The 68,013-nt window shown below is 38.4% G+C and overlaps 1 protein-coding gene, 1 long non-coding RNA gene and 2 other non-coding genes across 10 annotated transcripts; all 4 read right to left on the bottom strand.

Annotated features, from left to right (window-relative positions):
* Positions 1 to 7,286: 7,286 nt before the first annotated feature.
* On the bottom strand, positions 7,287 to 35,569 carry TMPO (thymopoietin). Of its 5 annotated transcripts, XM_008519887.2 has the most exons (9): positions 33,879 to 35,569; positions 27,494 to 27,620; positions 25,367 to 25,525; positions 19,898 to 19,995; positions 12,196 to 12,315; positions 12,001 to 12,096; positions 11,469 to 11,579; positions 10,306 to 10,394; positions 7,287 to 9,523 (listed from the first exon to the last, which is right to left on the bottom strand). In XM_008519887.2, the coding sequence occupies exons 1-9, from the start codon at positions 34,149 to 34,151 to the stop codon at positions 9,238 to 9,240; spliced, it is 1,359 nt and encodes a 452-aa protein (XP_008518109.2). In that variant the 5' UTR covers positions 34,152 to 35,569; the 3' UTR covers positions 7,287 to 9,237. The 5 variants fall into 5 exon arrangements, with proteins under 5 accessions (XP_008518109.2, XP_008518110.2, XP_070456019.1 ...); XM_008519888.2 differs by lacking the exon at positions 12,196 to 12,315; XM_070599918.1 differs by lacking the exons at positions 12,001 to 12,096; positions 12,196 to 12,315.
* A 2,198-nt stretch (positions 35,570 to 37,767) lies between these two features.
* On the bottom strand, positions 37,768 to 44,597 carry LOC139080281 (uncharacterized). 3 transcript variants are annotated; one of them, XR_011534648.1, is made up of 3 exons: positions 43,833 to 44,554; positions 43,658 to 43,719; positions 37,768 to 38,068 (listed from the first exon to the last, which is right to left on the bottom strand). It is a non-coding gene; the product is annotated as an uncharacterized lncRNA (long non-coding RNA). The 3 variants fall into 3 exon arrangements; XR_011534646.1 differs by lacking the exon at positions 37,768 to 38,068 and adding an exon at positions 38,700 to 41,015; XR_011534647.1 differs by lacking the exon at positions 37,768 to 38,068 and adding an exon at positions 39,414 to 41,015 and having other exon boundaries at positions 44,252 to 44,597.
* Positions 44,197 to 44,268, bottom strand: TRNAW-CCA (transfer RNA tryptophan (anticodon CCA)). Its single transcript has one exon. It is a non-coding gene; the product is annotated as a tRNA-Trp (tRNA).
* Positions 44,598 to 44,909: 312 nt separating the features above from the next.
* On the bottom strand, positions 44,910 to 44,981 carry TRNAD-GUC (transfer RNA aspartic acid (anticodon GUC)). Its single transcript has one exon. It is a non-coding gene; the product is annotated as a tRNA-Asp (tRNA).
* Between the last annotated feature and the right edge of the window lie 23,032 nt (positions 44,982 to 68,013).

Genomic DNA, 68,013 nt, shown 5'->3' with positions numbered 1-68,013 from the left:
CTCACAATGCATTTGTGATAAAGGAAATTGAGATAGGGATGAGCTACCAACAAGAGAAGTTGGAGACATTCAAGCTAGGTTTCCAAGGACCAATGTACATCTCTGTATGGCTCATGAGAATCCTCTGGTATGAAACCCCAGCAAACTGTGGTGTTTTCTTGATTCTCTTTAATTGACATTTTAGAGTCACAGGCTCTCTTTTCTGTAATTATCACTCAGTTGGTTTCCCAAATAGAATATCAAGGTTCTGTTTGAATTTTTTTAAAATTTCAGGTGTACATCATTATATTTTGACTTCTGTATAGACTACAGCGTGTTCACCATCAAAAGTCTAGTTGCCATCTGTTGCCATACACATGTGCCCCTTTACCCCTTTTGCCTCTCCCACACCCCCCTTCCCCTCTGGCAACCACCAATCTGTTCTCTGTCTCTATGTGTTTGTTTATCTTCCACAGATGAGTGAAATCATACAGTATTTGTCTTTTTCCGTCTGATTTATTTCACTTAGCATAATACCCTCAAAGTCCATCCGTGTTGTTGCAAATGGCAAGATTTCATCTTTTTTTTTTATGGCTGAGTAGTATTTCATTGTATACATACATACATATATATATATATACACACACACGCACACACACACCTTTTTTTTTTTAAGATTGGCCCTGAGCTAACATCTGTTGCCAATCTTTTTTTTCTCTTCTCCCCAAAGCTCCAGTACACAGTTGTATATCCTAGTTGTATGTCAATCTAGTTCCTCTACATGGGACGCCACCACAGCATGGCTTGATGAACAGAGTGTAGGTCTGCACTCAGGATCCGAACCTGTGAACCCCAGGCTGCCAAAGCAGAACGTGCAAACTTAACCACTCAGCCACTGGGCCAGCCCCTTATACCACATGTCCTTTACCCATCATGGGCACTTAGGTTGTTTCCAAGTCTTGGCTATTGTGAATAGGGGTGCATATATCTTTTCGAATGTGTTTTCATGTTCTTTGGATAAATACCCAGAAGTAGAATAGATACATCATATGGTAGTTCCATTTTTGATTTTTTGAGGAATCTCCTTACTGTTTTCGAGTGGCTGCACCAATTTACAATCCCACCAGCAGTACATGAAGGTTCCCTTTTCTCCACATCCTCTACAACACTTTGTTATTTCTTGTCTTTTTAATAATGGTCATTCTGACAGGTGTGAAATGATATCTTATTGTGGTTTTGATTTGCTTTTCCCTAATAGTTATGTTGAACATGTTTTCATGTGCCTGTTGGCCATCTGCATATCTCCTTTGGAAAAGTATCTGCTCAGATCTTCGTATGGTGTAAGGTACTTTTCGCTTTTGTTGCCTGTGCTTTTGTTGCCATTCCATTTCATTGCCAAATCCAATATCATGAATCCTTTCCCCTATGTTTCCTTCTAGTTTTATAGTTTTAAATCTTATGTTTAAGTCTTTGTTTTGAGTTTTGATTTTTGTATATGGTGTAAGGTAAGGATCCAACTTTATTCTTTTTCATGTGGATATCCAGTTTTCCCAATACTATTTGTTGAAGAGACTCTTTCACCATTGAGTGGCCTTGGCACCTTCTTTGAAGATCATGAGACCCTATATGTGAGGGTTTATTTCTGGGTCTCTATTCTATTCCACTGGTTCATATCTGTCTTTATGCCAGCATCACAGTTTTAATTATTGTAGCTTTGCAATGCTTTGAAATCAGGAAATGTGAGACCTCCAATTTTGTTCTCTTTGGAATTATATTGGCTATTCAGGGTCAGATACAAGTGACTTTTGAAAAATCAAGTATATAACATTTACAGTTGCTAAAATCACTCTCATGTTTGTGATCTCTACCACTTTTTAGCTGACTTTGGAAACCTTTTTGGACTTTATTTTTTTTGAGGAAGATTAGCCCTGAACTAACTACTGCCAATCCTCCTCTTTTTGCTGAGGAAGACTGGCCCTGAGCTAACATCCGTGCCCATCTTCCCCTACTTTATACGTGGGATGCCTACCACAGCATGGCTTTTGGCAAGCGGTGCCATGTCCGCACCCGGGATGCGAAGCGGCGAACCCCCAGGCCGCCGAGAAGCAGAACGTGTGAACTTAACTGCTGCGCCACCGGGCCTGCCCCGCTTTTTGGACTTTAAAAATAAATTATGAGCTGTATCATAAAGAAGGTACATACCATAAGTATACAACTCCATGACCATAAAACCACCCTGGTGAAGAAATATAACCCTGTTCCCAGTTAATTCCCTGTCCCTGTGTCCTCTCCTGATCACAATCCCCTCCTACAAACTTGGTTCATCTTTCACATTAGGTCAATGATCCACCTCAATGTAATTTTTGTGCAAAGTGTGTTAGGGGTCAAGGTTAATTTTTTGTTCTCTATAGAGATCTAATTTCTCTAGAACTATTTATTAAAAAGAAAAGGTCATCCTTTCACTCACAGAATTGCATGGACCACGTTGAGAAGTGATTAATTTATTTCTGTTCTCTGGGAGTGCAACATTGATATGATGTCTTCCTTATATTTTTTGATAGAATCTACTGTGGAGTTTTCTTTGTGTGAAGATTTAAATTAGATATTCACCTTATTTAACAGATGTAGTACTATTATTTTTTCTTAAGTTAATTTTGGTAAGTTGACTTGTACCAATTATTGTCTCTTGGCTCCACACACACACCTTTACATTTCTGTTTTGTGATGCTGAGTTTTGGACTCTGCAACATTTCTGCTTCACAGGCTGGTTCCTTGATGGCTCTGCTAACAGTAGAGGCTAGATAACAGAGAGGAGACTTGCTCCTTCCCGTGGACTATCTTCTTGCAGTTTCTGTGAGCATCAACCCAGCGATGCCTCTTCTCTATGGTGGCTCCAGTTTGCTCCTCTATTAGTAGCTGAAACCAGCATGGAGTTTCTTTGTGCTCCCCTCACCCTTCTGCTGGCAGCATCCCCTCTTTAGTGGTCTGAGTTTCAGCTCCAAGGGTTCCTGCTCCAACCTTCTAAGTTTTAATAATTCCAACCGCTGTTCTCTTGGCCTTAGGTTTTGTAGTTGCTATCTCTGTCATACCTTAAAATTCTCATTACTCTTTTAGTTACCTAGTTAATAACTTTATGACTTTAATAAACATTTATTTCTGTTTAAATAACTGGTGTCCACCTTCTGATTAGAATCTGATATATACTGACAATGGGCTAGAATCCAGAACATATAAAGAACTTCTACAAATCAGTATGAAAGACTGACAACTGGCACATAAGCAAACCCCATAACCCAACAGACAGAAGTATATATATATATGCACCCACCAAAGGATATGTACAGAAATGTTCATAGCAGCATTTTTGGTAATAGCCAAAACTTTGAAACTTACCCAAATGCCCATTAAAAGTTAAGTGGATAAATTGTGCTATATCCACACAATGAAATACAATATAGCAATGACAATGAACAGTCTACCACTACATGTAATTAAATCGATTAATCTCACAAACATACTAAGTGAAAGCCACTCAAAGAAGTACATAATGTATGATTTTATTTATAAAGCAACAAAAACAGGGGAAAAACTCATGGTGTCGTTAGCACAGTGCTTACTCTAGGTGTGAGGTTGGAGAGGGATAGAAGCTAGAAGGGAGATGAGAACCTTTGGGGGGACTGGTAATGTTTCTTGACCTATGTGCTCTCATTTTAGAACAAACACCCTCCTTGACACACTGCCAACTCTCAAGCTATTGTCCTATTTTTTTAGTTATCCACACTTCTGCCCTGCCTTAACACTGAAATTATCTCACCAAATTCACCTGATTGTAAATTTAGTGGACATCTTTTCTTTGCCCGCATTTTACTCAGCATAACTGTTGACCGCTCTTCTTAAAATGCTCTCTTCAATGACACCGCATCTCCTGTTTTTCCTTCACTACCCATACCTTAAATACTGAGATTCATCCTCAGCCCTTTCTCACTTCCAAACTGTGGATAATCTTATATATTCCCATCACTTGGAATCTATCTATTTACTGTGGGCTCCCAAACTATTTCTAATTTCTTCCCTAAGCTTCAGTTAACCTAACTGCCAACAGATGATCTCCATTTGGATTTATTCATAGTATCCGAGTGCTTACTATGTGTCAAGTATTGTTAGGTGCTAGAATTTCTCACAGGGATATCAAATTCAATGTATTCAATCCCAAAGTCTATCTTTTCCCCCCATATTTAGTCTTCCTTTAGAATTCTTTCAGTGACTAGTACCACCTCGCACTAGGCTGACCAAGTAAAAAACCTCTAATTTTTTACTTATCTCTCTCTGATCATATCTCATTAATCAAGTCTGTTGAATTTACCTCTGAAAGATAAGTCAAACCTACCTCTCTCTCCAGTTTCACTGCTATTCATTTTTACTTAATTTTCAGTTTTACTTAATTTTATAATCAATTCTTTGAATGAACAGATACCAAAGTGAACACTCCAAAGAAATGTCCATATGAATTCCAAAGCAATACTTAACTTTGTTTCCAAACGCTATAGCATGGCCAAATTAAATATCTATACAACCCCTCAGATTAAGAGAGTTGTGGTAGCCAAACTAGAGGATGAGTTCCAATCATTTCCACCTCTTGGGATTCATTCTTGTGTAGTCCCCTCCCCATTTCAGCAGAGTTGATCTGTAAGACCAACAGAATATGGCAAAAGTCATGGGTTATCACTTCCAAAATTAGGTTATATAAATGCTATGGCTTAAACTGTCAGTGCACTTTCTCTTTTGGATTACTCTGGGAGAAGCCAGCTGCCATATCATGAGGTAACCTATGATGCCTCCAATCAACAGCCAGTAAGGAACTGAGGCTTACCATATACCCTGTGAGGCAGGAAGCAGATTCTGCCCGAGCTGAGCCTTCATATTATACTGCAGCCTTGGCCACTCCCCAATTTCTAACACATAGCAACTGCAGTAATTGTTTCAAGCTGCTAAGTTTTGAAGTTACATAGCAATAGATAAATTATTTCTTCTCCCAATCAAACCATAAGCTGTGATAGACTGTGATTTGTTATTAGGACAAAATAAAACAAGTACACTTTACACTACTTTGTAATTTCAAATTGTTCACTATCACAAGCTCAATGTGTTAAATTCTGGACAATAAAGTCAGCAGTGGTCTAGTATAAAAAGCATTTGATTAGGATTATATTTTTATAATCAGCTTTGATTTATTCCAAACAAGCTCTGACAAACTATGGTTCTTTGACTTACAAGGGTCAAACATTACTAATGCATCTCAGTTAAGAAAAAAGAACAATTAATAACAATATTTAAACTGCTAAAAAGCCTATATTGCTATTAGTTAATGGAATGGCCAAATGTTTTCTTTTTTTTTAAAAAAACTACTTCCTCCAAAGAACACCCAAGACAAGTTCAAAGATATTTCTAAAACTGCATCCATGCATTGCCAAACATTATACCTGGCACAGAGGAGGCAAATAAGTATTTGTTGAAGTGGGTGGTAAAACTTCATAAGCAATCAGTTTCAAAACTGCAAACATAGCATAAATGTCAGTTCAACTAGTGATTCTATACTGGAACATAACAGAATCACGTAGTGTCCCCCTACACTCAAAACTCTATATCTCCTCCTCTATTTTCTTTCCCAATCTCTGATGGGAAGATGGTATACACACTCTGAAAAGCTCTCGCTTAACTGTCAATTCAAGGTGACAGATAAACCACATGTGTTTATAGCCTCATCCTGTTGAGGCTATTACTGAAAAGAGAATTAAAACATGTTTAACACAATAACAGAGAATGGGAGAGAAGCAAGACGTCAAAAGACAATATATTTTGAAAAAGTATATGAAGACAGAAAACATTAAGAAATGTAAAATGAATTAAAAGTTAAAGACAGCTCAAACTTAAATGGCTAGAGAGAAAGACTGAAACTAGAAGTGAACCTTAAAGAAACCCCAGGAGTGGGGCCAGCCCCATGGCCGAGTGGTTAAGTTCGCGCACTCTGCCTCGGCAGCCCAGGGTTTTGCCAGTTGGGATCCTGGGTGTGGACATGGCAGCGCTCATCAAGCCATAGTGAGGCAGCATCCCACATGCCACAGCTAGAAGAACCCACAACTAAGAATATACAACTATGTACCGGGGGGCTTTGGGGAAAAAAAGGAAAAAGAAAATCTTTAACGAGAAAAAAAAAGAAAAAGAAACCCTAGGAGGTTTGGAGCCACCACCAATGTTGGAGAAAGGAGCAAGGCTGAACTGGCATAGAGTTTGTATATGCAGTGCTGTTGTTTTTTTTTTAAAGATTTTATTTTTTTCCTTTTTCTCCCAAAGCCCCCCGGTACATAGCTGTGTATTTTTAGTTGTGGGTCCTTCTCGTTGTGGCATGTGGGGCCCTACCTCAGCATGGCTTGATGAGCGGTGCCATGTCCGCACCCAATTTGAACTGGCAAAACCCTGGGCCACCTAAGCAGAGCACGTGAACTTAACCACTCCGCCACTGGGCTGGCCTCTGGAGCATTGGTCTTTTAGGTCCTCTCTGCCACATGATAAGCCACTGGACCCATCATTTTCCAGCTCTTCAAACTTTGGCAAGTTTCTTAACCTCTCCAAACATCAATTTCCTCATTTTCCTCATTTGTAATGAGAGAATAAGAAAATATCTATTTCATAGGATTATCATGAGGATTGAGTCAATACACATCAAGTGCATAGGACAGTATCTAGCACATGGTAAACATGCAATAAAGCACACCTGTTGTTTTAAGCCTTTGATGCTATTTGCTTTCTAATTAATTGCAGTGTATATATTAATCTGAGAATCACTAATTTAAATAAAATCACCTTTGGGGGGACAGATGAATGATGAAGAGATAAAGGCACTTTCATCTTATGAACACAGCTCCCTGATGAATATACCACAGCAATTATCTTTGCTGAGTTTCAAAGCAAGACTAACAATCATGAGTGTTAGACATAAGTACTAAGAGAGTAAAACTAGAGGAAAAAAAGGAAATGGAGACTGAAAGTAGTAGTTACTATATTGCAGAGTGGGAGAGGTGCCTCTGAGAGCTTCCCTATGTCATTCTGCAAGTATAATAGCTATACATTGCTTATTATGAGCAAACGAGGACCTCATCACATTACTATAATGATTAGAAGCAAAACATAAAGGAATAGATTGAAATGAGAACTAAACCTCAACAATCCATAAATACCACATAAGAAATGTTACCTGGAAATCTTATAGTTTTGTGCTATCTGAAAAGCAGTTATTGCAATGACAAAACTAGAGGTTAATTACTTTTTTATTATTGAATTATATTGTGAAGTCTACATCTACAATTTAATCAGGAAGAAATGCTTTGCATTTACATCAAGGACACATTTATTCTAGTGGAATAAAACAGACACAGACAAAAAAGACCAAGTACACATTAAAAAAAAAAAAAAGACTACGTTTTACCTGGTCCTATTTTTGCTATTTGGACCATACCTTTTCTAATAGAAAACTGATCTTACATACATATTAAGTCTGATTTATCTTCCCACATTTTTAATCATTAAATGCAGCCTCTCACAATTTCTAATTACAAACAAAAAATTGAAAACAATATGGGAAACAAAGTTTCAAAACAAAGTCAAAGTAGACTGCTATTACTTTATAGTGGAAAAGTTGAGTAAAACATGCCCCCTCTGTGGCTCATCTCAAAGAAACACTTTTATTCAGAAAGGGAAGCATTTTGATGTAGGAGTAAGTTTGCCACTCCCCCTGCAGGACCAGACCTACAAACATTTCTGAACAATTGCAAAGTATGTGAAAAATGTCTACAACTATCTAAAAGCTAAATATCAGAATAGGGCTAATTCAAATCAAAATTGTGTGCTGGTCTAAACATACATCTCCAGCTTTTTCCTCTTTAAAAAGTATCTTTTTATTTCAGATGATATGTAAAAATAACTTGTATTTTCAGTGTGCTTTATGGTCAATGACTGTAAAGTTGAAATTCAAATGAGTAAATTTAAAATTTTTGTTTTACTTGATTCTATTGAAATTTCAATTACCTACTACTTTACTTAACCAAGTTATACATGAGGTAACTTTTAGCTAAAAAAATAAATCAGCCACAACGATAAAGTTAACCATTTCAAGAGTACACAAAAATCATAATGCCCGCCTCATATTTAGAGTTTACAAATTTATGTATAACTACCGTGTATCCAAGAAAAGTTTACTACGTAATTTATAAGCAAATACTTTTTGCACTTTTAAATCAAATTATGTTAAGAAATATAGGGCAAAAAACTTGGCAGAGTTTCTTTTTGGTAACAGAAGACGATGCAATAATGAATCCAAGTGGAACCTAAGACCAGGGTTTAAAGTTTCTAACTTCTAAACAGACACACACACTTATTTATCTAAAAAAATTTTGGTAGCAAATTGGATTGACAATAAATGTTTTGCTGTAAATAAAAAGTACAAGTTTCCAATTACAGCCTTACAGCTAGCTAAATAGCTTTTAAAAACATGTACAGCCAGCTCACAGTTCTCTAAAACATGAACATGTTGCGCTAAGAGATCCCTACTAGAAATCAACTGTATTTAAATGGGTCTTACTGAAGTAGGACATTCATGATACTAGAAATCTTTTAAAAAGTAAGTACAATAGGGCTACAACAATAACATTACTATTAATAAAAGTTACAGAAGAGATTATTGCTGTACTTCTTGCCATAAACACCATCAAACTTTGTTGCAGTTACAAAAAGTACAACCCCGAGTTATTTTTTCTCTTACTGAATTTCATGTTTCACGCATCTCTAAAGTTTTTATTCAGCAGAGAATTCTTAAAATCTTTTCCGTAAGAATTCAAAGTATTTAAATGTGTAGCTTCACATTATACTACCATGTTTTGCCCTTCTTGTTTCCCAAATACACAAAAACAATATACATTTTTCTCAAAAATGAAATAAGATGTCCACATTAAAAAAATAAAGCCTACAAAAAAGTTCCAGAGCTAAAAAAGATTATTCATATGGCACAAAGTGATCTCCTACTAGTCCAAAGTCCAAAACATTTAAATGAAGTCCATTTATATATCTTGTTTGCTTTTCAATGGAATACTACATTTACTGAGGTGAAATCACATTATTTTTAGTTCTTGAGTCAATAAGTGTACACAACCTTTTTTTATACAGTTATTAAAAACAGGAGACCAAGTTGAATGTGCCAAAGAGATATCATTCATCGGATTTTCCAGAGTCATTAAGAAAACTTTGGAACGGATTTCCTTGGTTGGTTTCCATAGCTTGATAGACCAAAAATAGAAACATGGCCACAACAACAAACAGCAAAATTTTTATCCACATGGGAATGAAGCGTCCCTTTTTTGTCTTTTCTGACTTGACATCTGCCAAGGGAACATACTTGGGCACATATTTAGACGAAAAAGACTCCTCCATCCTGAAATCACTCAGTTCTAACGGCCGGCCTGCAGCCCCTTTGATCGGTCTGCGGCAACTAGCACTGTTGGGAGTGAAAGGAGGAAGAGAAAAATAAGTTTTAGCTAAAGTCATGATTTAGTTAAATAATGTAAAGTGTCCTTACCACTCCTAATTCCAAACACATTCCTTCAGGTAACAGTAGGAAACTGTCACATATAAACAGTGAGGTCAGTCAACCTGTTTAAAACTTGTATACACTTTTCATTTAAAAAGTTAGATACATATTTTTTATTAGAAAAAAATATGCAGAACCTTGATAAATATTCACTAAACTTACCCTCGTAAAGGCTTTTCAGAGCTAATATATTTCTGAGATAAGAGGGAAAAAATAAGGTAGCTTGGCTATGATTCCTTCAGTCAAGAAACAATTCACATACCTAACTACAGTCTTTCCAATTATAAAAGAAAAACTCTCAGGGAAAACACGATTTCTCTCTTACTAGGTTTCTGTTTAGATTTTAAAATAGGAACTAAATAGTAGGTAAGTGATTTATTTACAAACCCTCAGCTTAACAAAGTTAATTTTGAAACGGACAACTTTCAAGAATATGAATTAGTGGCTTAGAAGAATTAAACTGCTCCCAAAAGAACAGTTTAATTCGGAGAAGAGAGGTACAGTAACTTGTGAAGAATTAAAAATTAAAATCCCCACAGACATATAATATTAAATAATTATGCTGTACGATCTAAATATACACAATTTTTATGTGTCAATTATACCTCAATAAAGGTGGGAATAAATAAGTAAATAAATAAAATGACCTAGTAGAATACATTAATACTTGTTTCAATATATCTGAATACCTAATTCCCGTTGGTGTAGATGCTTCAAAGGGAAACATTTCCTTAAGAATATCCCTTTCTATTCTTCTTTCCTCTGTCTTTTCTCCCACCTAATAAGAAAGAAAGAAACAAACAACCACAAGTTAAAATTTAGTGTAAATGCACAATTAACACATAATTTTAAATAGAAGTTTCAGAGAACAGAATGCACTTATATCTGTCCTAGCTTTTACAACTGCCATTTCTAAATCCATTATTGCCTAAGTATCCACACACTTCCAAGACTCTCTTCAAATTTTTTTAATGTAAGGATATGTTAATTTGGTAATTGGAGGTGGGGGCAAATCACTACACATTCAAATAAGTTTAAAAAAAACCCCACAAACCCTAAAATTCAGTACAGCTAATATGGCAGTGTAAAGTTTCCTCGATGGATTTCTCATGCTTTTCTTTAACATTAAAGAGTACATTGTTTCTTACTGTTAATAATTTTGTAATTAAATGATCAAATATAGAAGATATCAAATTAACATGGATCTTTAACAAATTTTAGTATATGTTTTTAACTAGAGTCAATCCAATCTTCCTAACTTAAAAAACATAAAATAATTTTTTTAACAACCTGATTTGCTGTGTTCACCTTTATGCTCAGATCGAAATAACTTTTGGTAAAGATTCATTAAACTTATATTCCATCATGCAGTTGGTACTTTAAAGCTTAATTATACAGGAGTTAAGCAATTCAAGCATTATACAACATCTCTTTAAAGTCCCATTACTTGACCTTTCAATGAAAGATAGTATTGTAGCCTTCCCCACCACAGCCCAGTAACACTTTCAACTCACATCCATAACAAAGAGAACATGTAGCCCAGTAACACTTTCAACTCACATCCATAACAAAGAGAACATATTACAAAGCAGCACACAAATGACCACTCCCTTGAAAACTAGAACTTGAGGCACAGAAGCAAGAGGATAGTATTAGCATGTCATACTATATTAGTTACTTTCCACTGTCACTACCAAAAGTATGTCTTTAAAATAATATATGCATATACACACACATACACACACAGCACCCAATAAAGAAAGTTCTGCTCCCTCCCACTCCAAAAAACAAATATAAATATTTCCTCTTTACAAGATCAATGATAGCATCGATCTAAATTTTAGTCATTTACTTCAGCTCTTGTCAATGGTTTCTTTGGTGTTCTTCTGGGTATGTCTGAGAATTCAGTGATTGGCAGAATAGGAGCTGCGTGCTTGAAATTTCCAGTCACCCTATTGACAACCTGCCAAGATTCAAATTATTCAGACTCAGAATTATCCAAACATAACAAAGACACGTAAAAAGAAAAAAAGATATTCTACTTCTGTAATATTTGAAACTTTCCCTTAACACAAATTTAGGCAAGAGAACCTAGAAATGAGCATATTCATTGCTTTTACACGTGAAACCTTATCATTCTTTAAATATTTTAGCAAAAAACTATCCTTATAATACTTAGGATTCTTGCACGATGAATTAAATTTATATAAATTGGTTACATTGAAAAATTCTAAAATTCAGAATTATATGGGGAAAACGAGTTTAAAACATAACGTTTAAAAACATGTAAGTTTGAGATTTGCCAAAATTCACCACCTCCCCAATTCTAATTAAAGGGTAATTTACAAAGAATACCACTTGTATAGTTTATGAAACATATTTACTAAGGTTTCGTTGCTTGAAGCCATTATGGTTTCAGCTATGGGAGTACTCTCTGAAATTATTGCACCATCTATACGAAAATGTTCTGAAGTTTCCACCTGTTAGTTTGAAAACAAAACAAAAACAATAAATATAAAATAATCACTAAAACCCTACCAATCTGAAAACCCAATGCTAAGCAGTAAGCCTTGCATCACCCTTTTCCTCGGAGTTCTTCTGGACCCTCTTGTGGATTCCCTAGTTAATGCCTGCAGAAGTCCGCCTTTTGAAGATCCACTTGTCCAGTCAGTCTCAGTTATTCCAGCTTGAGAATAGCTCTATTCAAGCATCGACATGTTAAAAAGTCATATTCTAACATCAAACACCTTAATAATGGCCATATTAGCACACTGAGAAGCCATGAAAAATCTCCAAATGCCAGCATTTGCAAACAATGCTACGTCCTCAAAATATTTCTAAATTTATTGATTGAACTGATATGTAGGCATCAGAAAACACTTAAAGTATGGTAAAATACATTAAAGAGTCCAACTATAGGAGCTCACAAATGATAATAAAAAGGAGGGAGAAAAAAGCACATCAGTTTATCACTGGCTCCTTTTGTGACTTGCTGTTTGCTATTTGGCTCTAGTATCGCAGCTGCATCTCTTGGGCTAATCGTGACTTGTAAGAAAGTCATCTGTTACGACAAGCCAGCTTTAAAACAAAATACAAACTTTTACAATTGTCACCATAGATTAAATATTATTTTCATGTGATTAGGATTATTTAAATAGAATCAGTTTAAATTATAATCCATACACGGCTATCTGAACTTAAAAATTCCCAGGTGTCAAACTCTTCTTAGAAACAGATAGTAAAACTGAGCAGCAACAAAAACCTGGTGCTCACCTCCTTCACGAACATGCAAGCCTAAAATGCCACTGCCTCAGTGTGACCCACTCCTCACTGCAGAAAGATGGAAAGGTCACAGTGAAAAGACCACTGTTACCTTCCAGTCCCAGATTCATTTCTCCCTGAAGAGCTGACTGATTTTTCCTCATTTAAAAAATAGCACAGCAGTCTTTACACAATAGTTTGAAAATCACTAGACTAGTGCTTCTCAAATTGTAATGTGCATCATCAATCACCTGGAGCTTTTGGTAAAATACAGATTCTGATTCAGTACCTCTGGGGTGGGGCCTGAGATTCTAAGTTCAAAGTAGCATGTTATTCAACTTTGAAGCCAGTATTACCAGACGATTCTTTTAAATTCTTTTAACTAGAGAACATCTATCAATGATTAGTACTAAAGTGTGCTTATATTGTCACTTTGGCTTTCAAGCTAATATTTTATCTAAATAACTGATGTTTTTATATCCAAGTCAGTGTCTATTAATTTTAAAGACAGATATATTTTACTCTTATCCTGAGACAAGGGTTTATTTGACTGGAAGTATTACTACCAAAACCTCACAAGGTACAGGCATAGTCTCATATATCTGATTTTGTATTAATCTATATTTGGGATTGACACTGTAAGTTTCCTTTGACTCACACTGAATCTCTGGGTTCCTTTTCCTATCAATTAGGAAATATTTGCTGAATGAAAACTTAATGTTAGTCAAAAGACAAATCTGTAAACAATTTACACACATATAATAAATGCTTGTTAGTTAAATTCCTGATTATTTAAATGGTTCTCAATCCCAGTGGTACACTATCATCTGGAGAGCTTTAAAAAAATATCAAATGCCCCCAACCCCAACTTATACCAATTAAGTCAGAATTTCTTCTAGAATGGCCTGGGCATAGCTACTTTTTATAGCTCCTGAGAGGATTCTAATGTGCAGGGAGAGTTGAGAACAACTGTTTTATGATAGTATGACGGACTTATGATACAGCTCAAAGGCAAGTATTTTTTTAAAACTACTTTCAACACTGTTTTCTCTTTAATAAGCAATTACTCAACACCAATAAAAATAATTAGAAGTATTTAAAAAAAATTCTAGGGCCAGCCCCGGTGGCCTCGTGGTTAAATTTGGTGCACTCCACTTCAGCAGCCCAGGTTCAGTTCCTGGCCGCCAACCACACCACTAGTCTGTTAGTGACCATGCTGTGGTGGTGGCTCACATACAAAAAAGAGGAAGATTGGCAGCAGATGTTAGCTCAGGGCTAATCTTCCTCAGCCAAAAGACCCAAATAACCAAAAAACCCCCAAAACAACAACAAAAAATACTCTAGGGGCTGCCCCAGGGGTGAAGTGGTTAAGCTCAGCGCACTCTGCTTGGGTGGCCTGGGTTTGCAGGTTCGGATCCTGGGTGCAGACCTACACTACTCAACAAGCCATGCTGTGGTGGTGTCCCACATACAAAGAGAGGAAGATGGGCACAGATGTTAGCTCAGAGCTATCTTCCTCAAGCAAAAAGAGGAAGACTGGCAACAAGTGTTAGCTCCGGGCCAATCTTCCTCACTACACCCCTCCAAAAGATTCTAGTTTGATAGCCTATCTGGTATTATCAATGTATACTCAGTATTTTAGAACTCTTCAAAGAATTAAAATCTAATGAAATTAGAAAGGGCTAATGAAATTATCAGTTATGCAAATGATACACTATAAAGACCAGATATTTTACTTATGTCCATGAAAGTAAAAGGAGGGGGTGAAGAAGACACATCCTTTCCTTAAAAGTGATTATCTACCAAATTCCAGGACTTCTCACTTGTTATGTTTTATTTTGACTAAATAACTGAAATAATCTCTTCATCAAAAATTTTATGAAACATCTACTGAAACTATTATGGTTAATAAAAAAAACCCACATTTATATGTTTTTATGAGTTATCTTTGACATTAAAGGCCAAGCTCCATTTAAAGATTTCTTATTTTCTTCTGTGGAAAGAAACACAAGAAATTCATTGGTTTCCTGTGGGAACAGCTGGAAAACTGTTGGGGTGGGAAGGACACTTTTCACTATAAATCATTTATACTTTCTTTTGTTCAGATGTATTTAGTTCTTTGGTTGAGGATTGTTAACCAATTTTCTTAGTTCTTTACTATCATTATCTAATTTAGAAGTAATCATCTTCACAGAAAACTGGCAACCCTTCACACAACCAGAAAAAATATTCTGAAGGTTAAAAATGTTTTTCTACCAGAATCCACCATAAACAAGTGACTTTGAGAAGAAAATATAAATAAAAAATAATAAAATGATCATTCAATGTTATCACTACTTAATAAGATGGACCAAACAATTATTGATTGAAAAGAAACTCAATGCTATATAAAATTAGTAATTAATGTGATTCCTGTATGTTCTATGGCCAAAATCAGAATTGCAGTGTCATCAATTTTCAGCAAGATATTCTATAGGAAGTCCTGAATTTATTATGAGACAACAAGAGCAGGAAACAAAAACCTTCTCACACTGACTTTTAATAAGCTCTCAGGTAAAAAGTTATTCAGAAGACGTTATGCAGTTGAAGCACATGAGAATGTAGGAGCTGGGCTATTAAAGGAGGCTATAAATCCCAATGAGTAAAAAAAATGTACACAAAACTAGGTTATAAAAAGAAATAAGCAGGGGCCAGCCCAGTGGCATAGTGGTTAAGTTTATGCACGCCACTTCGGTGGCCCCGGGTTTACCAGTTTGGATCACAGGTGCAGACCTACACACCGCTCAAGCCGTGATGTGGTGGTGTCCCACATACAAAATAGAGGAATTTAAAAAGAAATAATCAGACTAATTAAAAGCCACCTTACTCTGAAGAACTACTAATTTAGGTAAAACACGACCAAGATGATTTCTCGTATTAACTTTTTTTAAAAACAGCATATTCGTCCATTAAAGAAAGGTACTCTCATATATTGCTGATGGGAATGCAAAATGCTTCAACTCTTACGCAGGGGAATTTGGTAACATAATAGCAAAATTACCCAGCAATTTCAATTCTAGATTTACTGAAGATAAATTGGCTAGAATATGAAATGACACATACAAAAGGCTGTTCATCAGTTCATCTTTGCATTATTCAAAATAACATATAACTGAGAACAATCCAAATATTCACCAAAAGGAAAGTGGCTGAATAAATTATAGCACATCCATAAAATGCAATACCATGCAGTGGTACAAAGCATGAGGAAAACGGCTATACTATATTTTGATATGGAGTGATCTCCAGGATATGTGTTTAGATTAAAAACAGAAAGACAGAAAAGGAATGTGCAAAGTAGGCTGCCTTTTACGTAAGGAGGAGAGCATAAATAAATATATAAATCTATGTATTTACTTATATTTTCAAAAAGAAACGAAATATAACTCAAAACTTAAAAATAGTTACCTATAGATGGAAGGAACAAAGATAGAAACTAGATTTCTGACTCTCTTATGCCTAAATAAAACCACATATTCTCAATAATTAAAAAATAAATGAAAGAAAAGATTCTTGCAAGTGCCTGAGCACAGTATTTTGATTTTATATCCTAAAGACAAGAAAAACTGCCCAAGAAAACCCCCAAACTGCATTTAGCAGCCTGTTAGTGGTAATACTGTATTACTTAGAAACACATACACATATATATATATAGTGATAATTACATAAAAGTAACAATATTATTTTAAGAACCAAGATACTCAGCATAAAAGAAATACAAGTAGGGGCCGGCACCACGGCCCAGTGTTTAAGTTCGTGTGCTTCACTTCGGCAGCCCAGGGTTTCACCAGTTTGGATCCTGGGCATGGACATGGCACCACTCACCAGGCCATGTTGGGGTGGCGTCCCACATGCCACAAGTGGAAGGACCCACAACTAAAATATACAACTATGTACTTGGGGGATTTGGGGAGAAAAAGCAGAAAAAAAAAGAAAGAAAGAAATACAAGAATAACACCTAGAAGTTAGATAGCCTGAATTAATAAATTTGATGAATTCATGATTTATTTTCTCTTTCTAAAAAACAAGTACTCCTAGCTCTACCTACTGAAAAGGATTAGAAGCAGTGACAGCCCAGCAGGAATGAACACTAGCATCCAGATTGTTGGTAGCTTCCAAATATTTTCTATTAAAAGGATAAAGGTCCTTTGGAAAAATGGCTAATTTGATAAGAGGCGGGAAATACACATGAGCCTGGGAGGTCTTACTTGCCAGAAAACAAACTATCAAAGACAAACAGCATCAATAAAGAGACAGACGAACCAACTCAGTAATTCTCAATGGCTAAAGACAGCAAAATTTGAACATGAAAAAGGAATGACTATAATTGATCATAAGTCAAATATATAAAAACTATACTAGTAGAAAGATTTTATTGATCACTTTTCAAAGTGACTAGGGCACTTTAAGTTGAAAATTGGCAAATAAAAGGCAAAAAACAGGGGCCAGCCCCACAGCCGAGTGGTTAAGTTTGAGCGCTCTGCTGTGGCAGCCCAGGGCTTCGCTGGTTCGAATCCTGGGCATGGACACGTCACCGTTCATTAGGCCATGCTGTGGTGGTGTCCCACACAGCACAACCAGAAGGACCCACAACTAAAATATACAACTATGTACTGGGGGGGATTTGGGGAGAAAAAGAAGAAGAAGAAAAAAAAGAAGATTGGCAACAGTTGTTAGCTCAGGTGCCAATCTTTAAGAAAAAAATTTTTAAAAAAAGAAAAAAAGGCAAAAAACAAGCATTTATACTGACTCTCCTGTATGAATTTTATTTCAAGGTAACTAGGCAGTTCATGAGGGAAAGTTATTTGAATTCCAGATATAGATGTAAAGGAATGAGAGAATGAGATAAATCACCATCTTACAACCTCAAATGAAAATAATGGATCTAGACAAGAATCATAAATGGCTATCATAACCAATAAATGAAACGGTGATGTGGAACTTTACCATGGATGGATCAGGTTTTCAACATCTGAACCTATTACTAATTAATTTTAACATCATCAAAAAGACATCATGTGCCTCTCGAAATGACACAATATGAAGGCCACAACACCATTTATGAAGTATTCTTGTCAAAGAAACTGAAGCTGAATGTAACCAACACACTCTGTGCTGTCCATTATGGTAGCCACTAGCCACATGTGGCTATTTAAATTAAATAAAATTAAAATTTTAGTTTCTTAGCCACAGAGGCGACATTCCAAGTATTCAACAGCCACATGTGGCTAGTGGCTACCATAATGGACAGCAGATATAAAACATTTCCATTATCACAGAAAAGTCTATTGCACAGCTTTACTACAGGTCTAACTCCCAGCATACAGGAAATACAGGGTATAGAAGAGCAAATTAAATCATATTTAGGAAGAAGCAATCTGCCAAATCCAGAATGTGGAAAATTCTGTAGAGAAACGACCTGGCTTCTTCACCAAATAATGGAGGGAAAGGAAACAGTTATAGGGGAAATCGCTACCTACTTAAGAGATAAAACAAAACAAAAAACACCAAATGATATGTGGAGATTGTCTGCATCCTGATATGAACAATTTAATCATAAGAGAGACATTTCTGAAACTGAAGGAATTTCAACAGATTAGATATGAAAAAGTTATTAATTTTATTAGGTCTGGTAGTGGCACTGGCATATTTTATATAGTAACGCATATATATATATTAAAAAAACAGCTCCTATCTTTAGAGATATACACCAACATACTGACATTTTAATGTGTGAGATATGATATAATGTGATGTTGGAGATTTGCTTTAATACACTCTGGCAAATGCAAAACAACAAAACCAAAAAGAATTTAAAGGCTGGAGGGTGCGGGCAAAGACGAAACAAAACTGGTAAAATGTTGTCAACTGTTGAAGCTCTATGACTGTGTGACTGGAGGGTCATTAAACTCTTCACCCAACTTTTCTATGTGCTTAAATTCCCCATGCCTGTCTATTTCAGTGTCCTTGACCACATTTTCCTAGTTTCTCTTGCTCTGTTATTTCCTTATTCTTCAGCATGCTCCTGCAGCTCTTCCCTAGCAATACTCGATAAAAGGGTAATATTTATTCCAGTATTTGGTTCTATATTAAATAAAATCTTCTTTCATTCAATGCTCTACACATTCCCCAGTCACCAAGCTCATTTCTAACAAACAGTTCTGAAATTCAACTTATCAACTTACATCAAACCGAGAGAGACATGGCTTAAGAAATCAAGAACACTTTTTCTGAGGATGTGTGACTTTAAAATGACAAAGAGAAGATGGAAAATATAAATAACCAACTAGATAAATCTTCCAGCTGGACAGAAGATAGATAAGGAAATGATTAGTGACAGCGGTCTTGTAAAACATCAGCAAAATCAATGCTCGATTAGAGTCAGTAATTTGTTCTCTGTAAACTAGCTCTTTCATACCTGTGCTTATTTTTCCCCTTAGTTTCCTATATTTTCCTTTGAAAATCTGTATCTTGCCTCACCCATGATAAAAAAGGTAAATTTCATCTAGAATAAGGAAGACTAGTGTGGTCTTAGGACCAGACTAGCCACAGAGTTGAGGGAAAAGCCACAGAAGATAAGACAGGCAAAAGTAAGAGCAGTCAGAAATCCAGAGACAAAGACAAAAATATAAAACCCTTCCCCTGCCTTTTAAAGAAATTAGAATTGCATAGGCATTTCCACCTTTAAAAAATATTTCTCTTAAAAAAGCAGTATGACTGGCTTTGAACCAAGCTTAGCACAGAATCAAACACAAATGAGACATTTATTAAACACTTGCTTTTGCAGTAAGCACAGGCTACACTATTGACAAAAAAACACAAAGTTTACATTTTGAATGCCATTTAATGAACAATAGAACGAACACTTCATTGAGTGCGCTGGAATCTGGTGTCAACAATTAACCAAAGGCTAGGACACAGGCAAATTAGTGTTGTCAGACTACTTACACCCGAACACAGGGATCACAAAACTCAAGATACCTGATTGTGCTCAACTCTTCTTTGCTTGAGTGTTACTGGAGTCTTTGCTCTGCCTTTTAGTGGTTCTCTCTTCTCAAGCTTGAGCTCTATTTTAGAGTCTGGAAATAACATTGGAGAAACCATTACTTTCTGAAACATATAATAAACTACAGTGTCATCCTGAAACTTCTTTGGAACCCTGGTTTTAGGCACATTAATATGTAAAAGAAGTTTGTTTATTGGCATTACCTCAATAGACGAAAACTGTTTAACTGCAAATTAGTCTTTAACTGCAGTCTCTGTCTTTACAAACTTTTCTTTTCCATTTCTTATTTTATTCTATTTTTGTTTCTCTCCTCCAGTCCTTAATCAGATCACTATTTCTTCCTATTTATTCTCCTCTCCTTTTTCTGGGACTAGTAGTCCGAAACATAAAGTGAGTTCAAACTGCTCCTGAGGAGGCTTTTTACCAAAAAAATTCAGATGTAAGAAAAGGACATTAAAATACATAGTTGTAACCATTCTTTGTTCATACAGCATATTAGTACTATATTAACAAAGGTTAGCTATTAAATTTTGGAATATGGAAGGGAAAAAGCTATAGGGAATTTTAAGAATTAAAAAAACCTGTATGATATCAAGCCTCTAATAACAATAAATAAGTGCGATGACATTAATACGTAAGTGAAGTTTAAGTCTTTCCCCCTTTTTTTGATGTGATTATAAAAAACCCGGGTACAGTTGAGGAGGAAGGGAGGAATCTTGTTCACAGAAAAGCACAACCAATCACAAGTCACTTCTTCTCTTCCTCCTCCCCATAATGAAAACAAGGTAACATTTCTTTCAAGAGAAGCTAATGCATATGTATTCCTTAGCGTATCACCATGATGGTTATTTACCTAATAATTCAAATATATATACATCTTTTTATAGGCTTCAATACTCCATTCTCCTAGTCTTGATCTTATCACCATTTGAAGAGCTAGATTTTTAAAGACTGATAAAATTAACTTCCACATTTTTGTGGCCTTGAATCATAGTATAGCAAAATTAACGTAAGTTACCTGTAAAACTTCTATTAGTATTACCAAAAATCTCTTAGATTACTTTTTTACTAGACAGAAATGAAGCCAATTCTTAAACAAAAACTTAGTTTTGCATAAACTCAATGCAGTTGTGCTAAAAAGTAGTCCAGATAGCTGTGTCTTGCTAACTACCTTGTCTAGTACTAGTCAGTCCAGAGTCTACTTGCAAGCTTCCCCAAAATGAACAGTGATTTTTACTGTGTTAGTTCAAATAGTTCAATCTTTATTTAGGATTAAGGTTATCAACTCCATCCCCCACCTCCCAATACTTCTGTTAATGGATCTATCATTGTATCTATGTTTAGGACAATCCTTAGCATTATAAAATCTTATGCTGTTAACTCAGAATCTACGAATTAGAAAGGGCAAAATAAAGAACCCAACATCAGTTGAGCAGAAATTGATTAAACAAATAAAGTATCTGGTTATAGATGAATTCCTTTAACAAATTTAAATTCCAACAGCCAATAACATGGTCCTCAAATAGAAGAAAAACCACACAACAATTAGAATATTTTCAACTATACCAAATGTCAAGTGAGTTTCCATGATGACATGGAAAAGGGATGTTCACCCACAAATATCTAACTTGTTGCAACTCCAAGAATAAAACACACATACAACATGTTTCTGGAGACCACACAAAACTGTTCAAATTTAACAACTTTATTGAATTTGAAGAAGCATTCTACAGCAATACATTAAAAAAAAATCACATAGTGCTTAGTAGGTACATGTATACATGTACATTTCAGAAGACAAATAACAAAATTACTCCCTGAAGGGGGCAAAGACGGACATAGTCTAAGAATAGAGTAAAGGCTAGGAGTGCCCAAGAAACTGCATTTTGCTTATACTCAATACTACTATTTTCCACAGAAATACAAAGAAATTTGATTATCAAATGTCTCTACAGTTAAGACTCATTCATCTTACAATCATAAAAATGTAAACAGAATATACTGCTTTATATAGACACACAAGATACTGGAATAGAGTATTTCTTATGATCTTTCTAAAAAATCTAATAACAAATTTGCTTTTAGAATTTAGATTAAGCCTAATCATCCATGAAGTACAACATACCTTGAAAGAGTTACTAAAAAAAAATAATAATCAAGCCCCATCTTTCCACTGTCTAATTCATCTGACAAACTACAGCCATGGTGGGAATGCACTATCTCAGAATATTATGGTCTAGAGCACTATTTCTCAAAGTGTAGTCCACAAACTGTATGCTCCCAGTCCATGAAGAAACGAGGCACTTGCATCAGAATGTAAATTAGTACACTGTTTTCTCTGCCAACAAAATTTTACCACAGAAATAAACCCTGTCATCGATCTTAAAAGTGCCTCTAGGTTCAAATTCTGGTGCATGCTTGTCTGTGGAGCAGTAACAGTTTGCAGACCGGCACTTTGAGTTGCACTGATCTAGACTATTATGAGTGACACTGTAGACATAAGTAAAAAAAAAAAAAAAAAAAAAAAAGGGAGAAAACAAAAGGAAAAATGTAGACAAGTTCTAGAAAGTGAAAAGATATCTAGTAATATGTAAAACAGTGAAGACTAATTATATTCTAGTTAATGGATTTTTAGTGTTCAAGAGTTGTAAAGTCTTAATAGGAAAGAGTGGATTATTTGAGACAAAAAAGTGATCTACAAAGCTTTAAATTGTTTGTATCAGGCTTTCCATCTGCGCAACTTAAAAAAAAAGGCAGTTCTTTGTAGGCAATTATTTTTATTTATTACTGTAATTTGATGGGTAGAAGCTTGACACCGAAATTGGCCCAATCTGGAAACCAAAACTACTTTAAGAGAAAATAAAACTTTGGCATAAAAGTACTTGAAATTCTTAGAAAAGCTGCTAAGTTCCCCATATCAATAATAGAATAGATGTCTTTATTCTTAACTCCATTAGTGTTTATTTCCACGCTTTTTAATTACTTTGTATACTTCTCCTCCAAATAATGTTCCACCTTTAAAGGGAGTAACAGCCAGCTTATTCTTAGAAGCTGGATTAATTTTGCAATCCTTTAACCAGAGATACCGGCGACCTAAAGTCGAAGATCCCATGGTATGGGCAGCCATCTTTACCTCATCGAATGCAGCTTCACAAAGAAATGAGGCTGCGTCATATGTTTTGCTCAGAATCCCAAGTGCCTGGTGCACACGACTAGGATCTGAGCTAAGAATTTGTGCGGTCTGACTAATGTCTGCCTGCATTGCCCGAACTACAAAGGCTGTATGGGTTGCAATCTGCAATGCTGATGCAGCAGCTTCATATGCTCTACAAAGTGCTAAGTCCACCTGTTTATCACAAGACTCAGTGGAAGCTGCCTGAATACCTGCTGGTGGAGTGGCTTCAGAAATACACCCCAGGATCTCATCATCTACTTTTGGAACTGATAATATCCGTGTCGCCTCTCTGGAAGAAATTGGATACTTGCATGCCAATGAAGGCAGTTGCCTGTCAATTTGCTGCCACTCCTCCTCAATTACTTTTAAAATAGATTCATGGAAGGGAAAAGACTGTTCCGGGGCATCTATTTTATCATGCTGTGACTGTTTAGACATTTCTATGCCTAAGGTAGTGAGTGAGTGAGAGACAACAGCTTTGGTGAAAGACGACATCAGTTCAGATTCAGGTATATTTTGAAATCCCACAAAGGAACCCGAATCCTTTTCCTCTACTGACTTTTCACTGAGTCTAGGGAATTTTCGTGGAGGAGTCAGGGATTCAGTTTCTTGATAATTAGATTGATCAATTCTCTTCCTTGTGTTTTCTACATCCAGTGGGGGTGTAGAGTTAGAAGTCCCAGGCAAACTACCTACCCCACCCTGGACCAACAGAGAATTGACATAATCTCTGATTGCCTGAGCAAGTGGTGGAGAAATTACTTGTGATCTCTCAGACTCTGTAACATGGGACCTCTCAGTACATAATGGTTGAATTCCACTTTTCTCTCCACGGTAAATATTTTCTACTATGTCTTTATAGCAAGTAGTGGTGGTTTCTTTAATCAGTGAAGGAGAAGCTGCAGTAGAGACCAACATGGCAGCGAGTTCATGCTGAGAAGATGTCGAAGAACTTTTCTCTAAACATCTATCATGGCTAGACTTGGAGGAAGTAAACAAATTCCCTCCAGAGGCTAACTTCTGCAACTGCTCCCTGCCAGGCAAGGCTGTAGCAATAAGAGGTTCCCTAGGTGGGTCTCCCTTAGAAGTATGTACTTTCTTAGCTGCCTGTAGTTCAGTCCTGCCCAAAGGAGGACGGGTGGAGATTTCAGGAAAAGAAATATCCTGAAAAAATCCACCAGAGGGAGTAGTTGGAAGTTCAGAAAAAGGAACAAAATCCCTAGTGGACTTCACTTTCTTGTGTTCTTTCTTCTTTCCTGTAGAGGCAAAAGAGGCAGGAAGTTTAAGTATTACTTGTGTTTAAGCTGACTTTATTCTTTGCCTCCTTGCTAATATAGTGCTGTTGAAGGAAAAGACTCTATATTTCATATTCTGAACAACCAATCTGACAGACTGTGCCCTGGCAGGCAATGCTTATGGAGATATAACTAATTTGGGTCAAATTAAATCACGAAATTAATAAACAAGTCATTGAATTAAAAGGTTATAAATATCAAGTTGTTCTTAGAATAAATTTGAAAAGGTCATTTATTTCAGGTACTGTTTCCAAAAAATATTTAAATATGGTCAAATTTTCTTAAAACAGTCTACTGAAAATATGTCAAAATATTTGCTTTGAAGTTGCCTTAAAATCAGATTATCTAGTAAAAACTCTAAATCTAAATGCCTATCAATAGAGAACAAAGAAAACATGCGATACGTAAACATTACTGCTATTTATCATGAGAAATAAACCAGACATATATGTAACAAATCAATAAGATGAGATCTCAATAATAGAGCAAAAACAACAAGCAAGTGATAAGATTTAACACGATATCATTTATATAGACTTTTTAAAGTACAAAATAATACCATGTATTAGATAGATGTACATGAAAAATTAATTAAAAACAGACTGGAAAGATAAGCATCAAATTAACAATAGTGGTTGCTTCTGTGGAGATGATACTTGGAGAGGCATAAATGGGGGAACTTTGTCTTTATTTGTAATACTTTATTCTCTTAGAAAAACGACATTTGAAGGAAAAAAGATCCAGGCACCTGGCAATTTTACGTGACAAAAAATTAGATATTTGTACTTTTCTGTTTCTTAGAATTCTCAACAAAAGATATTTAAATCAAATTACTTAAAGGATTATTCATATGTAATTTTTGTTTATATCATTAATCTTGGTATTATTCTAAATTTTATCTTCTTCACTGTTACTGTATCTTATGAGTCTGAAAAAAATTACATATATTTGATTAACATCATTTAAAATTTTACCTTCTTCGTTGTCACTGTATCTGTCAGAGTCATTACTTCCATTCTGTCTTGTATTTTCTGCTGAAGAAGAAATTGTTGGCAGAGGGGTAGATGATCTTGATTCTGTTCCTTGTTCCCTCAGTTTCAACAGCTTTTTCTCATACAGCTTCCTGGTTGTTCCTGCATTAAGGCACAACATGCTTTAGGACTCATGTTATCTTATTTAAGATCCAGCTCAGACTTCATCTTTAGCAACATTAAAATGTTACTTTCATTCTCTTCTTTCCTAAACTTAAGTGCTTAAAAATACTATACAATGGATTCTTTTCTAAAATAGGCTTTCTTCTGGGATTTTAACACATGATTACAGCAATGTTTCTTTAAATAGCATAGAATACATAGTAGATTGATACAGATCTTATTACACATCATCTTCTGAAAAGCCATGTATGAGTGAGGATTTCTGACTGAAAAGTTTTGGACTTTGTGTCTTTTCTCCAGTATTATCTAAGAGTACTTGCCTTTGTAGAAAAATCATTTTTATAAACAGATTGTACTCCTTTGAATTACTATGCTTAAAACGCCACAACTCTAGGAGATTAATATGCCTATAAACAGCCATTCAGTTATGGGAAAAGTCCTAGAAATCAATTTAAAAACTGAATATATTTGACACATAACATTGTGTAAATTTAAGGTGTTGTCTTTAAATATAACCACTTTGCAGTTAAAATGACCTTTTATGGAAATGTGTGTTACTAATAGAAATTATACAATTAGCAAAGTAAAACTGATTCTAAACAAATTCTTAACACATTTCAACATCAAGGACAATTTAAAATCAAAAATAGCTTTTATTTTGCTTACACCAGCTGTATGTCTTTCCCTGATTTCTGTAAGATGAATAAAATGACAATAAATATGTATTTTTAGAAACAACACATATCTCAAAATGTTATATAAGCAGTCTTAAGATGAACAGCTAGGGAGGGGGAGATGGTAGGATGTTGGTCAAAGGGTACAAAACCCCAGTTATGCAAGATAATTAAGTTCTGGAATCTAATGTCATAGCATGGGTCACAGTTAACAATACTCTATTACATCTTCGAAATTTGCTAAAAAAGTAGATCTTCAGTGCTCTCACCACACGTATACACAAAAGAAAACTACGTGAGGTGGAGGTGATGGATATGTTAGTTAGCTTGATTATGGTGATTATTTCACAATGTCTATGTACATCAAGTTGTACACCTTAACATATACAACTTTAAAAAATAAAGAGCTGATAATACCAACATGTAATTTATGTTGACGCATAATACACATTTTTCATCACCTCCCTTTTGGAATTTTAAGTGAAAAATTTAAAAAGGATATCAAATGTCTGTTGGTAATCACATTAATAGGCTTATTATCACCTATTTGGAAGCAGTGTATTAAATAAAACAAAAGAAAGACAACATTCCAAAACAAAAGAAAGACAACATTCCAAATTCCAAATTTTATTTCCATAAAAGGTCATTTTAACTGCAAAGTGGTTATATTTAAAGACAACACCTTAAATTTACACAATGTTATGTGTCAAATATATTCAGTTTTTAAATTGATTTCTAGACTTTTCCCATAACTGAATAGCTATAGGAAAAAACAAACCCCTAAATCACCAGTTCAAATTTTACATAACTTAGAAAATCAAAATAGATCTTTCTCATCTTGAGGTTACTGCCAAGACCCTCCAAAATTAAGGCATAATCAGCCTTGCAAAATCACCTATTAACAGTAACCAAATGATGGAAATTTAGTGTATTTAGTTTTTCCAGGTTTTCTTTTTTAAGTTTTTCTTTAGGGTATCACTCTTGAATTCCAATCAAGACTTTTAACTTACTGATTTGAATGAATGTGGCCAGACATGTTACCTCATCTAAGATCCAAATGTCTCACCAGGCAGTGTGATACGAGCACCACATGAAATAATCTCAATGACAGAGGCAATCTTGGAGATTATCTAGTTCTCTCATTTTATTTCCCTCATTTATAGTTAAGAAAACTAAGATACTGGTCATATAAATGATTAATGACAGACTGGCCTTTAGAAACAATTTGGGATACTGTTTTATAGAAAAGATGTTTGAAATTTTATCAACTTACCCACAATAGGACCAGGATTCACTCCATATCTCACAAGCTGATCCAGAAGCTCTTCATTAGTTAGCTCTGTTACATCTAGATCATCTTTATCTTCTAGTCTGGGTCTATCAGTTTTCTTTGTGGCTTTCTGTAAACAAAGTCCAGTTATCACCGTGACATGAATTAAAAAATGTTCGTTTACTATATAAATAACTGTATACAATAAACATGCAAATTCACCTTTAAGTTGATTTATAGTTATACAAGGCCTTAGCAATTTGATTAACTTCAAAGCAACTCATTGTTTGCAGATATTTTCTAAGTTCAGTTTAATTACACAAACCTAATAGCCAAGCAAGCAACTCAAATTTTAAAGACATTACTATTAAAACAGTCAATTTTGGCCAACCTATCTAAAGAGGAGGTGATGGCATCAAAAATTCAAAAGCATACAGTAGGTTTAAATATTTTTTCCAGAGAATCACAAATACAACTTACTACTGGCCTCTTTTGATAATCCTTAAAAGTTTAAATTAACATAGAAAAGCTTAAGTTAAGACTTTACCATAAAGGTTTATACTTAGTCATGCATAAATATGATTTCCTTTAAACAAGCATATCAGAATTTAAGAAGCCCAAACGAATATTCTTACTGTAAAATTGTACAATAAGAATTGTAGCCAGTTTTTGGTGCTTGAAGGAAGTCAGACAGCCTTTCTGGCTACATATCACCTCGGACACAGCTTTGCTGCCACACTTAGTTCTACACGCTTATTTCACTATGAATAACTGAAAGAACATAGAACAAGCTTTGAGAGAAATTTCAAAGGAAGTTTTAAAAATAATTTAAGCAATGGCAGTATTTACTGGAAAAACTATATAAACTTCCAAGGTTAAACAGAAGAAGGGAGCAAAAATATGGTATCTTTTAGGGTTGTGGCAAATAGCCTTACAAATGCCTCAGTGATCCCAGAAAGCATCAGAGTACTGAACATAAATGGCTGTTAAATAACGGTCACAAATATCAAAGTCAGTTTAGGCCCAATTACTATTTAAGGCAGAAGAGTCAATATTGCATCCTAGAAATATTTTATGCAAAACGGCAAAAATCATAAAGTTGTCTCAACTGCTTACTTTTCAATGATGCTGGGGCGGGAGTAACCAGACTTTACCAGAATTTCTTTTTTTTAAATCAAATAAAAATTTGAAATATTTCATATAAATATTATGAGAAATTATTCTTTAAACATAGTTGCTAATAAGAATAATGATATCAATTCAAGAGAAACCTTCAACATAATTTTTAAAAAGGGCTGTGAAAAGTTAGTGAGGTACTTTCAGAAGGCTTTAATACACATATTACACTAATCTAGGATCATCAGGCACAAATCTTGAAGAAACCCACACCTTGAGGTCAAATAGTGGTCTAGAATCTAAGACAACTATACTCTATCAGAGCCTTGAATTCTTTCGAGAAATGACTTTTTTTAAACGAACAAACCTAATCCAGTGTTAGGGAGGACTTGAATTTTCCAAAAAGTGTGGACAGGTTGGGAAGAAAAACTCCATTGTATAACATAAAAACTTTTAATAAAAGAAAATCAAATCAGGTACAGATTGCTTGTAGATAATCCCTCCCACCACAAGAATGTTCAAATCTACTAACAAGAAAACATCCAGGAATTTCAACTTCTTGCAACAGCCTGAGGTTTTCAAGAAATCTTTCTTTGGCACTCAACACATTCTACCTATTTTTTATTAGTTATCTGTATACATGCATTATCTTCTCCAGATGGTGAACTCCTTGAAAAATTGTCCCCAAGTCTGGTTTGTTATCAAAACCTCAAAACTTTTGGAAAAGTTATCCCTATTTTAAAAAGTCTCACTCCATTGTGAGCCCTAACTCTTGGGCCTGAGAACCTGTATTTTAATGTGTATCAGGGGATTTTGGATACAGCATTTAAGACGGCAGCAGGAGCAGTGAAACACTCATATTTGTATCTGAAGCATCTAAAATTTTAAAAAACAAGGCCAGACAGAGGAATAGGCACCTCACAGATGTTCTGTTGAATGAATGAATAAAAGTGGCATCTGGGAAGGGAAAAATAAGCCACTTATTTTTAAAAACTCATTTCTTGTTAAGAAATAACAAAGGCTTATCAAATTGAAGCAGGAAACCAACTCCCCTACATTTTCTTAAAATATGATGAAAAACTACGGTGGTATAAAGAAATCTTAAGAGGCCAATAAACTGGCATAAGGCAAGTCAAATAGAGTAGAGGTTCATAACAGCCTACCTGATTTTTAATTTGTAGGAAGAAAACTTCCAGAAAAGTAATACCATTTTATGAAATATCACATTTAATAGGAATAAAAATTGGGTGACAGGTAGTGTGGTATACATAATTATCAAGCCAGCAGTTTCAATCAGGAAGAAGGAACTATGAGTTGTACTCATTTTTGCCTCCTTTAAGTAAATAGCGTAATCTCTTAGTTTCATTCAGTCAAAAATAACGAGTACCTACTACATGCCAAGCACAGTTTTCCAGTTTCTCCCCAAATACCCTATGATCTCCAATGTCTTTTTCAACTTTAAAATCCAACAGTTATGATATCACCCATGAGCTATTCTTACTTTCAATCTCTACCATTACCAGAAAAGATGCTAAAGTATAACAGTAATAATTATACAATAGATTCTATTGAGCACTTATTATGTACCAAGTTGTGCTCTAAGTGCCTTATATATATTAACTTATTGAATCCTAAAAATCCCGAGATAGATACTAATATTCCCATTTTATGAGAGGAAATTGAAGTCCAAAGTTACACAGCTTACTCAGGCAATCTGCATACAATGCTACAGAGTAACATTTGAACAGACTTTATGTATACATCACTTTCACAAACTTACCTCATGCAATTCTGAAAAACATACGATAGTAACATTGTATTGATCTGGCATTAAATAAAGACCAAAAAATTCAGAAATCACATGCTGTAATAGGTACCAATTGCTGAGCACTAGACACCTTTACAAATGCAACCTCATGTAACTCTCCATCTAATTAAATAGCTATCAGATTATTACTATTTTCCAGATGAAAACTGAGCGTCTGATAGACAACGTTCATTGTTTGAGGTCATCTGAATAAGTATCAGACCTGGAATTTGAATCTATAACTCTCTGACTCAAAAGTCTGTACCCTTAATACCTTACTGTGGAGTATGGTGGCCAATTTATGATTTAATTAACATTTACCATTTTTAACATACTTTTTATTGTTCTGGTCATGTCTTTAAATATTTCCAGTTAAGAATTCATAATCTACCAGATCAGGCCATTCAAGAATGCTGTGCTCCACTAGATTCCAAATGGCTACACTGCTTTGCACCTTGGAACAAAAAGGCAGATCACCAACTCTGTAAGTGTTTATTTTTGTGTCGACGATCTACATAATTTCAACACCTAAAATTACTGGTATCATCAAGATGCATAAAATGCAAAAACTAAAAACCAAAACCAAATTTTGAACATGCTAATATTTGTCATAGCATACCAAGTGCCTAAGAGACTGTGGTGGTGGCCAATATGAAATAATTTCTCCTTTAATTAAAAATATTCCTCATAAACCTGTTTTTAAATAGAAGGTATATGCTATGCCTTTGGCCAAGTCATTAATGTTTGTTTTAAAATGTTAAAAATTCACCACTTAAAAAATCTGCCTTATCTGCAGCTCTCAAACATAATTTGGCTTTCTCCTTGATTACAAATATTCTTTTTTTTTTTTCAGATTTAAAAATTTTTTTTTCCTTTTTCTCCCCAAAGCCCCCCGGTGCATAGTTGTATATTCTTCGTTGTGGGTCCTTCTAGTTGTGGCATGTGGGACGCTGCCTCACCGTGGTTTGACGAGCAATGCCATGTCCGTGCCCAGGATTCGAACCCATGAAACACTGGGCCACCTGCAGCGGAGCGTGCGAACTTAACCACTCGGCCACGGGGCCAGCCCCTACAAATATTCTTTAATAAATGTAACTGTATATGTATTATTATTACATATGGAGCTAACAATGACAGAAACAAAATATTATATATATAAAAGGAATACACTATGGAGAATAATTTTATACACCAATTATTTTAAAATATCCTGTTTTTTTTCCTATAAATTCAAGATTTTTTCGTATGCCAGATAAAAAGTCTATCAGATTCATAAGTTAAATTATAACTCACTGTTACTTAATGTCTTTAGAAAAGAAAATGATACTACTGATTAACTACCATTATTAACTTTTTCAACTTGTTGACTCCATTTAGGTACACATTTTTGAGTTTAAGTACTCAAGGTAGAGAAGACTTAAAATCCATGTCTATGAAATAGTTTTTCTTTATATGGATCAAACCATTAAATGAGGTATAAAGGGCTTAGCACGCCACTAGATATAGATACAGACACAGGTTCTCTTAAAATGTTAATTCCTTTCACCCAGAGCTTATTTGCAGGGTGCTGACCAACGTGGATAACATGGGAAATCTGTTGAGATGAGAAAGTACAATCAATTATCATACCAAAAATTTTTTTAAAAATCCAAGCAATTAAATTATTATGATGGTAGGTGGGGTCTGCAGAAATCAATCTTCAGTAGTTAAGAGCAATAGTAGGAACTCAAAAAATATTGGATAATTGAACTGAAATTAAAAATTTTTACATTCAGGTCTTCTTATACTCCAAAGAACAGGATAGATTGGGACGTACGCTCTTTTAAGAAGTTCCTGAAGGAAAAACATTAAAACCGAGATGGCTGTTTCTGTAAAAAACAAACCATCATCAAAATACATAAGATCAAATAATTTTATTATAAATATACAACCAAATACTCCTATGGCTCAAGAATAATACAAAGAAGACCAATATAGGGTTCCATACAAGACATGTTTTTTAAACAGTGTGCTGATTTAAATGGAAAATATTTCATTTTCAACCAGATCTTTACTAAAATAGAAGACTACTTTCTTTTTCAGAGGGGTTGGAAAAAAACAGATAAAAGTCAGGCTTTACTTTAAAAAGTAAATTTGTTTATTCTGGAGGAGTAAAGTGGCTTTCTTCAAAGCCACAAAAACAAGACCTCAAAAACAATAAAGTGAATTTGTCTTTTATTTAGTGAACAAATACTTATTTGGCACTACTATGTGCCAAGCACTGACTTAAGACACAAGATTTTCAGTTTCTCTAAACGCCAAGCTAAGATTTTCAATTAAATTTACATGTGTCTATTACACTTTCCTTTCATTTCCACCTGGGGAGTCCAGAAAACACATCAGATAGGTTTTTAAAAACTAAAGTTAAACAACATAACCTTGAAAGAAGCAGCACTTTCTTGAGTTATCCTAGTAATCAGTTAGCAACAACTCCTGACTCAACATGGGATGTTTTACACAGCACTGTCCGTTACACCAATCACTACTTTTAACTACATTCTATTACGATTTGAAGTCTGGTAACAAAGCAGATTTACACCAACAAAAATAGCATATAAAACTCCACAGAACAAAAAACAAACTATTCCTAAACAAAATATGCGTTTGCTGGAGCCAATCTGAGATTTATCAGGGATTAGATATTTCAAATTGCAATACTGATATATCAGAATGTCATGACATTTCTCCTAGTTCCGAAGTCTTTCCTTTTCTCATGCAAAATTTACCAAAAAGGAAAAAAAAAAAATCCGCAAACCTAAATCCTAATTACAATTTTCAAATATGAGGGTCTATGATAAGCGCTTACAGATGTACTTTTAAATGCCCACTTTCATTCAGAGCAACACTGCCCCGCCGAAAGATGGCCTGCGATTGGAAAAGAGTAACAAACAAGAAAAACATAAACGGTTCAAAAAGCCCTCCATATGCAAAAACATAAAAAGGCGGGAATTTATTTCAAATTTTGGTTAGAAATTAGTATGTCACAAATTGTCCTCCAGGGAGCGCTCTGAGACTCGGTTACTAGTCATTTCAGTTAATAAAGCGGGAAAACGCTCGATCGTAACCTACAGCAGTTTCGGGCTGACCCTCCCCAGGGCTTTCGAGAAGGGCACGGAAGTCCCGCTCTAAACACCCACGCCCGGCGGCCGGGGGTCCAGGGACACCACCCGCGCGCAACCCTAGAGCAAAGGGCAACCTCACACCTCCAGCCACGCAACGGCCAAGACGCCAGCCCTGCAGCCCGACTCCGGGACTCCCCTCTCCAGACCCTCCCGGCCGGAGAGCCGACACCAGCAGACCCAGACGCCAGCCTGCTGGTCGCGCGCGGGGACAGCCCGCCGCCGAGGAGGCGCCAAGGAGGGCGGGCTACGAGCGCGCGGGGGGCGACAACCGCCCGCCTTTGTGGCCCCAGCCGGGCGTCCTTACCCTGCCGACGGCGGTACGGCTGCGGCCTGCGGCCCCGGAGCCGAGGACCGGGGTGGGCTCGCGCTCCTCGTCGCTGGAGAAGTCCGGGGGCCCCTTGCTGTTGGCGCCGGCGGCGAGCGGCGGCCGGTTGCGCGCCGTGAGGTGCTGCAGGTAGAGCTGCACGTACACGTCTTTGCGCTGCTCGCCGGCCGGGAGCGTCACATTGTTGGCGACCAACTCACTCTTCAACTTCTCTTTCGTCAGGACCGAGGGGTCTTCCAGGAACTCCGGCATCTCGGCGGCGAATCCCCTTCCCGCAGCCCTCACTCCCGCCGCTCACGCCGGCGCGTTCGTTCCTTACCCGGAGGAGGGGGACGCCGCCGCCTCCGAGCCTCACGGCGGCCGCCCGGGAGGAGCGCCGCGGAGCACGGCAAAACTCGCACACACAAAGCGAAGCAAGAGGCGGACACAAAGGCCCCGCGGCAGAAGCGCGAAGCAAGCGCGGCCAAGCTAGGAGCCCGCAGCAACCCGAGCCCACACACTACAGGCAGGGGCGAGCAGCCTGCTTCGCCCACGCCCCAAGAACGCGCGCCGCCATTGGCCCGTGGCGGGAGGAAGCGCGGCGCTGATTGGCGGGACGCCTCGCGCGGGTTCCATTAGCCGCGGCGCCGTGTGAGAGGTTGTAGAAACGCAGTTTAAAAGCCGCTCGGGCGGGCTGCCGGGCGCCCGGCCTGTTTCTGTTTCTCTTTTCCCCACCCTTCCTCTTCCACGCTGATAAGGGACTCGCCGTACTTCTTTTGTGCGCGGTTTCCTCTCCCTCCCCTGCTTGAGAAGCTTTCCTATCCCGTGTCGGTCGCCTACGAACGGGCCGAGTTTCGTGGCGGCTGCGAGGACCCGGGGCTGGGCCTTGCTCGGTCCCGGGACGTTGATCTACCGAATAATAGTCACTGGTTCTCCCTTCCCAAACGCCAGCCCCGAAGGGAAAGACCAGAGGCGAGGCGTGTTTGTAGGCGCTCGTCCTCCCCGATATGATTGACTTGCGGGGACGGAAGGGGAGAGCAGGCGGTTAAATCCCCGGGTCCGCTTGCAAGTGCTTCTTTTGTTCCCGAAATCCAGGAAAAGCCAGACCTCGACCACTGGACGCTTGAAACTGCCCTCGAATTTGTGACAAAATTGTATCATCAAATATGCCATTTGCTTCTTACCCCAAAGGTTGGGGCATTTCTAAATTATTTCACTTGAACGGTTAGTTGGGGCTCCACTGCATTTTTGTTTAGAGCCGCCTCTGGGTTAGATCCCTTCGCCCGTAAGTATTTTACTGTAACTTCATCTAACCTGATGTTTAATAATACAACAAGAGGAAACGAAACATTTAGAAATGCCTTATTGGGCAACTTAAGATAACAGGTGCATACTAGATTTTAATCGCGGAGGAAGCCTAGTGACTTATAATTAGGCTAGGAGCCCTAATCAAACCCGTATTACTGATCCAAATTAAAACCTGGTAGAGTCTCAGAAATTTGCTACAATTAAAATATCTTCCTGAAAACAAATACCATTGATGACAAATATTTGTATTTCTTACGAATTTACATATGTTTCAAGATGCTTTCTTCCAAGAAAGGGAAGAAACTAACCTTGGATTTAGAGTGTCTTAATCGTTTTCCCAAATTCTGACCTCTAAACTATGCCTTTATAAACTGCTTAAAATTCTTTTTAAGTATTTGTCTGATTTCTGCATGGTTAAGTTCGAGAAAAGTTAAAACAAACGCCTTCACTGAAAATGTTTCCTATGGATTAAGCCATTCTATTTTGTTCAAATTGAGGCGACATTATTCTTCTTAATGATGGATTATTTCCCTAGAGGCAATTTTATATTATTCATTCTTTTCTAAAAACCTCAGTATTTACATATATTTAAGCAACAGTATTAAGCTCAGTAATGCAAATTAAAAATTGTATTTTAATTAGCAGGTTGTTTTGTAGATTTTTAGGGTGACTTGTAAAGTTACCTCATTCCCCTGCCTGCTACCCAACAGCTTCTCTGGGCACATCGGCAAGTGTTTTTATCTTCAGAGGGGGAACTGAACTGACAGGCACAGCACCATGATTTTGCAGTGACTGGTAACCCCACAAATGTAATTAATGCATGTGGGATGGTCCCAATCTGCAGTGTGCCTGCCACAGTTCAGTTATTTCTTCCAGGTTAGTCTCAAATTATAATGGGCAGAGCAACAAAGTCCTGAGTGTAATCTCTGCAAGGCCACAGTTGATGGGTTTATTCTACCCTATTTGAATTAGCAGGTTATCCTGTTAAATCGTTACCTTGCTAGATGAAGAGTTTGGCTCTAGCCTGACTGTACTAATAGTAAGAGGTAGGTTTTGCTGCTGTAACTGAAAAGGGTCAGAGTTGCCAGGGCTAGATTTGATCTGACTAGGCTGGAGTACATAAAGGGTCCCCAGGCTCTGACAGATGCCCCATGGTCTAAGGATACTTGGGCAGCTAGGTCCCTCAAGTGGATCCTCAGAGGAGGAGGCATCGCTAACACTGAAAGATTAGTCTTCTCCCTAAATTTGATGTGAGTAGAGTACAATGCTGGAGTCACAGAGCCACCTGAGAGAGCCAACTGAGTGTGCTGCACTGGAACTCTGCTTTTTTCATGGGGCCTTGGCACCAGAAACTTTGCAGGCAATTTAATCCCTAGAGACAAAAATTCATCCTACTTCTTACCACAAGCGAAAAAAAAAACCATACTTGAATTGGAACGTTCTTTTAAATAGACACAGTACTATGCCCTATAGGCCAACATTAAAGATAATATAATTGACAAAGAACTGCATTCTAGATGCCTGAAATGAATGTTCCCTGAGCAAGAATATCATTTGAATCCACTTTCACTAATTCTCTCTCCTTTTCTATCCCTGGACAGTATCAACAGGAGGCTACTTGCAGATTCTACATTTCTCATGAGACAGTTGATGTCATGAGCTATCAGAAAGTGAGATTGCCTTTCTCCATCATCCACAAAGTCATAAATTATCAAATTTAGATTTTATATCATCCTAGATGCATCCAGGTATATCCCCAGCACCACTATTTTTAGTGATGAAAGTGATTTTTGCTTTTAACTGCTGTAGAGCTTCAAAGTAGAGGTTATTTTTTCTCTTACTCTGTGTACCTTAAGGCTAAGAGGCTGGGCTATAGAGTTTGGGTGTCCTCTTTGTTCATGATTACTTCTTCCAAATTCTCCTCCAAAATCATTTGAAGTTCATGTTATCTGGCTAAATCACCCTCAACCATCTTTACTGCTACAGTTTATCAACCTCCTGGCCGCTGTCCCTCAGAAATTAGAGACTTGCTCCTTGCTCTAGGTTTTCCTCACCATCCCTCTTGTCTACATTCTGTGTGAATTCAACACCCTTGTAGATGACCCATGCAACACCAACACTTGGCCTCTTAGATCTTAGACCTTTTCATGTCCAACGTTTTTTTCCTCTATTCCGTCTTATCCATCCACCCCAGTGGTGAGACTCTGAACCTTGTCATCAATAACTTTTACCTTCTAAATCTCAACTTCAAGCATCCCACTTGTCAGTCACTTGCCATTTCCTCTCAGCTTATTTATTGTATGCTCACTGACCTGAGACCCCTAATCCATTAACCCAAACACTTAAAAAAATCTATTATCCAGCTTCTGCCGTCATATCATAATTTCCAACTCAGTTGACTTAGATTCTCTAATCAATCCTTCTACTCGCTCTTTTGCAAACATTTTGAACTCTCTTACTTCAATGTCTCTATGCTCTCTTGCTTGGAAGAACCTCAACCTTGCTTGGACCGAAAACTGCTGGAACAAACTTTATTACTGCTTGTACTCAAGTAGCAAAGATTACTGGAGAAAAGTCATACAGCAGGCTGACTGGTTTTAATTCATAACCTCAGACCTCACAGGAGCACTCAACACTGGCTGGCAAAGCTATTCATTCTCTGGATTAAACATTCATAGCTTCACTTCTCTCCTCAAATCTCTCACATCCCTTTCCACCACCTCTTTCTATTTTCAGCTGGTGACCTTGCCTCATTTTCTCTTGCATCTTTCTTATTTCTATGGAAGAAGCATCCTTATAGCAGAGTGAATTCCACCACTTGTGCTGTGGATCTCATCCTTCTCTCTTCAAGGAGTTGATTCTTTCAGTCATCTGTGAAATTCCTGTATTAATAAAAACAAAAACTTGGTGTTTTGTGTTATATTCATCTAACAAAATTAGTTTTTATCTTTTATGTTGAAACATGTATTAGGTTAAAAAACTCTTTAAAATGTTACAGCATTGGGGCCGGCTCTGTGGCCGAGTGGTTGAGTCTGCGCGCTCCGCTGCGGCGGCCCAGGGTTCGGATCCTGGGTGCGGACATGGCACCGCTCGTCAGGCCACGTTGAGGCGGCGTCCCACATCCCACAACTAGAAGGACCTGCAACTAAGATATACAACTATGTACCGGGAGGGTTTGGGAAATAAAGCAGAAAAGAAAAATAAAAAAAAAATAAATGTTACAGCATTGATGCCTAAAACCTTGGGAAACAGTGGAAAGATATTTATATGTGAAGCCACAGCTTTAAAAAATAAAATTGATGCAACTACTTTGTCAGAAAACTCTTCCAAAACTTTTTTTCCTAAATCACTTGGATAACAGCCTTCATTTCCCTTTTTGAAGTTCTTAATGTTATTAATGCACAGCTGACTTTTTTGTTTTTCATTATCCTGTTTTGCATAGAGCTTGGTTGTGAATTTAAGGGTGTCACCTCAAACAGAGCGGATGATGAAATACTACATGGTCATAAAAACTATGTTCTCGACATTTATTTAAGACTATGAGGAGCCGGCCTGGTGGCACAGCAGTTAAGTTCACACGTTGTGCTTTGGTGGCCCAGGGTTCACCAGTTCAGATCCCGGGTGTGGACATGGCACTGCTTGGCAAGCCATGCTGTGGTAGGCATCCCACATATAAAGTAGAGGAAGATGGGCACGGATGTTAGCTCAGGGCCAGTCTTCCTCAGCAAAAAGAGGAGGATTGGCAGCAGATGTTAGCTCAGGGCTAATCTTCCTCAGAAAAAAAAAAAAAAAAGAATATGAGAGAATGTTCCCAATACAGCATTAAGTAAGAAATATTGAGAACCATTAGTAGAGTAAGATCTCAGTTCTACAAAGAACTGAAGTGTGTATGGATATGTGTATCTTTAAAAATATATACAAAGAATGGGAGCTGGCCTAGTGGCTCAGCAGTTAAGTTTGCATGTTCCACTTCTTGGCAGCCCAGGGTTTGCCGGTTCGGATCCCAGGTACAAACATGGCACCGCTTGGCAGACCATGCTGTGGTAGGCATCCCATGTATAAAGTAGAGGAAGACGAGCATGGATGTTAGCTCACGGCCAGTCTTCCTCAGCACAAAGAGGAGGATTGGCAGTAGTTAGCTCAGGGCTAATATTCCTCAATAAATAAATAAATAATTAAAAAATATATATACAAAGAAAAAAGACTAAATGAATATAGACTAAAATGTAGTAGTTTCCTGTAGGTGGTGGGGCACAAGTGATTTTTATTTTCTTCCTTATGTTTTTCTATATTTCCCAAGATTTGTACAATGAACACATGAATTTATAACCATAGCTACTTTTCTTTTTGAATTAGTGTGAGAAATTGGTGAATCACTTGGTTTATCAGGATTCCGAGTCTTTCAGTTTTGCTTTTCCAAAGCCTCCATTTTATCAGTGAATCCAGATAGGTAACTGATTAAAAATAACCTCAAAAGAGAAAGCTAGCTTATTAAACAGGTGAAATAAATGCTCAGAGTATTCTAAACTAGTGGATAAATCCACTTGGAGGAATAAATGATAGACTGGAAATTTTTTAGTGAAATAGAACAAAATCACAGAACTATTAAGCGTCAGGATTTAGGAATTCAAATATGGATCTGTCTATTCCAGAGCCTCTTTTCTCACATGATTCCTAGACAATGATTGTAGACGTTTAAGTTAAAATGAGGTGTTGGATTTTCGGTTGTTTCAAAGTTGTAGCAAGTCAGCAAATGGGCTATTCTAAGAAACTACAGATGTCCAGTCTTGAGAAAGAAGCATGAAGTGACAGTTTTAGAGCTATAGCAGTATTAATGACATACATATATACCGCTTTACAACTTATAAAACATTTTTATGTATTTTATCTTATTTGATTCTCTAAACAACCTTGTGAGGTAAGGGAGACCTCCCACCTGGCCTTGCTTTATAGGCCCATGGTTCTCAGCTTTTAGCTTGCATCAGAATCACCCGAAGCACCTGGTTAACACTCACGTTGGTAGGGCCCACTCCCACAGTTTTCTGAGTCTGTAGGTCTTGGGTGGGGCCTGGAAATTTATATTTCTAACTTGTTCCCAGGATGCTGGTCCAGAAACAACAGCTCCAGGCCACTTTTTACATTCTTTGTAAAGCTCCAGCTGACCTTGTCACATTCTTGAATAATAGCTCAGCATTGCCTTCAGAATAAAATCTGAGTTAGAATGGCACAGAAGGTCCTGTGTGATCTCACTCCTGTTTACCTCTACAGGTTTATTTCTCTCCAGCCATACTGGAGAACTAGTAGTTCTCCAAAGAAGCTGTACTGTATTCGTTTGCTAGGGCTGCCATAACAAAATGATTAACAAGGTAATACAACCTGCTGTCTACCTCACAAGAGTATGATTTTGTACAAATGAGATAACATGCTTGGTCCGAGCTAAGATCAAGTAAGTACTGTTACAGATACATGCTGTATATGCAAAGGTTGCCAGAGGGAAGAAAGAGCATGACTTCTGTTATGGGCAGAATTGTGCCCCTCAAAATTCATAGGTTGAAGCCCTAAACCTCAAAAGGTGATTGTATTTGGAGATGAGGCCTTTTAAGAGGTGATTAAGTTAAAATGAGCCCATAAGAGTAGGCCCTAATCCAATACGACTGGTGTCTTCTTAAGTGGAAACCTGGACATGGAGAGAGACATCAGGGATATGTGAGTACAGAGAAAAGACTATGTGCGGACATAGCAGGAAGATGGTCATCTATGAGCCAAAGACAGGTCTTAGAAGAAACCAATGCTGCTGTCACCTTGATCTTGGACTTTGAGCCTCCAGAACTGTAAGAAAATAAATTTCTGTTATTTTTTTTCCACCTTTTTTTTTTATCTGTGCTTTTTTTTCTTTTTCGGATGTATATCATATTTCGAATTCTGGATATATTACATCATGTTCACCACCCGAACACTAATTATAGTCCATCCCCTCACATGTGAGCCTAATCACCCCGTTTACCCTCCCCCCTCCCCCCTTCCCCAAAGGTAACCAGCAGTCCAATCTCCAATGCTATGTGTATTTTTTTTTGTCATTTTTATCTTCTACTTATGAGTGAGATCATATGGTATTTGACTTTCTCCCTCTGACTTATTTCACTCAGCATAGTACCCTCAAGGTCCATCCATGTTGTCACAAATGGCTGGATTTCGTAATTTGTTATGGCTGAGTAGTAGGACCAGATGGCTTCCCTGGTGAATTCTACCAAACATTCAAGGAAGACTTAATACCTATCCTTCTGAAACTCTTCCAAAAAATTGAAGCGGAGGGGAGGCTTCCTAACTCCTTCTACGAAGCAAACATTATCCTGATACCAAAACCAGACAAGGACAACACAAAAAAAGAAAATTACAGGCCAATATCACTGATGAACATCGATGCAAAAATCCTCAACAAAATACTAGCAAATCGAATACAACAATACATTAAAAAGATCATACATCATGATCAAGTGGGTTTCATTCCAGGGATGCAGGGATGGTTCAACATCCGCAAATCTATCAACGTGATACACAACATTAACAAAATGAAGAATAAAAATCACATGATCATCTCAATAGATGCAGAGAAAGCATTTGACAAGATACAGCATGCATTTATGATAAAAACTCTAAATAAAATGGGTATAGAAGGAAAATACCTCAACATAATAAAGACCATATATGACAAACCCACAGCAAATATCATTCTCAATGGAGAAAAACTGAAAGCTATCCCTCTAAGAAGAGGAACCAGACAAGGATGCCCACTGTCACCACTCTTATTTAACATAGTGTTGGAAGTCCTAGCCAGAGCAATCAGGCAAGAAAAAGAAATAAAAGGGATCCACATTGGAAAAGAAGAAGTGAAACCGTCACTCTTTGCAGATGACATGATTTTATATCTAGAAAACCCTAAAGAGTCCACTAAAAAACTTTTAGAAATAATAAAGAAATACAGTCAAGTTGTGGGATACAAAATCAATGTACAATAATCAGTTGCATTTCTATACACTAACAATGAAGTAGCAGATAGAGAAATTCAGACTATAATCCCATTTACAGTTGCAACAAAAAGAATAAAATACCTAGGAATAAACTTAACCAAAAAGGTGAAAGATCTGTACACTGAAAACTATAAAACATTGTTGAAAGAAATCAAAGAAGAGACAAAGAAATGTAAAGATACTCCGTGCTCTTGGATTGGAAGAATTAACATCGTTAAAATGTCCATACTTCCTAAAGCAATCTATAGATTCAATGCAATCCCTATCAAAGTTTCAACAACATTTTTCACAGAAGTAGAACAAAGAATCCTAAAATTTATATGGAACAACAAAAGACCCCGAATAGCCAAAGGATTCCTGAGAAAAAAGAACAAAGCTGGAGGTATCACACTCCCTGATTTCAAATTATACTACAAAGCCACAGTAACCAAAACAGCATGGTACTGGCACAAAAACAGACACACAGATCAATGGAACAATATTGAGAGCCCAGAAGTAAATTTCTGTTATTTAAGCCACCCAGCCTGTGGTATTTTGCTATGGTGGCCCTAGCAAACTAATACAAACCTCAACCTCTACTTTTAAAGTTGAAGAAATCAGATTCCAGGGATATTAAGTGACAATACTTGACTCATAGAAGGCATTCAAATACGTCCATTAGGTAAACAATGCCTTAAAGTCACAGAGGAAACTTTTCATTATTTTTCCGGATCCTCCTTTATGAGGCCTTCTTGTACTAACCAAGGCAGAGTTAACGTCCCTATTTTAGGACCCCACACCACTCTGTTCATGCTACTTTCATGGCACTTATCCCAACATATTATGGTATTTGGTTACTTAATATATGTCTCCTGTTGCTCGAAAAAGCCCATTTTTACTGTGTATCCTTTTCCTCAGTGCTTAGCACAGCATCAGACTCATCAGAGTTGGTGGTCCATAAAAACAGTTGAAATTGATCTAATCTCAATCTAATCAAATAGAGGGAAGAATAAACTATATGAAGTGCAAATACAATATATACTGCTATAATAGGTTGAATTATAATAAGTTAACATATTTTCAAAACACTAAGAAAAATTCAGGGACTTTCATGGAACATATCCAATAAAGACCTAAAAATATTAATTTCTCATAGTCTTGCTATTGATTTTTTGTGATTTTTGTGTCAAAACAAATGTTTGACACATGCCTTGAAGAAACTCCTCAGTACTGAGAACGCTGGAGCTTACAAAGGTGAATGAGTAAGCTCTGCTTCCTCGTATTAAAGTGATTAATAGTTGAAAGTGGTATCTCACTTGTTACCATTCGCATGAATAGGGGAAAACATAAAAAGCGTATTGGTGTATCACTTAAGTCCAACGGCTTCTAGCACTTTCTTTCAAGAGTTTGCTTCCACTTTTATTGTAAAACATTTAGTAAAGAGAGGAATCTGGAGTCATTCACCTGGTTTGGAATCCTGGGCGACCCTTGGCAGGTCACTATTCCTCTGTGTGCCACAGTTTCACCTGTAAAAGTGACATTTAATTACGTTTTGGGGTTGTTTACAGTGCCTGGCTCACGGGACTAAAACACGTAAACTATTACAACATTCAGAGTTAGAAATTGTGCTGTCTCGTACTTGCTTTCAAAAGGCGAACGGGTCTAAAACCGGTTTTGGAAAAACAGCTTGTACAGTGCATTGTACATTTCCTGTGAAGGACCACCGTGGATAGGTATGCCCACTAATGCACAACAGCAAGTCCTCATTTCTACACATTACGAACGTTAAGCGACAGAAAACTCACTTTACAAGGCCTGAGGGTACATAAAAACATAAGGTTTCAGGCTCTACGATATTCAGTTAGCCTTGTCTTTTTGCAAAGTACTACTAGGATAACATTTGATCAATGAACATTTAATCCTAAAACGAAAGATATTTTTCAAAAATTGGCGGGAATACACCTAGGTTTACACAAGCCAGCGACTTCAGAAATAAAAAGCCGTGACCCCGACGTGATTCGAACACGCAGCCTTCTGATCTGGAGTCAGACGCGCTACCGTTGCGCCACGAGGTCCTGCTGGGCACTGGCTCCCGCAGTGTCTTAGGACTCCGGTAACATGGCGGCTCTTCCGGGCTCTCCGGACCTTTCTTGCATTCTTTCCTTGCCCCTCCACTCAGTACAGTTTGGAGCTGGAGACTGATTCCGTTAGCGCCCAAATTTTCCTGACACTTAGCCTTCTACCTAAGTAGGGATGGAACCAGCGGAGGCGGGAAAATGGGCTTTCCCTTTTGGTCTGGTCCCAAGCGTCAAAGGAAATCGGTCCTTCCTCTTCTTCAGCAAGCGATTTCCGTTCTTACCCGCCCGGTTAGGGGCGGAGACTTCGCCCTCACTCTCCCCTCCCCCGACGGGTTCCGCGCGCTGAGTTCGTGACCTCGAGTTGGAATTTGGCGGGGCGCCACTGCGCACGCGCAGACCTTTGCCAGCTAGCGGCTGGAAGCGACGCTGAGGGCTAACGTTGTCTTCCTTCTTCTTCCAACGATATAAAGCATTTTACTCTCAGGGTGCGCTTTTATTTCACGGTGAGCATTAAGCTTAAAAGTCACCATTTTGAAGAGAAGCACTTACAAAACATAGAAGCATCTTGTGTTTGTCAGGAGAGTAACGCAGTTGAATTTTACACAGAAAATGCTCTGTGTTAGTAAAAGACAGCCAACCTCCCCGTCGGGGAATTGAACCCCGGTCTCCCGCGTGACAGGCGGGGATACTAACCACTATACTAACGAGGAGCTGATATCCAACGTTCTCCCAAGTCCCTCTTCAAGGTAAGAGAAGATTCCCTCCCCTCAGGCTCGGCCGCCTTCTGTTCACTCTCCCGAAGTGTGAAAACCTGACACTTGACGCCGCTCCTCTCATTAGCCTCCTTGGGCACCTTGTAGTCTTCGTTGGTGGGAAGAGTAAATGGTATAGAAAAAAGGAAAAAAATGCACTTCCAGTTTTAGTGATGGTGACGTGTTGAAAACAGTTTCCTGGGACTCCTTAGGCTTTCCAGATGATTTAGGTTTCTGGCGGGAGGTTTTTATTTAATCGTGACCAAGAGTATGTGAGTTGAAGCAGAGCTTTACCTTCACAAATTTATGTATTCATTCTGAAGTCGAAGTTCAAGGATATCATATGGTTGCCAGATGTCCGGAGCAGTCGGGGTTGTCCCTCAGTCCGGTGCCTCTTCAAACAACTTGTAAGCTTTCGTGACACAAAACTCTTGCTCATGCTTTGACCAGCTGCAGCCAAATGAAATTTTATTAGCTGATTTTTTCTGTATTTGGGTCTCTTTCCTGAGGCGTCTATAATTTACTTGAAAATCACAAACACATAAGTGGTTAAATAATAATATATTTAAATAATTCAAAACAAGGATATTCCATTGATTAAACATAGGGTTAGGAAAGTGCACTAACAGAATAATTTGTATCATCCTGAGCCTTTTCATAAACAGGATCAGACCTGTTCCCAGGGGAATCAGGAGGGCCTCACATATAAACTTTTGACATTATTTCTAAATAAGCTAATTCATAGAGTGACAAATTGATGTGATTGAAAGTTTTCATTATAGAACTTAAACTTGTGTATCATAAGGAATCCATTCCTTATAGTGTACTATGAATTAATATATTTTTATAGATCATAACTTACATGGTGTTTTCCATCTGATGAAAGAGATTATTTGTTTAATGCAGACATTAAACAAATGGCAATTTCTGAGGCTTGTTTGGCATTTTTTTTTACTCTTAAATACAGCAAAAGCCTTAATAAAACTCAGTCTCTTGGAACTCCCTTCTACTTCTGACCCTCCAGTAACTCGTGTGAGGTCCAAAGGGCACTGCGATAAGTATGGTGATGTCCTGTTCCTGGTAAGACTGAAGGGACTTGCCCCAGGTCTCTCAGTTGGCAAAGCTGTAGGGCAGTGGGAACCCAAGTCTGAACAGCCCGTTACCCCCATGTTCCACACCGTGGGAGAAGAGGCTTAATCTTTGTCCCTTCAGAAGAGACACCATCCTCTCCACTGAAGCTCTGGTAAAGCTATGCCAGTGCTCATACGTGTGTTGTTACTGCTCTTCTTTTTTCTTCTCCCTAGGGAAATGAAGAAGCAACCTGAGTCAGCAAAGACCGCAGAGCAGAGAACTGAGCACCTGCTGTCCATCTTCCTAAAATGGAAAGGAAAAGAGGGGGTAGTTAACCTGAACAGGGTAGGTGAGCTCAGAGATTCCTCCCTGTCAGCACCGGGAGGAAGTAAAGGTTAAAATCTGACTGGCAGTACAGAAGGCACAGAACTCTCTTTGGAGGTAAATAGCATGATGGCAGTCGATATTATTGAAAGTGTCAAATCTTGCACTACCTAAATAACTGGATAGCTTATCACAGCTTACAAAACCATTCACATTCATTTCATCTTCTCAACAGCCTCGGGAGGTTAATAGGGCAAATGTTCTATCCCTATTTTACAGGTGGATAAAGAGAATTTTGTGCAGAGTCATACAGGTAGGAAGTGGTGAAAGGCCAGGAATCACCCAAGCCTTGACTGCAAATCTTGTGCAGGGTTCACTTTGCTGCACAATTCCACATACAGGTATATTAACAAATAAATATGTATGGAGAGACAAACTTTGTTACTAGTATCAACATATGTGTCACACTTGTTCCTGTACGTATTAACGTTTACTCTAATTACTTAGCAGGCACTGTAGTTACTTATTCACTGTTGAACCTACAATATGCCAGACATTGTTTTAGATGCATGGAGAGGTTTAAAGGTGTAAATCTTGTTCTCATGGCACTTATATCCTAGCAGAAGGAAGATATAAGTAAACAAGGAATATAATAAATATGTTAGATGGTGACAAGAGTGGAAATAGAAAAAGACAGCATGGTAAAGGAGAGTGGTAAGTTAAACAGAATGGTCCGAGGGCCTCGTTTTTAAGAAGGTAACATTTGAACAGACTCGAAAGAAGTAAGGGATGTAGTCAGATAGCTACCTGGGGGGCACATGGGGCCTTAGAAGTCATTGTAAAGACTTTGCCTTTTATTTTGAGGGGAAATGGGGAGCTACTATAGGGTTTAGGACAGAGAAGAGACACAGTCTGATTTACATTTTAAAGGGTTTTTGGCTACTGGGTTGAGAGGAGGCTGTAGGGGGGCAGGAGCAGAAGCAGGGAGACCAAAGAGGTCTGCTGCAATAATCCACATGGGAGATGATGGTAGTTGAGGCTAGAGTGGGAGTGGTGGAGAATGTGAGACGTGCTGATTTATTCTGAAGGTAGAGCCAATAGAATTTCCTAATAGAGTAAATCTGAGATGTGAAAGTAAAAGAGGAATCAAAGATGCTTCCAAAATTTTTGGCGTGAACAACTGGAAGAATAGTGTTGCCATCAACTGAGGTGAAGAAGAAGAATGCACAACTTCAGAGGGCACCGTCCATATTGATAGTCCATGTGAAGGGCACGCTGGGGAGGAGGCAGGGGACCATTCACATAGATGTTCTGTGGATGGCATTCCTTCGAATTGTGCAACATGGCATCTCTGCATGTGGAATAGTATTTGGAGGGCTAATAAGCATTTCAGTTTTGGATGTGTGAAGGTTGAGACATTGAGTAGGCAGTTGCATATACTCATTGTATAGGCCAAGCACAGTGCTGGGTGCTGGACATAGAGTGATGAACAAAGAACCTGACCTCAGGGAGCTTTCATTTTAGTGGAGGAGACACATATCACTAATCAAAGAATAACAACAACAACAACAAAGTAAAATTACAACTGTGACAGTTACTAAGAAGAAGATGTGGAGGGAAGAGCTTTTTCAGTAGATGGAACCGGATGTGCAAAGGTTATTGGAACTGAGAGAATGTGGTGAGCAGAGGGGTTGACAGAAGGCTGAAGTGGCTAGGGCGAGTGAGGAAGATCATGGGAGAGATGAGGCTGAAAGGCCAATGGGAGTAGGACGATGCAGGGTCTCTCAGGCTGTGTTAAGAACCCCCCATTTTTTGGCCTGTTGTTCACTACTTTTCCTTTCTATCTTTAGGGTTTACATACAGTAAAATTCACTCTTTTTCGGGTGTACTGTTCTATGAGTTTTTACCATAATCAAGTTGTAGATTATTTCCATCACCCCATCACTTCCATCACAGAGTTCCCTTTAGCCCCTCTGCAGTCATTCCCCTCCCTCCAGCCCCAGGCACCACTGACCTGATTTCTGTTTCCAGAGTGTCATATTAATGCAGCCGTACAGTTTGTAGCTTTTTGCATATGCCTTCTTTCCCTTAGTATTATGCTTTTGAGAGTCATCCACGTTGTTGTGTGTTTCGGTAGCTTTTCTTTTTTAATTTCTGATTAGTTTTCTATTGTATGGATGTTTGTTTGTTTATCCACTCACTAGTTGACGGACATTTGGGTTGTTTCCAGTTTTTGACTATTATAAATATAGCTATTGTAAACATCAGTGTACAGGCTTTTGTATGGACGTGTATGTTCATTTCTCTTGGGTCAATACCTAGGAGTGGGACTGCTGAGTCTTAGGGTAAGTGTATGTTTATCTTTATAAGAAGCTGCCAAACTGTTTTCCTAACTGGCTGTAACATTTTGCATTCCCACCAAACAATATATGAGAGTTCTTCTTGTTCCGCATCTTTGCTAGCACTTGGTACTTCAAATATATTTTTATTTGAGCCATTCCAATAGGTGTGTAGTGGGATCTCACAGTTTTTGTAATATGCCATTCCCTAATGATTAATGATGTTGAGCATATTTTCATGGATTTATTTAAGCCTCCAAATCTTTGCCCATTTTTTAATTGGGTTGTTTTCTTATTATTGAGTTTTGAAAGTTCTTTACAGATTCTGATTAGTAGTCTTTGTGTGTGTGTTTATATCCTGGGAAATAGCAACACATATATAATATATATACCAACACATATATAATATATCTTGGGAGATATATTTTCTCTCGAGCTGTGTCTTGACTTTTCACTCTCTTAAAGACCTTTTGTTTTTATGAGAGCATACATGACCTGGTTTCTTTTGTTTCTTTTCTTTTTTCTCTATTATTCTCACTTCCTCAACCCAACCTTTGAACATAATGTAAACAAGAATTTGGGCCAGTTCACTACCCAACTGTCTTTCTTCCCTTCCCTCCTCCTCCATAACTAAAGAAGAGCCTAAATTGCTCCTGAGTAGTTTTTGGATTCTGGAATCATTCATTCACAGAAATATTATGTACATCTATGAAAATGCAAAACTTCCCATGCAAATATGGGAACTAACCCTCCATAAACATTAAAATGCAAAGGTGAATGTTTATGATGTGGGCCTGGGAGACAGACCTACATGGGTACATGTTTAGTTATTAATGGAAAAAAAAATCTATTAAGGATGCTCCTACTTTGCTATGTCCCAGTGTAATTTATTTAAACAATAACCCAAAGTTAAAAGTGAGAGGCAGAGAAGTCTGTCTCCCTCCAGTTCAATCAACACTTCAGTCTTGTCTTTTCCTTTTCATTAAAAAATAAACCTTTATTGATTTGTTCTTTGTGCCAGGTATGGAGCTAGGCACTGGGGACAAAGATATGAGTAAGACTCACTGCCGTCGAGGAACTGAGATTTCACGCGGAGCAGGACTCTAACTGATGGTTCTAATACAATTTAAATGCTATAAAGGAGGCACAGTGCATGCTTGTTGAGAGCTACTACGTGTAGGCTCTGTTTTAAGTGCTTTGCATATCTTAACCATTTAATCCTTATTACAATCCTATGAATTTGGTACAATAATTCTCCCCCTTTTACAGATGAGGAAACTGAGGCATAAGAAGGTTAAGGTCACACAAGTACAAAGTCATGGAAGTACGTGCAAAACACTATGGGCTTATAGAGAAGGAAGGACTAGCTCTGCTGGGGGTGGTTGAAGAAAACCTACCCTTCAGCTGGGCATTCAAAGGATGATGAACTTTGAAAGAGAAGGGGAAAGGTTTTCCAGCACTTCTGGAAGGGGGAAGCACTAATACAAAGGCTCAGAGCTTGTGAAAGAGTATGTGGGGGTTTCGGAAACAGCAAGGAGAGGGGCTGCTGCTTGTGGGAGAGGATTGCAGGAGGTGGGAGTGTCTTCCTCGTTCGTTGGAGTGCACAGTTGGGGAGAGTTAAAAATCACAGACTTGAGGAGCTGGCAGGAACCTTACAGATCTTTTTGACCTGTTCAGTTATACAAATAAGGAAACTGAGGCCCAGAGAGCTCCAGTGATTTACCTCAGTTCTCAAGGCTGAGAACGTCACTATTCTTCCTTTCATTGGTTGCAGTAATGCAAGGCAATCTGTGGGCTTAGTGATGAGGTGATCATTGGTGGCTTCCAGGGCATCAGACCTTGGCATCACCTTCCCTGTGGTTACCTCCCCCTGGGCTGATCTCAGCTCCCTGTCCTTTGAGGAAACCACCTGCTGGCATTGGCCCCAAGCCTCAAGGTCAGTGACCTCCCTGTTCCTGACTTTTTTCCTCCTCCTCTTGCTGACCACCTGCTGACCTGCCCGGGTTAGTAGCAGTACTCATTGACCTGTCTGGCCTTAAGGCAAGCATTGGTCCCGCTGGGAGGACCACTCAGTCCTGGTGACCCATCCTCTCCTCAAATTCATTCTGCTTATTTGGGGTGGGGTGAAATAGTTTCTGCTTCTTTTCTTTAGTCTTTACCTGTTTTGTCCTCTAAATGCGAAGTAGCAGAAAAATTCCTGCTGCAAATGCATGACGCAGGTCTGGATTCAAGTTGCTCCTATATTAGGAAAAATGCTGCCTGAAGCGCTTTTGAAATTTCTTCTTTGATGATTCACTCATGTGATTAGCAAGATTATGTTATCAGAATTTATTGATAAAAATAAAGCTGATGATACCGTAAATGAGAAAACCAGCACAAAATAGCATGCAGAGTCCTATTTTTCTAGGCATTTATAAATATTGAAAAAAGTCTGGAAAGAAATACATGAAGATATTAAAAATAGTTATATCTGGGAGATCTCTGTTCTTTCTGCTTTTCTCTATTTTCTAAATTTTCTACTATGTGCATATTTTATTCTTGAACTCGGAAGAACAAACAATAAAAAATTTTTTTTTCAAGTTACTCACATCAAGCAAAGCAAACAGCTCAAACGCATACCCGTGATAGTCTTCCCCAGGCCTGTGCTAATCTATTCGACTGTGATTTTCCTTGTTAGTCGAAGATTTCATTATTTTGCAGTTTAAGTTGTTTATTTTTAGTTCTTTAAGGCACAGAGGTCGGGGTGGATTAGGAAGCAAACAGCAGCTCCAGTAAAACTGGGCGTGCGGCATTTTTTCCCTTGTCCCTTTGTCTCCCGGCTCCCGTGTTCCTGGTCTTTTGTTGTTCTCCGCACGGACTTTGATTCGGAATTTAAAGAAAAACAAGTGCCGGCCCTCCGCGCGCCCTCTGGTGTCCCAGTGAGGTATAACCAAACGTAACCCACAAAGACCACAGCCATTTTCACACAGCGCTGTCCACACGTGATGATGCCTGGAGACAAGAATGTCTGGAATTTTAGAGGAAGGAATCACACATCAAAGATCTTGACAGGTCCGTTCTTTGAAACTATAGAGGTGTGGATACTGATTTTTTTTTTTAAATGAAAATCAGCATCTGGGTATGTTAAAAAATAATTAGATCAGTTCTCAAAGCATTTGGTACAGGTTTCTGCGTTCTAAAACTAAGAAGGTCAAATTTTCTTCTATAATTACACCATAAATCAATACTTAGGGTTAATTGCAGTTAAATTAAGTGGAAGAGGTCTGGATACCTAGGCTTTAGCTTGACTGACAATGATTTCTGCCCCTTTGAGCTTTATCAAAATGATGTGAGAGTTGATACTGAAGGTGCTTTATAGCTATACTTTACATCTTTGTATTGCGGTTTCACCAAACTACATGTTTTTTAAAATTACATTTCCACTAAAAAAAAGACAAGGAATTTTTTTTAAAAGATTTTATTTTTACTTTTTCTTCCCAAAGGCCCCTGGTACATAGTGGTATATTTTAGTTGTGGGTCCTTCTAGTTGTGGCATGTGGGATGCCGCCTCAACGTGGCCTGACGAGCGATGCCATGTCTGCGCCCAGGATCCCAACCGGCGAAACCCTGGGCTGCTGCAGTGGAGCATGCAAACGGGGCAGGCCCCCTAGACAAAGAATATGTATATATATTTTTTTCTGCTTTATCTTCCCAAATCCCCCTTGGTACATAGTTGTATATCCTAGTTGCAGGTCCTTCTAGCTGTGGCATGTGGGACGCCACCTCAACGTGGCCTGACGAGTGGTGCCATGTCTGTGCCTAGGATCTGAACCTGCAAAACCCTGGACCACCACAGCAGAGCACACGAACTTAACCACTCGGCCACGGTGAGGCCCCAGGAATATTTTTTAAAAATGTTTACGGGTTGATAAGATCTCAGGCATTGCGGTTTTATTTGAATAGGTGTTGGGAAGACCAAAGTTTACCTCTACCCTCTTAGGGTCTCCTGCTGGGCCTGAGGGTTAAATTGACATAAGACGGATTAACAGGAGGAAAGCACACAGATTTTTATGTGTACATGGGAGGCCCCATTGGAAAATGAAGACCCTGAGAAGTGGCAAAACCTAAGTGTTTTTTTATACTAGGTTGAACAAAGAGATGCTGTTGTGGAAAAGTAAACAAAATATATGGGGCAGCTAAAGGAAGATAAGCTATTTTTTATTTTTGTCTTTTTCAAGATTAAGCTTTTTTTTTTTTTTAACTTTTTGCTTTTATTTTTTTTTCCTTTTTTTTTTCTCCCCAAAGCCCCCCAGTACATAGTTGTATATTCTTCGTTGTGGGTCCTTCTAGTTGCGGCATGTGGGATGCTGCCTCAGCATGGCTTGATGAGCAGTGCCATGTCCACGCCCAGGATTCAAACCAACAAAACACTGGGCCGCCTTCAGCAGAGCATGTGACCTTAACCACTTGGCCACAGGGCCAGCCCCTATTTTAACAAGGTCTATTTGTACAGGATCCTTTGGGCCTCCTCTCGGGATAAGAATGTTTCTTTTTCTTTCCTCCTGTCATAGGCAGGACACCTTTCACATGGGAGTTTTGTCTCCTGCTTTCCAGAAGAAAAAGGGGAGGTCAGAGCTCCCTTCTTGCACCTGTTGTTTTTCAAGTGCTTTTTACTCAAAAATAATCCTTATGCCAAAGTGGCATATTTTGGGGTGGCATGTTCTGCCACCTGTTACGGGTGATGCATGCACATGGTATGAAATTAAATGAGTACCAAAGGGTATACAGAGGAAAGTCTTTCTCCCATCTTTGATCCCTAGCTACAATTCTCACGTTGTCAGGATATCACGATATGAGGATCAGAGCAGCAGCTCGACAAGGTCATCAAGAGCTCTGGGTTCTTTCTTCTCTTTCCTCTGGGTCTTTTCTCTGTGCACCCCTTAGCAAACTGACTTTTCTTTTCATGACTGTCACTTCATGGTTACAAGATAGCTGCTGCAGCTGCAGGCATCATGACCACTTTCAAGGTTGCAGCATGAGGGAAGAGACAGCTCCAAGAAACTCTCCTTTTGAATTTGTCCCTTTTGACAGGCAGAAAGGCTTCCCAGAAGCACTGTGGCAGTTGTTCCCTTATGTTTCTTTAGCCACTGTTGGGTCACAAGGAGGCTGGGAAAGTGACTACCTGGCAAAAGGGAATGCGTAGTGATTACAATATCAGTTTTTAGTATTCTAGTGTTCTGTGCTGTTTTTGAAAACTGAAATTTGGTTAGTATAATACTGTTTTTCCTTCATTTAGCAATAATGTTTTAATCAGTTTTATGTCTGGAGCTATGCCCAGAAAATTATATACTGCATTAAAATTCCAAATCAAAGGTGCACATGTTTTGAAAGCATTCTGACCACATCCTTTCTCTATTTCAAGTCTTTCCACAGCATCTTATTGTTGATTTATTTCCAATTTTCCTCATTATTAAAGAGGTTGACTATCTTCTCATATTTATCTGTCATTCGTACTTTCTCCAGAGCTAGTTGGGGTTCTAATTTTCTTCCAGAGTGGACTGGAAGACTCCTGGTGGGGTCATTTTAGAATGGAAGGGCATGGTTTAGAACAGCAACTGAGACAATGGTGACATCATCATTATCTCAGGATAACTAGGGGTAGCTGTATCTCCCAGTTTGCCTGTTGTCCTCGTGGGTTTTATTAAAAGCACTCCAGTCACTCTTAAAAGTGTCTCGATTTGGATGAAAAATTATGTGGTCATCTATTATTTGAAATATACATCAAAATATCACATTTGTCATTTTGCTCGAGTCTCAATCACTAGGCGCAGGATTATCATGAAGGCTGGAGTTTGGTCAGCTTCTTTTGTTGTTGTATCTCCAGAGCCCAGACCAGTGCCTAGTACACAGTTAAGTGCTTAATAAATATGAATAAATCAATAACTAAACTCATTGCTTGGAGCTTGGCACATTGCCATCTGAGCAACGGGCTTCTGTTAGCAAGGAATATAGAGGAATAAGTTTGGGGTATACAACCAATGGTGCCTGCCAAAACATGCATTTTAGATTTTGATAGATTTCATCAAATTGTTCTCCACAGGGGTTGAGCTGGTTTATACTCCCACCAGCAATATGTGAGAGCATCTGTTTTTCTAACCTTCATCCACATGGTGTTATCAAAATTTTTATCTGCCAATCTGGTAGCTTTAATTTGTATTTCCCTTATTATGGAGAAAACTGAGCATATTTTCATATGTTTAAAAGCCATTTGAAATTACTTTCCTGGGAACTGTCTGTTCATATCCTTTGCCCATTTTTGATCAAGTTATTGGTCTTTTTCTTATTGATTTGTAGGAATGTGAATTGTTGTTCCCACTTTCTCATGTCTGCTGAGTTTGTTTATGGTGTTTTTTTTCCTAAGCAGAATTTTAAAAATGTATTTATATTTAACTTCTTTCATTTTATAGCTTCTTTGATTTGTATCATGCTCACAAAGGTTTTCTCTACTTCAAGATTATAAAATAATTCTCCCGTATTTTCTTCTCATACTTTCAGGTTTTCAAATTTTCAAGATTTGTACATCTTGATCCATCTGGAATTTATTTTGGTGTAAGCTTTGAGGTATGAATCCAAGCCAATATTGTTTATTGAATATTCCACCTTTTTCCTACTAATGGAAACTCTTAAGGGTTCCTTTTTTCAGGGACTCCATTCCTATGACCAGTACTTTTAACGCTCTAGTAAGTTCTAAGGAAAGGAATTCAAGGGCAGAGCAGTCAGGATGAAAATTTAATCTTTAGTTTCATGTCTTACTCTTCTTCATTTTACAATAACAATACCTTTTGCTATGCACTTGTGTGTTAAGTATAATACTGTATGAGACATATATGTAGAGTTTAAAGAATAATGGTAAAATGACACTGTGTCCCTATTACCCGGGTTAACAACTGAAACATTGCCAGTAGCTTGAAATTCCTCCGTACTCTACTTCAATCATATTCTCTCCCCTCTTCCTCAAGAGGTAACCACTCTCCTGACTTTTTGGTAATTATTCCTTGCTTTGCTTTATACTTTTACCACCTATATGTATCCTTAGATAATACACCGTTTCTGTTTTTGACAACTGAGTGGCAAGCACAGCCATTGTGGCAGGCTCTCAGAAGATAAGCTGAACAGATCTCTGAGTCAAGTTCAGGTTCAGTGTTCCTAAGAGAATCCAAGAGCTTCCTCAGGGAAGGGAGGGGTCAGGATCAAAAGAGAGTTCTGGGAAACACAGGGTATACCACAGTTGGGAAATCTGCTAGAGCTGTGATTTGGGCCAGGTAACGGACATCTGCGGAAATATAGTCGGGGGTGGGCAACTCTCTATCTGCTGCTTTCCATCTCTCGATGGCCTCTCTCCTACTCTCGAGAGGAAATCAGACCCTTCCATGGGGTGAAGTAATTTCCTCAGCTCACCCAGACAACAGGCCATGGTGGAGGTATTAGTCTTCTGTTGCTGTGTAACAAATTCTCACAAATGTAGCAGCTTAAAACAACACACATTTGTCGTTCCCAGGTTTCTACAGGTCAGGAGTCCGGCACATGTTAGCCGCTTCTGTGCTCCAAATCTCGTGAGGCTGAAATTGAGGTGTTGATTGGCTGTCCTCATCTGGAGGCTCAGCTAGAGAAAGATCCTTTTCCAAACTACCTCAGGTTGTTAGCAGAATTCAGTTCCTTGCAGCTGTAGGACTGAAGTCCCCATGGTCTTGCTGGCTGCCAGTGGGGACTGCTCTCAGCTCTTGGAGGTGGCCCTCAGGTCCTTGCTCAGCAGCTCTTTAGAGTGATGAGATTTCTGTGGCTTACAGGTGAAGTTCTGAGAATCACCTGCTTCTACCAGCTTCTCCCTTGACCTTCTCTTCACACCCTCAACTCAGTTGTTTAAGCCTCTGATTCCTTCTGTTACACCCCTTCCTATTTGTGTACCTGCAGTGGCATCTGTTTTCTTGGCCAAACCCAGACTGATACAGTTGTTTGCTTTCAGCATTGTTCTTGGGAAATCTAAAACTATTTTGATTCCTAATACTTTATATGTGACTCTTTTATCCTCTCTGGGGGGTGCTAGAATCATCTTTTTGACCCTTAGTGTTTTGAAATCCCAAGTGATGTGTCATGAGTGGTTCTGTTTTCATCCATGGCGTATGGCTTTCAGAGAGTCTTTTCAAACTGGGGTGATTCATGCCCTGCAGTTCTATGATGTTTTTATGAACTGATTATTTTCTTCAATTTATTTTCTCCATTTTATATTTTTGAAACTCCTATTATCTGGATGTTGATCTTCTTGGGTTAGTTCTCTAGTGAATTTTTTTTTTTTTTTTTTGGTGAGGAAGATTGGTCCTGAGCTAACATTTGTTGCCAATCTTCCTCTTTTTGCTTGAGGAAGATTGTCGCTGAGCTAACATCTGTGCCAATCTTCCTCTATTTTATGTGAGATGCCACCATAGTATGGCTTGATGAGCCATGCTAGGTCTGCACCTGGGATCCAAACCTGTGAACCCTGGACCACCGAAGCAGAGCACACAAACTTAACCACTACGCCACCAGGCTAGCCTCTAGTTTAAAAAATTTTAATTGTTCTTTCCCATAGCTTTATCTTTTTGCTCTACTTTTGGGAGATTTCTACAAATTTATCTTCCAACCTTTGAGTTTTTAATTCTGTTAGCATATTTGAAAAATTTCAAGTGCTCCTTCTCACATAAAAATTACAATTTTAAAATGGCATTTAGTTCTCGTTTTATGGGAACAGAATATTCTTTTTTTTCCTCTGAGAATATTAGAATCTTTTTGAAGTTTTCTTCTCTTTTCTGTTTCCTTCAAGTTGCTAAACTTTCTGTTTGTTTGGTTTCCAGTGCCTGTGCTAGGGGCTTTTCTTGACTGATTGGAAGTCCTGGGTTGTCTGCTCCTGATTAAGAGAGAACCCGAAGACAATTTGTAGTTTTGAGAGTGTGGGTAAAGCTTGTTCTCTTTGGGAGCCTCACTGTAGGTGTCCTGAGTAACTATCCACTGTTTCCATGTCTGTATCCTTAGTTCTTTCCTCTTGAGCTGCTTAGGTTACTCTGAAAGTATTTCAGTCATCTACCTGGAGGACTAAGATCTGGTTGCCAATGTTTTGGGAGCCAAATAAGGAAAGAGAGGTGAGGGTCTCAGCATTCAGCCTTCAGTGAACACATAGTTACTTAATATACCTGATTTCGTACAGTATCCATGATTTCAACTGTCTTCAAGTCCAGAGAATGCCATTTTACCTTCCCCAGTGAATATACCATCAGTATATTGCTGGTGTGAGAAAGGGGCATTGGCCTAGCTGTATGAAATGAATAAAAGGACCTAGGGGATTAACTGCTGCCTCTTTATTTTATCATCATATTCTGCCCCCAGTTCCAGAGGTCCTTGATACTAGCAGTTATTCTGAAGTGTTAATCAGGTTGATTCTCAGCTTCCCTCACTGCCAGCTTAGAATTCACCTTTCTTGGGTCTGCTATCAGTTACCCCTCATCCATTTGTTTTCTAGTTTCCAACATTTCTTGATGCTTCCTCTTTTGTTCCCTTTGACTCGTGGATTTATGTTTAAAAAAAAAAAAAGTTCTTCAAAGTCACAAAATGGCTGCTGCAACTCTTGACCTCTCATCCACGCGTTATGACATCCAAAACAGGAAGAAGGAAGTTTTTATTGAGAAGATAAATTGTTCCAAAGTTAGACCACCTCTCAGTTTGATTGGTCAGATTTGTATGCCCACCCCCTATATCAAATCATAGCAAAAGGGAAAGGAAACCATCAGGGTTCAGTAGCTGGGGCTGGGGAAGAGCCCACTGTCTCCAAGCATATTTCTGCCTTATACCTGCACAAACAGGGGCCTCTGTGAGCAATGGATAAGGGCAAATATCTGCCAAACAGGCAACCTACATTGTTTGCCATGTTCCTGATATGAGCATGCTACACGTAACACTGAAGACTTGTCGATTAGTTGACAACCAGTAGGCAAAAAGCAGATAAAAGTGTCTTGAATGCCTCCTGATGATGTCACATCATTTAAGGTACAGTGATCAATCCATCAGTAGCACAGAGGGAGAGGATAAGAATGGTATTTTATAAGAATGAGATAGGTGGCCAGAATTAGCAAAAGTTTCAGAGTTTGCTTTAGGAAGAAAGTTAAGACAATGGAATAAGAATTTGATTAAATTCACAGCTAGAACCAGATACATCACTTTAACATTAATAGCAAAAAAGCCAAGAAAGAAAATACTTCCAAAAGGAAAAAAGTGTATTTGAAGCTTTTTGGGATTTCTATTCATGAAAGAAATAGTTTTCAGTTGGCAAAAAAGTCAGCGGACCTCTCTACATAGCTGAGGAGGTTAGCTGATCCTGCTGCTTTTGATGAATTATTAGAAGACTCACCCACTTAGAAAAAGCTGTGTGCATTTGAAATAAATCATTAAAAAGTAAAGTTGATTGTAGCTTGTGAAAAACAAGACAAACAGGTACATGTAGTTCCTTTTGAAATATTTGTTCTCGAGTTCTGAAGGGATTGTGCCAGTTGGGTTCTTAGAACTCACACTAGCTAGATTAAGCAGAAACAATTTATTAAGGTTTAACTGAGAGCTCAGAGAAACTCTGGGAGGGTCAGAGTCAGGCTTGGTGGCCTCACAACCAGAGACAAATGACATGGTGGCTTCACTGAAGACTCCGTTATATCGTCGGCCGCTGAAGACCCTGTTAGAGTGCCCTCTACCTCTGTCTGTACCGAAGACCCCCATCGGAACATCTACCACTGCTGCCTCCTCAGGTCGGCACCTGTACCGGCACCCTTTCCAGAAACATGGATTCAGTACACTGCCTCTTTCCTCCTGTTCTGCAAATTGAGTTTTCAAATGGTTGTATCTGATTAGTAGAGCCTATGTCACATGTCAGCACCCTAGCTGCAAGAGAGGCTTAGAAAATAAGTTTCTGATTTCTGCCTTTGAGAGTGGGACTCATGTGGTGGGAAATTCTCCAAGCAGAGGAAGAATGTACAATAGATGCTGGGCTGCTGTGAAGAGGGTACATGCCAAATGGGAAGAAGACAGACAGGGCTAAGAGAATGGACTTTGGATTCAGATGGACCTTAGTTCAAGTCCAGCTCCACAGCTTCCCCACAGTCACTCTGGGTCAGCTACTCAAGCCTCTTTCCTCATACAGATAATAATAGTGGTGACCTTGTAGAGGTGCTATTAAGATTGAATGAGGCAAAGCATAAAGGATTTAACCTGATGCTTAGTACATGATCAACACTCACCAATTACAAGTTCATATTATTATTGTTGATGTGGTTATTGTTATTGTTGATGTACGGACAATCAAAACTAAACTATAAATTTGAACCTTTACAGTACATTTGGTGGTTTCTCTCCCAAGAATTACGATTACAGTGTTAAATTCAGATCCTCCTTTTCTAGCTCAAAGAACCCCACAAGGAGTTAGTACGAATATCCTGATAAATGCCTTTGTCATACTCACCATCTTCCTATATCTTCTCCTTGCTTAATATTTGTCCATCAGTACAATCACAGAATGCCAGTTATGGGTCAAAATGTGCCCTTATCAAAACCAAAGTAGAAAAAGAACAGCTCAGTTCATGTTGATGTTGATAATGTTATGTTTGTTGTTTTTTTGGTGGAAGGGGTCTTTTGTATATGTATGTGCTAATAATAAACTGGTTTGATGAAAACTTTTGCTGGGAAAGGATATTAACATGTAAATATCTCTATGAAATAAAAGGTTAGTGGATGCATTGCCAGTGTATACCATCACAAAAAAGAACAAGGAATGAGGCAGTGGAATCCTCTCCATGTCCACATTTCATTGAAATCCTCCCTCTGTTTTTAGAGGAATGATGAAAGTCTGGTTTTATTATGCTGCATAGGCTGTTCTGCAAGTGCTCCACAGCTAACCCCCTTGTAGTGTAGTGAGCACAGTGTTTTGGAGCCAGAGGGTTGGCATTCAAACCTCTACTCTGCCATCTATTAGCTGAGTAACTGTTTTGAGCCTCAGATTTGTCATCTGTAAAATGGAGATAAAATACTTTTCTTGCAGAGTTCTTGTGAAATAAATGAAGTGTTCAGTATGTTTGGTGCTTAGTGAAGTGTCTGACACAGTCTGCATTAGCCACACATGATAAAGAGAAAAGGTAGCAGAGACAGTTAAAAAAAACTTAATTGGGGCTTGACTTTCATTGTACTGCCTTAGCTGTTTATAGAGAATTTCGTAAGTTTTTAGGCTGGCAACATTATTTTAGTTTCCCCTGTGTCTTAATCTGTTCAGGCTGCTCTAACAGAATGTCATAGACTGGGTGGCTTATAAATAACAGACATTTATTTCTCAGAGTTCTGGAGGCAGGAAGTCCAAGATCAAGATTACAGCAGATTTGATGTCTGGTGAGAACTCTCTTCCTGGTTCATAGATGGCTGTCATGTCCTTGTGTCTTAACGTGGTGGAAGGGGCAAGGGAGCTCTCTGGGGTCTCTTTTATAAGGGCACTGCCCTCATGACCTAATCACCTCCCAAAGGCTTCACTTCCGAATACCATCACATTGGGGGTCATGATTTAACATATGAATTTTTTGGGGGGACACAAACTTTCAGTCTCTAGCACCCTGGATACTGTTGGACCTGTGGTCTGGTTTTCAATTGCTGCAGAACAAACCACCATAAAACTTAGTGGTATAAAATAATTTTATTATGCTCCCAGTTTCTGTGGGTCAGGAATCCAACAAGGGACCACGGAGTTGGCTTGCCTGTGCTCCACAATGTCTAGGGCCTCAGGTGGGAAGACTTCAATAGCTAAGCATGGCTCAAAAGGTGAGGGGCTAGAATCACCTGGAGACTTTTTACTTACATATGTAGTGCCTGGGCTGGGATGACTTGAAGACTGGGCTTAACCAGGGTTGTCACCTGGAGCATTACCTTTGGCCTCCCTGTGGGGCTTAGGCTTGTTACAGCGTGGTGAGTGGGTTCTAAGAGAGAGCATCCAGACAGCGCACAATCCAAGAGTACCAGGCGAAAGCTGTGTGGCCTTTTCTGACCTAGTCTCAGAAGTCACAAAGTGGTCACTTTTGCCACATTCTGTTGGTATGAGTGAGTCACCGAGGCCAGCCCAGATTCAAGGGGAGGAGAATTAGGCTCCACTTCTGGATGGCAGAGTGGCCAGGTCACATTGCAGAAGAGCATGTGGGATAGGAGATGTTGAGGCCTCTTTGGAAAGTGCTGTTTCCCAGAGCCTGGTAGGGTGAAGTGGGTTGAGCATATTTCAGCCTGGCACTGAAAGTTTGGTTCAGGTGAAGATGTTTCAGATATGTTATTCAATGAGAAAGGCAGCTTGTAGAACAGCATGTACAGTACGATTTCATTTTTGTTTAAAAATATGCAAAGCTGTATCTGTATGTCTGTGCATGTATATGTGAATGTGTGCATTTGTGAGTGTGTAGTGGGTATGATATATCAAGGGCACAAAAATTGGGTGTGCTAGAAATATGACAATTGTTTTCTAAAACTCAATTTCTGACTACTATTCCCATATTCCTCCCCCCAGAGTCTCTCTTCTGCCCATTCTTCCTGACACAGAAAATGGTTCTTAGTTGCTACCAGATAAACACAATTGACTTCAGTGATTGCTCAGTCACTTCAGTCTTAAAGTCCTGACATATTCAGGATTGTTTCCTGTCAGTATTCCTCTTGCCTCCCTGGAGTTAATGCTAAGCTAAGCTAAGCTTATGCTAAGCTAATGCTAAGCTAAGGGAGTGTTAAAAGATAAACTGGGGCATATTAACCATTTTAAGAGTTTATTTGAGCAAAAATTGCTTCAAATGGGGCAGCACCAAACTGGAAATGGTTAGGGGCATTCTGTGGACTGGAGCCAGGGGAAAGACAAATAGAGAAGGTGCAAAAGCAAAGAAAAGAAATTCTTTGATTGGCTACAGTTTAAAGCCTGGATGGCTGTTTGTGGTTGGTTGTCCTTAGCCTTTGGATTTCATAACCTTGAGGCATTTACAGGTTTAGATTTTGGTTTGCTTGTAGGCTGCCAGGGCATTAGAGTCACATGAGTCTAATGGCCTCCTTGATTAATTAATTTAATGAGAGTTTGTGTAAATACCACTTTGGCAGCTGGGGAAGGGAGTGCCTACTTTTTCATCTTGCCCATGACATCCTGCGTCAGGTGTCTCTCTGCCCACCTGTTGTCTGAAGGCCCTGGCTTGGCTCTGCCTGGTTTCCTGATGCTGGTGCTCTCTGGAGATGAGGCCTCATCCTCCACACTCCCCCAGTGCAACTACTCCATGTTGTATCCCTCCACTGCAGTGATTTCTTGTCTGGGCTGAAGGATGATCGTGTAGTCCAGACTGTTCTTTTCCTCTCTCAGCTTGCTTTTGAGCACCATTTGGGCCCTGGGGAGCTTTTGGAAGCTCTTGCTTGACAATCAGGGAGCCATGGAGATCCAGGGGACTGACCGTGTTTCCAGTCCTTTGTGTTTTATGCTGCAATATGGCTTTTGGTCTTTTTTTTTTTTTTTTTAAAGATTGGCACCTGGGACAACTGTTGCCAATCTTTTTTCTTTTTTCTCCTTTATCTCCCCAAACCCCTCCCCGTACACGGTTGTATATCTTAGTTGCATGTCCTTCTTGTTGTGGGATGTGGGATGCCGCCTCAACGTGGCCTGACAAGCGGTGCCATGTCCACGCCGGGGATCCGAACCCTGGGCCCCCGCAGCGGAGCGCGCGAACTTAACCACTCGGCCACGGAGCCGGCCCCCGGCTTTTGGTCTTAAAAGAAAAAAATGTGTGGTGTGTTCTCTTTAGTACCTCTGCTAAAAATCTCTAAAGTAGTGGATGCCCACCCATCTAGCTGGGGGCAGGGAGCAACAAACACAGACTCTTAGAAGGCAAAGCAATTAATATTTTATGTATCATCCTGCCACATATACATAGGAAAGAGAATCATGTGCATCTGGATGATGAGAAAATCATGGGGATTTTTTCCATTTCTTTTTGTTTATCTGTATTTCTAAGTTGTATACTATAAAGAAGTATAACTTACTTATAGGATTAAAATTTTTGATCCGTATAATCCAGATGTAGAAAATCAAGATTCTTTAATATCAAATGATCCAAGGATATAATTTTTTACTTATAGGATTAAAATCTTTGATCTGTATAATCCAGATGTAGAAAATAAAGATTTTTAAAATATCAAATAACCCCAGGATATAATTTTAATTACTATAATACAATAACACTCAAATATTAGTGTATATTGCCAACAGGATATTTAGGGGGTAGATATAAAGGGCAGATCTATAACCCAGTTGAACCTCTTTGATTAATTTTGTCAGAGGTTAATGAAGTCATTGGAGGAAGAATAAATGCTGGTTTAGTTCAGAGGCAGCCCCTGATTTAGGTTAGCTTGGGTTGGTGGGTTTTAACTCACTTTCTCCTAAGTCATTCCTAGGTTAGAAGATTCCAAAGCACCCGGTCTGGAGCTATTGGTTTGCTCTAGGCTAGAAGTTTGGATCCCAGTCCAGATTACGTCTGATTCAGGGTCACACAGTCCCTGAGGGGGGCCAGATGGGATGCTGTTTTTCTTGGCAGTCTCCTGGCTGTTGCTTCAGCCCAGAGCACATTCTTGCTGTCAGGCTGATGTGCCTGTCCAGTATCATCTATGAAGTAGTGCTTGGCATTCCTGGACAGCCAAGCATACGGAAGAGCACAGCTTCTTTCTCTAAGTCCACCCTTTTAAAACCAGTAGGTTTATACCTACTGAGAGGCAGGGCTGAGAGACCATGGAAAAGTCCTTTCTACAGTAGAAAACTGTCCCTATAGTTCCGCACAGACTCTAGCATGTAGTGCTTGCTAGTTAGCCCATGTGTATTGGTTCATACTTTTTAGGTGTTAAGTACTACCGAACTGAACTCAAACTTATTGAACCTTTTAGAAAGTTTGTTGGCTTATGTCACTTCAGAGTCCACAGGTAGAATAGCCTTCAGAATTGGTTTGATCTGGGAGCTCAATTATGTCACCCAGAACTTAGTTCATTTCCATTTTTCAACTCTGCCTTTCATGGTGCCAGCTTTATTGAAAGGCAGGCTGCCTGCTCTCATGGGTGAAAGATGGCTTCCAGCAGCTCCTGGGTCTACATACTTCTTCGATGTCAGAGAAAGATAGACTTTTCCTTCAAATATTAAAGAAAATGCTGGACTTCATTCTGGTTAAACCCGTTGAGGTTATGTGCTCACCAGTTGCTGTGACAGGAGAAATGCTACGTGATGATAGATCACTGACGTAAAAAGTGATTGGCTCAGGCTATTTGGGCCTGGAGCTAAAGGGGTATCAATTCTACCCATGGCCAAGCATAGAGGAGGGGCAACACCCCAAAGGAGACTCTGGATGCTTTTAAAAAGGGGAGAAAATAAGGGATGAGTTTGAGGTAGTCACCTCAACAATTGCCTACTACGCTTTGCTTCTTTATCCTCTGCTAACCGTGATTTCTTTTTTTTTTATTTTTTTATTAATGTTATGATAGATTACAACCTTGTGAGATTTCAGTTGTACATTTTTGTTAGTCATGTTGTGGGTACACCACTTCCCCCTCCGTACCCTCCCCCCACCCCCCCTTTTCCCTGATAACCACCGATCAGATCTCCTTCTCAATATACTAATTTCCACCTATGAGTGGAGTCATATAGAGTTCGTCTTTCTCTGACTGACTTATTTCGCTTAACATAATGCCCTCGAGGTCCATCCACGTTGTTGTGAATGGGCCAATTTCGTCTTTTTTTATGGCTGAGTAGTATTCCATTGTGTATATATACCACATCTTCTTTATCCAATCATCAGTTTCTGGGCATGTAGGCTGGTTCCACGTCTTGGCTATTGTAAATAATGCTGCGATGAACATAGGGGTGCAACGGACTCTTGAGATATCTGTTATCAGGTTCTTAGGATAGATACCCAGTAATGGGATGGCTGGGTCATAGGGTATTTCTATTTTTAACTTTTTGAGAAATCTCCATACTGTTTTCCATAGTGGCTGTACCAGTTTGCATTCCCACCAACAGTGTATGAGGGTTCCTCTTTCTCCACAACCTCTCCAACATTTGTCGTTCTTGGTTTTGGATGTTTTTGCCAATCTAACGGGGGTAAGGTGATATCTTAGTGTAGTTTTGATTTGCATTTCCCTGATGATTAGCGATGATGAACATCTTTTCATGTGTCTATTGGCCATATTCATATCTTCTTTTAAGAAATGTCTGTTCATGTCCTCTGCCCATTTTTTGATCGGTTGTTTGTTTTTTTGTTGTTAAGCAGTGTGAGTTCTTTGTATATTATGGAGATTAACCCTTTGTCGGATAAGTGGCTTGTAAATATTTTTTCCCAATTAGTGAGCTGTTTTTTTGTTTCAATCCTGTTTTCCCTTGCCTTGAAGAAGCTCTTTAGTCTGATGAAGTACCATTTGTTTATTCTTTCTATTGTTTCCCTCAACTGAGGAGTTACAGTGTCCGAAAAGATTCTTTTGAAACTGATGTCAAAGAGTGTACTGCCTATATTCTCTTCCAAAAGACTTGTTGTCTCAGGCCTAATCTTTAGGTCTTTGATCCATTTTGAGTTTATTTTGGTGTGTGGTGAAAAAGAATGGTCAATTTTCAATCTTTTGCATGTGGCTGTCCAGTTTTCCCAGCACCATTTGTTGAAGAGACTTTCTTTTCTCCATTGTAGGCCCTCTGCTCCTTTGTCGAAGATTAGCTGTCCATAGACGTGTGGTTTTATCTCTGGGCTTTCAATTCTGTTCCATTGATCTGTGGACCTGTTTTTGTACCAGTACCATGCTGTTTTGATCACTGTAGCTTTGTAGTATGTTTTGAAATCGGGGATTGTGATTCCGCCGGCTTTGTTTTTCTTGCTCAGGATTGCTTTAGCAATTCGCGGTCTTTTGTTCCCCCATATGAATTTTAGGATTGTTTGTTCAATTTCTGTGAAGAATGTTCTTGGGATTCTGATTGGGATAGCATTGAATCTGTATATTGCTTTAGGTAGTATGGACATTTTAACTATGTTTATTCTTCCAATCCATGTGCAAGGAATGTTTTTCCATCTCTTTATGTCATCGCCTATTTCTTTCAAGAAAGTCTTGTAGTTTTCATTGTATAGATCCTTCACTTCCTTGGTTAAGTTTATCCCAAGGTATTTTATTCTTTTCGTTGCGATTGTGAATGGAATAGAGTTCTTGAGTTCTTTTTCTGTTAGTTTATTGTTAGTGTATAGAAATGCTACTGATTTATGCACGTTAATTTTATACCCTGCTACTTTGCTGTAGTTGTTGATTATTTCTAATAGTTTTTCTGTGGATTCTTTGGGGTTTTCTATGTATAAGATCATGTCGTCTGCAAACAGCAAGAGTTTTACTTCTTCGTTACCTATTTGGATTCCTTTTATTTCTTTTTCCTGCCGAATTGCTCTGGCCAGCACCTCCAGTACTATGTTGAATAGGAGTGGTGAAAGTGGGCACCCTTGTCTTGTTCCTGTCCTCAGAGGGATGGCTTTCAGCTTTTGTCCATTGAGTATGATGTTGGCTGTGGGTCTATCATATATGGCCTTTATTATGTTGAGGTACTTTCCTTCTATACCCATTTTACTGAGGGTTTTTATCATAAATGGGTGTTGGATCTTGTCGAATGCTTTCTCTGCATCTATTGAGATGATCATGTGGTTTTTGGTTTTCATTTTGTTGATGTAGTGTATCACGTTGATTGACTTGCGGATGTTGAACCATCCCTGTGTCCCTGGTATAAATCCCACTTGATCATGGTGTATAATCTTTTTGATGTATTGCTGTAATCGGTTTGCCAAAATTTTGTTGAGGATTTTTGCATCTATGTTCATCAGTGATATCGGCCTGTAGTTCTCCTTCTTTGTGTTGTCCTTGTCAGGTTTGGGGATCAGAGTGATGTTGGCTTCATAGAATGTGTTAGGGAGTTCTCCATCTTTCTCAATTTTCTGGAACAGTTTGAGGAGAATAGGTATTAAGTCTTCTTTGAATGTTTGGTAGAATTCTCCAGAGAAGCCGTCTGGTCCTGGACTCTTGTTTTTGGGGAGGTTTTTGATTACCGTTTCTATTTCCTTACTTGTGATTGGTCTATTCAGATTCTCCATTTCTTCCTGATTCAGTTTGGGGAGATTGTAGGAGTCTAGGAATTTGTCCATTTCTTCCAGGTTGTT

This window comes from Equus przewalskii, chromosome 29 (assembly GCF_037783145.1).
Source record: "Equus przewalskii isolate Varuska chromosome 29, EquPr2, whole genome shotgun sequence".
Classification (NCBI taxonomy): Eukaryota; Metazoa; Chordata; class Mammalia; order Perissodactyla; family Equidae; genus Equus; species Equus przewalskii.
Note: the sequence above shows the minus strand (reverse complement) of the source record. Positions and strands in the feature narration are given on the sequence as shown.

Bases quoted from the DNA above. Each gene is read 5' to 3' on its own strand.
- TMPO (XM_008519885.2), bottom strand. From the start codon at position 34,151: ATGCCGGAGTTCCTGGAAGACCCCTCGGTCCTGACGAAAGAGAAGTTG. The intron at 25,526-27,493 runs GTAAGTTGATAA...GCCTTAATGCAG, and splicing joins GAATCCTGGTCCTATTGTGG to GAACAACCAGGAAGCTGTAT. The intron at 24,354-25,366 runs GTAAAATTTTAA...TTGCCTCTACAG, and splicing joins ATACAGTGACAACGAAGAAG to GAAAGAAGAAAGAACACAAG.